Consider the following 70,900-nt stretch of genomic DNA (forward strand, 5'->3'; position numbering starts at 1 on the left):
ATAGGCCATGACGAAGGCTTTTCCTGGCAGTCTTCCCAGGAAGCTACACTCCGCGCCCCAGCCTGGGTGCCCGGCCGGTGCCTGGCAGTCTCAGAGTGGGGAGCAGCCAAGGACTCAGCCCCCAGTGCCCTCCTTCAGAGCCTCTGCCAAGACCTGCTTGGCAGGTGGAGGGGGAGCCCTGCAGACACTTTCCTTCTCCCAGCCCTACCCATTCTCCCTTCCCCACCCAACCCCCCATGGGGGTCCCCAGATTCACAAAACTGCAGGAGACTTTTGTTCAGGGCTCCCCCCAGCAGTGAGACCAGCCCCAGGCGCTCATCCCCCTGACCATGTGTCCCATTCCATAGGGAACATGGAATGGACTGTGGCACTTTCTCTAGTTTAGCCTCTTCTTTCTGCGAAGTAAGCAATGAAAGGCCTGTCACTTTAGCTTTGAATTGTCTTAACTGGCTGCTCTGGCCCCTGGCGGCTCGGCTCTCCAGCTCAGCTGAGCTCCTTACAGTACAGTGCTTAAGAGTGAACTACCTCGGGGTGCCTGGGTGGCTCAGTCGGTTAAGCAGCTGCCTTCAGCTCAGGTCATGATCTCAGGGTCCTGGGATCGAGCCCAGCATGGCGCTGGCTTCCTGCTCCACAGAGAGCTTGCTTCTCCTCCCGCTCCCCCTGATTGTGCGCACACGCTCTCTCTCTCTGTCAAATAAATAAATAAAAACATTAAAAAAGAAAAAAAAAGTAAACTACCTTATGCCTGGTGACTTCAGAAGATCATTTTACCGCTTCATGGACTGGGTTCTTCAACTGTAAGATGGAAATGCTTATGATCCCTACCTTAGAGGGTTGACCTTGTGAAGACTAATTGACTGTAAGAAAAGCATAGGGTCCTAAGTGCTAGCTAAGTGTTTGCTCCTATTATGTTCAACACTGTCCTTTTCTGGGGTGCTAGCTGGCTCCGTCAATGTGACTCTTGATCTCAGGGCTACAGATTCGAGCCCCACGCTGGGTGTGAAAATTACTTAAAAATAAAATCTTTAGGGGCACCTGAGTGACTCTGTCAGTTAAGCATCCGACTCTTGATTTCAGCTCAGGTCAGGATCTCAGGGTCATGAGATGGAACCCCACATCAGGCTCCATGCTGGGCGGGGACCCTGCTTAATATTCTCTCTCCCCCTCTCCTTCTGCCCCTCAGCCCCTCCCTCTCTAAACAAAATAATTATTTTTTTAAAAAATTTAAAATATAACTTAGTGATAATAAAATCTTTTTTAAAAATTTTTAAAATTTGTCTATTTCTGTTTCACAATCCATTTGGTTCTAAAGGTGTCTACTGGCTTAACCTAGGTCACGTGCTTCACCCCAGCCACACTGACCCTGCTCCCAGGGTAGTGCATCTGACCTAGACCAAACCAGGAGGCGCTCTCCAGTGCCTGGACTAGTTCAAGGTGGCCAGGCGATATAAGCCAGGCCCATCACACTGAATATGAAGACTTGGGCTGAAAATTCTGGGACAGAGACCCTCTTTCCAGCAGTACCCGAACCAGGAGTTGCAACCCCCCAGGAGAGACTGGGAGACACATCACAACCACAGGGGGCCCAGCCTCAGAGAACACCTTGGAGCAAAGTAAAGAAACAGAAACCGGGTCCTTGGTGCTGTCACTTGATTTCAGGAGAGACCCTTGCCTCACCTAGAACATTGATTTCCCTGAGCCCTTTTTTGTGTAGGGCAATTTGGTCAGGTGTCCTGTAACCTGTGAGTCTCTCCGGACGCCAGGTGGATCAGTGAGCAGTCAGAGCATCTGAGGCCTTGCAGGAGCCTGGGTCCCTGGGGAAGCGGCTCTGAGGCCGAGTGCAAAGCGCAGGGTGTCAATTACTGAGTCCCTGGGAATCCAGCTGAGGAAGAGAGAAACAGGCAGGACTCGGCAGAGGAAGAAATGAGCTGCCATGCAGGCCAAGGGACAGCTTCAGCCAACCCTACAGGGAATGCTGGAGCCAGAAGAGGTCTTCAGAGTCATCCCAGGTGAGGCCAGGATGGCTTAGCTGTTGGCATTTGCACACGGAGCAGTCACTGGGTGAGGGGGCTCTCTGCAGCCGAGGCAAACCCTGAAGGGTCTGACTGCCGAAGGACACATTCCCACGGCACTCCCAGGGACTGCAGCAGCTGTCCTTGCTTGAAGGGGGGGCCAGGGAGCACAGCTCCAAGTCAGCACAGGGTGGGGGGCTGTGCCTAACTCCACCTGAGTACGAGCGTGTGTTCACGTCCATGCACGGCTGGGGTGCAGGCACTGGACAGACAGACAGCTGGACCAGAAGAGAGATGGCCATCATCGAGGAAAACCCGGTAAATTCCCAGGGGCAACAACTCGGGGAGTCTCCCCTCTGCCCTGGCACTGGCCTCAACATGTCTGAGCACAAATTAGGAGGGAAGCTGGGCTTCCATCGCACCAGGGACAGAGCAGCCCAGAGCCAGTTCGGAGAGGGGCTCACTCGGCTCTTCTCGAGAAGTCCTGGGCCCCAGACACAATCGGCGCAGTTAGCCACCTCTTGACTTTTTTTTTTTAAGATTTTATTTATTCATGAGAGACACAGAGAGATAGAGAGAGAGAGGCAGAGGGAGAAGCAGGCTTCCCGCTGAGCAGAAAGCCCGACGCGTAGACTCAATCCCAGGACCCTGGGAACATGACCCAAGCTGACAGCAGACGCTTAACTGACTGAGCCACTCAGGCACCCTAACCACACCTTATCTTAAGACCATAGTCCATTCCTACCACATCTACTCAAGGCCTAGCTGGAAATCTCCAAGCAAAAGAGCAAATGCAAATCCAGCTTTATTGGTAAAAAGGAATGGCAGACTTGACTGGGAGTACCCACCTGGCCCAAGCAGCAGCGCCAACCAGAAAGAAAAGAGGAAAAGTGGAGGGAGGTGGGGAGGGAGGAAGGATGGAAGGAAAGAAGGAAAGAAAAGAGAGAGAAAGGGAGGCGGGGAAGGAAGGAAGGGAGGAAGAGGAGACCAGGCTCTGAAAGTGGGCATGCGCTCAGGGAAGAAGATAAGTCAAGGCTCCAGGTATAGGGAAAAGAGCAGGGAGGGAAGGCTGGACCCTGGCCCCGGCATCTAGAAGGGTAGCAGCTCTTCCACGGGGATGTTGAGGATGACGTCCATGTCTGGGGTGCACCTGGTAGGGAAGAGCAAAGAGGGTACAGGAGGTCAGGCAGGGACGCCAGAGTTGAAGAGTGGGGGAGCGTGCCCTTGGGGGCACCCAGCTCTCCAGAACACTGGTACTCAGTTGGGGAGCCCCATCCCAAAACACCAGTGACCGTGCAGCCCAAGTGTGCACGTGGGGATGTGCGCACGCACCAAAAATAAAAAAGGAGTGGGTCTGGCATAATGAATGTTCCCCTCCAGAGGTCTGGGGTCAAGAGTGAGCAGGCTCTGAAATGCGCGGCCTCTCACGCCCAGCACTCTCTTTGCGGTCAGAATGGCCGGCTTGGACACCTGGCTGTGTGTCACCTTGAGCTTCCGACTTCCCCCAGAGCCCCACTCCTTCAGTTGGCATGTATGTGACAAGAACTCACTATGTGCCCAAGCCCAGAGCGGCCTCAGTTTCCTCCTTGCTCAAACGGAGGGAATAATTCCAACCTCGATCTTTGGCAGGCAGACTAAACCCTGTCACTGACAGGCGTCCTTCTTTCCATACAAGGAGTGAGAACAGCCTCCATCACAGGGACCAGCACACTTAGGGCGCCAGAGGATTACATCCTGCCCCCAACCTCGTCCCAATTCTCTCATCCACTCTTGTGGTTTCCATACTCTCCTGACCCACATTGAGCTATTCAGGCACGAAAGGTCAGGATGTCTGCAATTGACGGTATTTCACAAGAAAAAGCGAAGGAATGAAGATGAACCCAATATGACAAAAATAGAACTCCTAATCTACACGGGCAACTGAGAGTTCATCAGAATATTCTCTCTACTGTCTGCATATCTGAAATTTCCCAAAATAATGGCAAAAAAGAAAAAGCATCTCTATACTGACAATGCCGAAATTTCCATCTGTAGCCGGTATCAGTCTTCTGAGTTCAATCGTCGACCTAAGGGCTCTGCACGAGGTGCCCCAGGTCCTGTGAACAATCACATGAGGCCTGGCCTCATGGGATCCCCAGGCTCCGCCACAAAGGGCCTGACCCAAGAAAGGTGGGCGGAGAACTGGCTTTGGAGGGAAGGAAGTTCTTCCTCTGGGGCCCGGGAGTCTGCCAGGCGGAGAGGACATCCTTCTCTCCTCACAGAGTGTCTTCCAGGCCCGTCTTCCCTGGAGCCAAACACCCTACTCAACTCCACCTTCCTGAACACCCTGGGAGCTTAGGGGTACACCCACTTGGAGGAAACATGGAATCTGAGAACGTAAAGCGTCCACAAAGCTTATGTAACCCAGCTTCCTGTGTACAAATGGGACACGAAGGCCCAGAGACAGGAAAGGTCACATCTGCCACGTGGTTAGCAGCAGAGCCAAGGAGACCTGGGTTGCCCTGCACCCTCTATCTGGGGGTCTGCCTTCTCCACCAGGCTTCCTTCCCTGGGGACAGAGAGCCTCTTTGAGGGCCCAGCATGGTGGGTTTAAGCAGCAGCTGCAGAAAAAGATCCCGTACTTGGGTCTCCGAAGCAGAACGTCTGCAAATATGATCTCTCGGGGCTCCTGGACCTGCACCTGGAGCTGCTCCACCTCGGCCTTCAGTATGGGTATTTCCTCCTCAAACTGGTTGATAAACTGAGGGGAGAAGCACAGCAGGGGAGAGTGAGGAGCCCGACGTCCCCCAACAGAAGGACGAACAGGGCCACCCGAATGAGGAAGGCCATCTAGGGAAATGGCACAGCTTGGCCACAGGGGCCTCCTGGACTCCGGAGGGCTGCTTGCAAGTAAGGGCCAATGTCTGATGGTCCTGAATGTGGCGCGGAGGTCATCAAGCATGGAGATAGGTGGCAAAGCGGGGAGGGGCAGTACCCAGTGATGAGAACGAATGGGGGCTGGCAGATACGGTGAAGACCACTCATGCTGACAGCAGATGGAGGATGATAATGAAAATGAATGTGGGGTGAGGGGCAGTGATGGTAAAGTTCATTAACACGGCTAATGAGTGATGGTCAGTGGCGAGAATTAAGTGGTGAAGATAGAAGGTGGTTATGACAGTAAAATGATGGGTGAGCACAGGACGCGCCTGGTGATGTTGCTAGTGAGTCATCGCCGGTGATGCTGGTTAGTGAGGCAAGGCCTGGGCCTGCACTAACCTCCTTGTCAGAGGAATGACAAGGGACAGCAATGGTGCCAGCTGGGCGAGAGGCTGACACCGGAGCCAGAGGCCTCCTGAGCACCAGATCAGGACAAGCCTGACTCGCACAGGTCCTGGGGCCCACCCACCCTTCTGCTCCCTCGCAGAGGGGTCGTCCCCTTCCATGCCCACTCACTTCTCGGAACTTGTCCATGTACTTCAGCATGTCCTGGTTGTCCCGGGTCTTCTGCAGAAGAGCCTCCTGATGGGGCTGCTGGCTTTTCTGCAAAGGGAGAGGAGGTCTGGCCCCCAGGTGCCTCTTCCAGGGAGGCAGGGCCTGGTAGATTCCAGTTGCGGTGGGGGGGGGGGTGGTGGTGAGTGCAGGGAGCCTGGAGGCAGAGGACGGGAAAGGAAGCAGGGCTGGGGCAGGACCTGGACACCCACCGGCACGGCTGGCCACTCACCACCACCAGAGCTTGCAGAAGCTTTTTCTTCTTCTTCTGAATCTGATTAGACAAAGACTGCAGGACCATTCTGCGCATCTCACCAAGGTCATCCAGCTCATCCTAGGGACCAGCGGGAAGGTGTGGGCCACGGCCCTGCCTCCAGTGTGGTCCGGCAGGGTGGGGCCAGGGGCTCCCCTACCTGCTGGTTGTCCTCTATCTGCTGCAGTTGACGCACAAGGCTGGCGATCTGGACTGACTTGACAGGATACTCATGGTCCATGTACGTGCTCAGGAAGCTCACTTCCTTGTAGGTCTTCTCAATCTTGGCATTCAGCTGCTCCACCTGCTGCGCCAGGGCTGCAGAGGGTGGGAGGGACAGGAGGCAAGAGCCTCTCTCAAGGGCCCCTCCCAGGAGATCCAGGAGGCAAAGCTCTCCTTGGCCAGTGGACTGGGGTCTGGTGGAAGCGAGCTCCCACAAGGCTAACTCCCTAGAGTCTTCTACCCCCGCAGGGGAAGAGGCAACACTGGGTAGGAAAGAGAACTAAACCGGGGCAAGGTCCCTAGATAAGTCCCAGTTCTGCCACTGACTTACTCTGTGGCACTCGCCAAGACTGTCCCTCCTTGGACCTCCGTCTCCTTCTGCACAAGCTTCCCCCGCAATGAGCCCAGGGAGATGGGGTGACACTGACTCCCGTGAAATGACCATTAAGACCACATCTGTACTGATGCCCTCCATGGGCGGTGGCCCCAGGGTCTGAGGCTGGCTGACACACCACCCCCGCCAGAGGGCTTCCGGTCTGCTCCGGAAAGAAAGCACAAGCTCAAGTTCAAGGTCAGCGCTATGGAAGCCAGAAGACCTGGGACCTGGATGCGCCACTGACTCCCAGAGAGACGGCAGGAAGCAGAGGCAGGCTGGGGGTGGATCCTGGCTCACAGCTGTTATGATCTACGGCACGCTACCGTACCTCTTTTAGCTTCAGCTTTCTCATCTGTAAAATGGGCGAACAGTTCCTGCCTCATGGGTAGTTGCCATGACTGAGAGTGTGCCTGTACATATGAACCCTCGGGGAGCCTGAAGTGCTCAGGGCTCAGTGCTCCAGAAGTAAGCTGTTAGCTCTGCATCTTAGCAATTCCATGTGCCTAAGAGGGGGGATGCTGGGCCTACTGTCTTCCAAAAGGTAGGTGCGAGATGAAGGCTCTGCTGACCTCCCCAAAGCCAGGGAGAGGATCAGAGAATTGATGCCGGGGATACTTACACTTCATCTTGGACTCCTCCTTCTCCTCCCACTCCTTAAGTTCACACTTGAGCTTCTGCAGCTTCTTCTTGTTTGAGTACTCCAAGATGTCCACGACAGTCTGTGGGAGTGGCGGGGTCAGCTCACCCCACCACCTCTTCTGGCACTACCAAAGCCTGGTCCCCCCTCAGGGGACTCGGCATTTCCTCCAGGGAGTCCCCAGATCCAAACCCAGTCCCAGATCCAGCAACCTGAGCAGAGGCCAGCCCAGCCGCTCCAAACTGGGCCCTCTCCTACCATCCACCCCAGCCGGGGGCTCTACCGCACACCCAGGCACCGGCCCAAACCCACGCAGCGGTCCCTATTCCGTCCTCCTTCAAAATGTCACCAAGCGCAATGGCCAACAGCCCTCACAACCATGTCCTTCTCTCCACCCCACTGCCACTGTCTTATTCAAGTTCTCTTCATCTCCTGCCTCAAATAGTACCACAGCTACCCCTAACTGGTCCTCCTCTGATCTTTGCTCCATGCCGCAGTCAGGATGATCTTTCTTTAAAAATAAAAAAAAATTTTTTAAATGCTGACCTCATCCCTCTCCTTTTAAAACCCTCCAGGGGCTCCCCTCTGCCCTGTAAATACGGTCTGAACTCCTAACCTTGGCTGACAAGGCCCTGTCTGCGCTGACCTAGGCCAACATGTGGCCCCTTGAGTTGGCCACGCCCCCTCTCTCCACAGGCCTTCTGCACCCAGTTCCTCTGCCTGGAACACTTTCCTGCTCTCTACCAGGTAACACCTACTTCTGCAGGTGTTACCTGCAGCCTTCCTGACCTCCCATGTCTGGGTGAGAGGCCCCTCTCAGCTCCCAGAACCCCTGCCCCCACAACAGTACACAAATGGCTTTCTAACTGCCTGGACCCCACTAGAATGAGAGCTTGATGTAGACAACGTGTCCCACTGATCCCTGTTTCCCAAGAGCCCACAGGGAGCACTCAGGATGAACAAAAAATATACTAATGGATCAATGCCAGAAGATCAACAATGATTTTGTCTAAATTTGGAGAATATTCTAAGTTCCCTTGGGCTGAATGACTCTGTAGTCCTTGGCCTGTGTGATAGACTGAACTGTGTACCCACCCCCAAACTCATATGTTGAAGCCATAACCCCCAATAGGGCTGTGTGTGCAGACAGGGCCTTTAAGGAGGTAAAAGGTTAAATGAGGTCTAAAGGGTGCAGAATCCTATAAGAGCAGTGTACTTATAAAAAGAGGAAGAGACTCCAGAGCCTCTCCGTGTGAGCACAGAGAAAAGACCACGTGAGGACCCAAAGAGAAGGCAGCTATCTGCACCCCCAAGGACAGAGGCCTCCTCACTGGACATTGATCTCGGACTTGCCAGCGCCTTGATCTTGGACTTCCAGCATCCAGAACTATGAGAAATTTCTCTGTGTAAACCACCTGGTCTCTGGTGCTTTGGTAAGGCCACCTAGGAGACTAAGTCCCCAACACCGAGTTTTCTCTTCATCTCCCAGGCTCCGGTGAGCTCAGTCCCTCTTCTCCCTGGGCAGACCGCAGCCAGAGGGCATTACTGCTCCATGAGACCATTTCCTCCGCCTCTCCTCCAGCCCAAGCTCCTGGGTCCCCTGTGAACTTTCTGCTCTCCTCCAGCAGCTTTCCCAAGCCTCTCCCAGAGCAGGCAGAGGATGCCATCCGGGTTCTCGCAAAAGTTGCTCCCCCTGCCCAGACCATAAGCACCACCAGTGGCTGACGGTGACAATCACAGCTCGCAGGAAGGAAGTCAGATCCTGGTGCCAGATGTGCTGTGTTCAAGTCCCAGTGCCAACCCTTGCTAGGTGAGTGAGCTTGAAGGTGACCTTGAGTAAGTCACCTGGCCCCTCTGTTTCCATTTTTTCCTATGTAAAATAAGGATAATAATGCCCACGCCACGGGGTTGTGGTAAGGATTACATGGATATGTACAACTCTGTGTGAGTAGGGATGGGAGTGGTCGGCATAGTTACACCTGCTGTGTGCCAAGTACAACACCCCCTTTAGGGTAGGTGCTTTGTGCTCTATTTTACAGAGCTCAGAGGTTAACTCGAAGTCTCCCAGCTAATAAATGCTGGCGTTGGAGTGAAAACCCCCATCTCGGTCTGGTTCCAAAGCCCAGCTAGGTGGGGCAAAGAGTGGGAAAGATTCATCTTCCAGAGGAAGGAAGCAGCTTGTGCAACAGGCCGGGAGAGGCCAGGAGAGGGCGCCCGAGGGCTCAAGGGGGCGGCGCCGCGGGCAGGACCGAGGTGCAGGGGGCGGAGGCCAAGGCTGGGGAAGGGGGCGGTGGGCCCTCACCTGGAGGATGTCCTGCTCCTGCAGCATCGTGCGCACTTTCAGGGCCGAGCTGTCTTCCATGTCCTGGATGTCCTTGATAAGCTCCAGGTTGAGCTTGGTGAGAAAGACCTCATGGCTGGAGAGCTCCTGCAGCGTGGTTCGCCTGTTCCTGAGCAACGCCTGCAGGCGGAGGGGAGGGCAAGGATGGAAGGCGGTGCTGCGCGCGGCGGCCGGAGCCTCCCGGAGCCTAAGGACCACTTCCCTCCCGCCGCACGCCCGCCCCCTTGTGGTCTCGACTGGTAAATGCGGCCCCATTGTCTGCGGGACAGAGTCCGCCCCCCCCCCCAACTCTTTCATCCATTCTGAAACGCCCATTTTCCCTGATTTTGACATCTCAGAGGTGGAAGACGGGCGGCATGTCACGATCTGACAAAATTTGTTCGTGGGAAATAAGATAAAACTGCACCTTATTATCAATGGCTTCTTAGAATCAATAAAATATAGTAGTAACAGTAGTAATAAAAATAGAAAACACCTCAGGTAGGTAAGAAAAGGGCGGAGGTGATGGGCCAGGTCTGGAAAAGCGGGGAAGCCAAGTGGATGATAGTCGCTACCGATGTTCATCAGACGGCTGAGCTAAATGAGTACTCACTCTCTCATTGCCCACATTTCCCCACAGAAACAAGGAGGCGCTAAAAGCCTAAGGGGTTTGCTAAGATCACCTCCAGCAGGCACACAAAAGCTACAATAATAACAACTATGTGTTGGGCACTGGGCTTCACTGGGCACTCAGAAGGTGATATTGGTTCATTCAAAGGCCCTGTTTACTGACTCTTATTTTATTGATAAATGGAGGCTCAGATAGGTTAAGTGACTTGCCTAAAGTCACACAGCCAGAAGGTCATGGCACCGAAACTGGGAAGCCGGACTCTTGACTCCCGATGTCTGGCTCTCCACCACACCAAGAGAAGGAAGTGAGCAGCCTCAAAGCGCAAGGCATGGTTGAGCCTTGCAGTGTATGCAGATTTGGATGTTAGGCCTGGACCCACTCGGTTCAAATACCAGTTCTGCCACTTACTCCCTCAGGGAACATGGGCATACGAGTTAACCACCTCCCAGCACCCTGCTATCCTCATTCTATTTTATTTTAAAGAGTGTATTTATAGAGAGAGAGCACACCCAAGTAGGGAGAGCAACAGGCAGAGAGAGAAGCAGGCTCCCCGCTGAGCAAGGGGCTTGAGCAGGACTCATCCCAGGACCCTGAAATCATGAGCTGAGCTGAAGGCAGGTGCTTAACCCACTGAGCCACCCAGGCGTCCCTGCTGTACTCATTCTAAAGGTTAGGAAACTAGCACTCACTTCGGAGCGCTGCTGGGAAAAACAAATGAGATAATGTTCACAGTCAAGACACGGAGTGGTTGCGTCTGGCACCCTCAGGGTGCACGCAGGAAGTGGAGCTGATAACCGTGCCCACGGGCTCTGGGCCTCCAGGTCTGCTGCACCTTTGCACTCTCTGTCTTATTCCTGTTCTTCCTTGTTTCACTGTCCTTCACGAGAAGCTACCCTTTCCTGGCCCCCAACTCCCGCATTCCTCATATAATAATGAGTAACCCTGCAAACATACAGACTGTTTATTATGGATGGGCCTGACACTCTGCTCAGCAGGTCACACGCACGACCTCACTTGGCACCAATCTCAGCCCCGTTTCACAGAAGCCCACCCAGCAGACATCACGGGGGCTGGCATCAGAAATGTGTATCCTTGGGGCACCTGGGTGGCTCAGTCATTAAGCGTCTGCCTTCAGCTCCGGTCATGACCCTGGGGTCCTGGGATGGAGCCCCCCATCAGGCTCCCTGCTCCATAGGAAGCCTGCTTCTCCCTCTCCCACTCCCCCCTGCTTGTGTTCCCTCTCTCACTGTGTCTTTCAAATAAATAAATAAAATCTTAAAAAAAAAAAAAAGAAAGAAGGAAAGAAAAGAAAAGGAATGTGTATCCTTAGCACAGACCCCATTCCCAGGGGATTTGGAGAAGCTATAGAATTAATGACCTCTGCTCTAGAAATGGATCGTCCCTGAGCACAAGATTTAGTGCAGAAACACTACTTTGTTCCCTTCCTGCCCCTTAACCCCAGATGGGATTATATGTCTTTCTTATTATCTTATTTTCTTATTTTTCTTATTTTGTATCTGTCTCTCCCACTCGAAAGGCACAGCCAGGAGGGCGGGGGGGTGGGGGGGGGGTGGGACTGGCTTTTCTATCACAGCTGTAGGACACAGCACATAGGATGGTGCCTGGAGTTCCATAAGTATAGGCTGAATAAACTGATGACTATAAACTATTCTGTGGGTTTTTAAAATTCATTTATTATACATCTCTCCATTATAGAGTAAGCTCCATAAGCACACAGATTCTGAGTGCCATGTTCACAGCTGTGTCCCCAAAACCTGGCATGGTGCCTGGCGCATAGGAGGCACTCTCTCAAGAGTTGTAGACTGAACAAATTAATTGTCTGGAGATTGAGGGGCAGAGTCAGGATCCTGTTCCGTTTCTGAGAGCAAATCAACTGAGTAATTTCTGCTCCCTTCTTGTTTCCCCACTGTCTCCACAGTCCATTCCCCACACAGCAGCAGCAGCAGCCCAAGGACTCCTGTGAAGACCTAGGTCATATCATGTCTCTGCTCTACTCAGAATCCTCCAGGGTCTTCCTGTCTTGCTCAGCATAGAAACACAAAGCCTAATCATGGACTACAGAGTTGCAAATAAGTCATCACCCATACCCTCACACCCATCAGGTTTCCTTCATCGCCTGCTCTACCCACATCAACCTCAGGACCTTTGCACTTCCTCAGATGTCACCATTTAAGCAGCCTCTCTGACCACTCTGTATCAGATGGTCACGACCACCCTTCCTGACCTTACCTTTATACTTCTTCATTGCTCTACATTGCTTTACATTCTTCATTTCGTGGCACATGTTATATACTTGTCTTGTTTATTGTCTGTCTCTCAAAATCAAATGTGAGCTCCCTAAGGTCAGAGGCCACATCACTGGTGAATCTCTGCACTTAGAGCAGGCCTGGCACATAGTAGACATTCAATAAATCAATTAAATGAATGAATAATCACAAGAGACAATATTAGGAACTGGTTGGGAGCCCAGGCTTCAGAGCCAAATTGCCCAAGTTCTAAAGTCAGGATAAAAATAACACCAGAAATAGTTCCTCCTTTAAGAACGCTGGGCTGCCTCTGAACCATTCTGCAAAATTAAAGGTTAAAGGGAAGAAAAGGTTTCAAAGCAAATATACTCTTCCCTATTTCTTTATATAGTAGTCATTGTTCACTGAGCTCTTAAAAACCTTCTTGAAGAAAGTACGAATTTTTTGCCAGTATTTTGTAGCATTTAGAGTATTTAGTACTCTACTTTCTGCTAAGGACACAAAAGACTCCTCCTCTTTTAGTCATTTCAAATATTTTAAAACATTGTTCAGAAGCCATAAAAAAGCAATAGATGGTGAGAACACTAATTATCTAAAGCTGTATCAGATGATGGGAAAAATGTAATAGCGAGCTTCTGAGCTGTGCCTTGAGCTGCGCTGTATTCCATGAAAGGTTAATTTACTGGAAATTTTTTTTTAAAGATTTTATTTATTTATTTGACAGACAGAGATCACAAGCAGGCAGAGAGGCAGGCAGAGAGAGGAAGGTAAGCAGGCTCCCTGCTGAGCAGAGAGCCCGATGCGGGGCTTGATCCCAGGACCCTAGGATCATGACCTGAGCCGAAGGCAGAGGCTTTAAACCACCCAGGCGCCCCAATTTACTGGAAATTTTTAAACGAGCAAGCCACCAGACTGTGTTCCTAATGCAGCGAAACAGAAGAGCGATTCTGATCATCTTCCTAGTCTTCAACACAAAGGCAAACACCTTGCTTAACCGGCTTTGATCCCTGGTACTGCCATTTTTCTAGCCATGCGACCTGGTACGAGTCCGTGATCTCCCTGCACCTCAGTTTCCCATCTGTAAAATGGGGGTGATTATAAGCATGCCCATGGCACTGCTGAAAAGGAAATGAGTCAAGTGCAGCACCGAAAAATGGTCTGTGCGTGTTTGCAATCACCATCCCCCTGACCTTCTGTCCCTACCACGGGCTCCAATGCCTATGGGGAGGCTGCTCATACCCTCAATAGCCGGATTTTCTTCTGTGTCTTCCCGGAGTCCAACCTCCCTCTGTGCTTTTCTTGTGGATTCCTCAGCTGGCTTGTCATAGACGTGGTGGGCTTGGAATGCAACCCTAGGGCATGGGAAAGAGCAGAGAGGGAGTGAGAGTACAGGCAGGCCTGGGGGCAGGTCCCAGGGAAGGCACCATCTAGGAGATGGCCCTGGGCACCAGACCCGCCCACTCTTGACCTTCTAATATGTGACAGTGAGTCAGAGCATGGGACTCACATCTGTCAATCAGCTCCCAGGCCCCACTCTGCACAGGGGACTTCCACATGACTATGGGTATGGACAGAGGGGAGGAGAGGGGAAGCAACAGAAGCCGGCCAGGTGCCCACAGTCTCTCCCACCAACCTGGCAGGTAGCAAGGTCAGATGCAGCAGGGGTTAAGGGCAAGAACTAATGAGCCAGACAGCCTGGGTTCCAATGCAAGCTCCACTTCCTACTGGCCATGTGAGCTTGGGTTGGTAACCTGACCTCTCTGTCCCTCAGTGTTTCCCACCTATAAAACAGGAGTCATCATCACACCTGTCTCATAGGGCTGTCCTGAAGATTAAATAAGATGTCACTATACCTTCAAGTGTTCGGAATAGTGCCCAACACATACTCAGTGAGGAATATGCATTTCTAGCTGTCGCTGTCATTACTGATGACCTGAGGCTTGGCATCAGGACCACAGCCCCTCACAAAGGTACAAGAGCTGTGCAAAATTCCCACCTGACTGAAACACCTATAAAACCCATGGTCCCGCCAGATAAAGACCGTATAGAAATAGTTCCGATCAGCATAAGGCATTGGGGGGCAAGTTCTCAGAACCCCTGATTCCTCTCAGGCATCAGCCTGAGACAAACCACCCAAATCATCTTGAATGTTGAGGCCACATTCTCGATGCCCACCAAAATCCCCCCTCCAAGGGCAACACAGTAGTTCTCAGAAAATATGATTTCTCTAATGAATCAATACAGCAAACCCTGGAAAATTTTACTATTAACTACTGAAGTGATGAAGCAAATTAAAATAATCTTGTGTTACTGTTGTGAATTATCTGTATATGTCGGGTATTTAATTGCATTGCTTAAAAGATGGAATGATTCATAGAATAATCTTGTGGTTCTAATTTAAATGAGATTTTGATTTAGATTTGTTTTAAGGTTTAAGACAATTTTATTAAATGTGTATAGATTACCAAAAGTTTTGAGAACATAGATTACCCATGTCTTGATGTTTATTTATTAGATTACAAGAATTATCAAACGCTCAATGGTCTTTGTTAATCAGACAAGTGAACTATTTGAAAATGAAAAATGAATATATTAAATTTTAAAATGTGGCTTAAAAGGATTGGGGGAACCTAATTAACGAAGTACCAAAATCCCCCTTAGAAGTGTTCATAATAATTATAAGATTAGTAAGTTGAACTTGAATACTTAGGGAGATTTGTAGCTTTAATAATGACTATTTATTTTCATTAGTGGTAGTAACCCTGATTTATCTTTTTTTAATTAAACTTATTATTTTGGGATAAGTTCAAGTACATGCAGTTTTAAGAAATAATACAGAGTTGAATCATTGAATTCTATTCCTGAAATCATTATTGCACTGTATGTTAACTAACTAGAATTTAAATTAAAAAAAGAAAATTTTAAAGAAAGACTACAGAGAAATCCTATGTGTCTTTAACCCAGTCTCTGAATGGTAGCATTTTGCAAAACTAACTACAATATCAGAACCATGATATTGACATCGAGACAGACAAGATATAGAACATTTCCATTATCCCAAGCGTCCCTCATGCTGCCGTTTATAGCTATACTTTCTTCCCTCCCCTGACCATGCTCCGCCCACCTTTGTCCCAAACCCCTGGCAATCACTAATCTGCTCTCCATTTCTGGAATTTTGTCATTCCTGGAATGCTGTATACATGGAATCATAGAGTATATAACTTCCGAGATCGGTGTTTTTCACTCAGCAAAATTCTGTGGATTCATCCAAGCTACTGACTGTATCAATAGTTCTTTCTTTTAATTAATGGATGGTATTCCATGGTAAGGATTGCTTCCAGTTTGAGAGTATAATGAATAAGGCTGCTACGAAGCATTCATGCAATGGTTTTTGTGTGACCAGAAGTTTTCATTTCACTGGAATAGATGCCCAAGAGTGCAAGTGTTGCAGCATGAGGAGAATTGCATGTTAGTTTCATTAGAAACTGTCATATGGTGGCGCCTGGGTGGCTCAGTCAGTTAAGTGTCTGACTCCTGATTTTAGCTCAGGTCATGATCTCAGAGTCATGAGATCAAGCCCCGTGTCAGGGTCCCGTGTTAGAATCAGTTTTGGATGCTCTCTCTCCCTCTCCCTCCGCCCATTCCCCTCAACCCTCATGCTCTCTCTCTCTGAAAAAAAGAAAAGCTGTCATACTTTTTTCCAGAGCAGCTCCACTATTTTACACTCCCACCAGCAACGCATGCATGATCCAGTTTCTCCTCTTTGCCAGCATTTGGAGTTACCACCATTTTTCATTTTAGCCATTCTGATAGGTGTGTAGTGAAAACACATTATGGCTTAATTTGTATATCTCTAATGGATTATGATGTTGAGTATCTTTTCGTGTGCTTATTTACCACCTGGAGATCCTCTTCAGTGAAACGTCCCTTCATATCTTTTGCCCTTTTTTTTTTTAAGACTTATTTCTTTATTTCAGAGAGAGAGCAGGCATGAGTGAGTGGGAGGGAGGGGCAGAGGGAGAGGGAGAGAGAGAATCCCCAGCCAGCCTGCCACTGAGCATGAAGCCTGACATTGGATTCCATCCCATTACCCTGAGATCAAGACCTGAGCCCAGATCAAGAGCAGGACCCTTAACCAACTGAGACACCCAGGTGGCTCCTCTTTTGCCCATTTCCTAACTGAATTGCTTTTCAATTCAGTTCTTAGAAATCGTTGGGTTTTGAGAGTTCTCCATATGTTCCGCATAGCAGTCGTTTGTCAGAGGTGATTTGCAAAATATTTTCTCCAAGTCTGTAGTTTGTCTTTTAATCCTCTTAAGAGTCTTTCACAGAATAAGTGTTTAATTTTGATGACATCCAACTTATCCATTTATTTCATTTTTATTTTATGGATCAAGCTGTTGGTAGAAAGTCTAAGGGCTCTTTATGGGGCCATGGGGCCCAAATATATTTTTCTCCTTTGTTTTCCTCTAAAACTTTTCCAGTTTGGCACTTAAAGTTTAATCTTTATTTCATCTTACATTTATATTTGAACTTGAGTCAAGCTTCTTTTTCTTGCCTGTAGATGTCCAAGAAATGGTGCTCCAGCACCATTTGTGGAAAAGTCTCTCCTTGCCTCTGCTGGCCTGTTTTCACACTCTTGTCCAAATCAGCTGGACATACTTGTGTGGCTCTATTTCTGGTTTCTCTAGCCTGCCCCATTGATCTATGTGTCTATCTCTCTGCCAATATTATGCTATCTTGAATACTTTGGCTTTAATAATATGCCTTAGTATCAGGTAAAGTGATTCTTCCCACATTATTCTTCTTTTTCAAAATAGTTTATCTATTCCAGGACCTTGCTTTTCTATACAAATTTTAGAATAAACCTGTCCATTTACAAAACACCATGCTGGGATTTTGACAGGAATTGCATCAAACATATAAATCAAATTGGGGAGAACTGTCATCTTTACTATACTGAATGTTCTAATCGTAAACATAGTTTGTCTCTCCTTTTATTTAGGTCTTCTTTGATTTCTTTCATTAACATTATGTAATTCTCAGCATAGAGTAGTAGCTTTAAGTTTAAATCTAAATATTTCATTTCCTGGGGCACCCGGCTGGCTCAGTTGGTGGAGTATACAACTCTAGATCTCTGGGTTGTGAGTTTGAGCCCCACATTGGGTGTGGAGGTACTTGAAAAAAGAAATCTTTTTTTTTTTTTTTTTTTAGATTTTATTTATTTATTTGGCAGAGATACAGTAAGAGAAGAAACACAGGCAGGGGGAGTGAGAGAGGGAGAAGCAGGCTTCCCGCCAAGCAGGGGCTCAATCCCAAGACCCTGGGATCATGCACTGAGCCGAAGGCAGATGCATAATGACTGAGCCATCCAGGCACCCCAACAAATAAAATCTTTTAAAAATATTTCATTTCTTTAGATTATAGATATATTTTTTATTTTGGTTTCCCCATATTCATTGTTAGTACATAGAAATGTGATTGGGGCACCTGGGTGGCTCAGTTGGTTAAGCATCTGACTGTTGGTTCTGGCTCAGGTCATGATCTCAGAGTCATGAGATCGAGCCCTGCGTGGGGCTCCATGATGGGTGCATGAAGCCTGCTTGTGATTCTCTCTCTCCCTCTCCCTCTGCTCCTCCCCCACCTTTGTTCATGCTCTCTAAATAAATGAGTTTTTAAAATGTGATTGATTTTTGTATACTTGTATTCTGCAACCTTGATGAACTCATTTATTAATTCCAGTTTCTCTTAAATTTAGTAGATTTTTTAAGATTCTCTATTAGACAGGAGTGTCATCTGCAAATAAAAACAGTCAAATCATGCTACCTGATTCATCTTGATGTTGGTGTCTGTCTTTTCTCACTCATATTGTGATTTTCCTTATTCTTGGTATGACAAGTGATTTCTACTGTATCCTTGATGTTCTAAATAATACTCGGGATCCTACTTCAGACAGTCCCCTCTTGAAATGTAGCATGAAGGCCAGTCTTCAGAGTCCTCTACGTTCTCTGTGTTCAGTCAGGGCTTTTTTTAGTTGTAAAAGGGAGGACCAAGAAGGAATGGGGCTACCCCATCTTGGTGGAATCAGTTGATTTACCTTTGTTAATACACAAAAGCTGCCTTCAAGGCCATGACTTTGCATAAGGCATGTTACCAACCTAAGCTTCAGTTCCTTCATCTGTAAAATGGTGATGAGATCATCTCCCAGGTCATAAGGAATGAATGAAATGATGACCTCCTTCTATCCATCTGTCTCAAGTGTTTTTAAAGTTTTGTGTAGTTACAGTTTGAGGTTGGGATCGTGAACTCTACACAGCTAGAAACCCAATATGTCTCCTTTACTATGAGTCAACAACATTCAGCCCATTGCTGGGCACATGGGTGCTCAGCAAATGGATGCTGCTGAATGAATGAAGGAATGAATGATGCCTCCACAACACAACATGGGTCCTGAGCAAGCAGTAGCTCTTTTCATCATTATAATTTACACAGACGCTTTCACTTGTATAAAGGCAGGAATCCTTGCAGACTGGGGCTGTGACAAGTAACCTAGATAGGATAGCAAGAAGGGAAACTGGAATACCAACTCAGGTCCTTGTTTCTCCAGCGCCCACACTCTCCCCACTAATACATGGTTAAAACTGTGCATCCTGGGGGTACCTGGGTGGCTCAGTGGGTTAAACCTCTGCCTTCAGCTCAGATCATGATCTCAGGGTCCTGGGATCAAGTCCCGCATCGGGCTCTCTGCTCAGTGGGGAGCCTGCTTCCCCCTCTCTCTGCCTGCCTCTCTGCCTACTTGTGAACTCTCTGTTAAATAAATAAATAAAATATTTTAAAAACAAAAAAACAAAAAACAAAAAAAACTGTGTATCCTGGAGGGGCACCTGGGTGGCTCAGTCCAGTGAGCGTCTGACTCTTGATTTTGGCTCAGGTCATGGTCTCGGTATCATGGGATCAGACCCTGCATCGAGCTCCATGCTGAGCATGGAGCTTGCTTAAGATTCTCTCTCCCTCTCCCTTTGCTCCCAACCCCACATGCTCTCTCGCTCTCTCTTTCTCAAAAAAATTAAAATTAAAATTAAAATTAAAAGATCGTGCTTCTGAGGGGCGTCTGGGTGGCTCAATTTGTTAAGTGTCTGACTCCTGATTTCGGCCCAGGTCATGATCTCGGGGTTGTGAGATGGAGCCCCCTATCAACCTCCGTGCTGGGCATGGAACCCGCTTAAGATTCTCTCTCTCCCAGGGCACCTAGGTGGCTCAGTCAATTAAGCGTCTGCCTTCTGCTCAGGTCATGATCCAGGGTCCTGGGATCCGGTGCTGGATCAGCTTCCTGCTCAGTGGGGAGTCTGCTTTTCCCTCTCCCTCTGCCCCTCCCCCACGGCTCATGCTCAGTCTCACTCTCTCTGCCTCTCCCCCAACTCTTTCAAAAAAAAAAGGGCATCTGGTTGGCTCAGTGGGTTAAGCCTCTGCCTTCAGCTGAGGTCATGATCTCAGAGTCCTGGGATCGAGCCCTGCATCCAGCTCTCTGCTCAGCAGGGAACCTCCTTCCCCCCCACCCCTCTCTCACTGCCTGACTCTCTGCCTACTTGTGATCTCTGTCTGTCAAATAAATAAATAAAATCTTTAAAAAAAAAAAAAAAGTTCATGCCTCTTGGAGCCAAATTGCTAAATGTCACAGCCTGGCTCTGCCCCTTCCTACCCATGTGACCTTTGAAGTCACACCTGCCCAGGTCTCATCTCTAAGAGGAGGTGGTAATAACAGCACCCACCTCACAGGGTTGTTGAGAAGAGTAAATAAAGCAATATGGGTCAAGTGCTGAGAACAGTATCTAAGGGCATGGTATATGTTAAGTGCTCTTGTTCTTACCATAGTCGTATCTGTTACATACCTCACTGCCTCCCCATGAAGGAAAGGAAAGAGTTTCCTTGTAGATGCTGTGTGAATAAGGTCTAGGGCCAAAGACAAAAATTCTGTCACTACCACCGGGCCTTGTGCTCAGCACTTTACATCAAAGACTCTTGACAGGGGTGTTTTAGATACATTAGCATAGAGAATTTGTGGTTCTTTCAAATATTGGGGGTCCCAACAGGCATCTGGGGGTGAGGGTCAGGGACATTAGATATCCCCCAGAACAGGACAGCCCCATGGAACACAGAATTCTCCTATGTCCTGCATGACTTTCCAAAGCCCTCACAGATACAGATATAGGTAAAAAAAAAAAAAAAACTTATTATGGGGCGCCTGAGTGGCTCAGTGGGTTAAGCCTCTGCCTTCAGCTCAGGTCATGATCTCGGGGTCTTGGGATCAAGCCCCACATCGAGCTCTCTGCTCAGTAGGCAGCCTGCTTCCCCCTCCTCTCTCTGCCTGCCTATGTGCCTACTTGTGATCTCTGTCTGTCTGTCATAAATAAATGAAATCTTTAAAAAAAAAAAAAAAGCTTATTTATAATGATCTGATCCCAGAACCTGACTCTCTTTCACATATAAACACAAAGGATGTTTTGCAGGATTTTACAGTAATGCTAAATTTTCCAAGAAAGCAACTACAATCAAGGGAAGGTTGTACTTTGTTTTGTTCAGAACTTTAACAAGAGATGGGCCCCACTTTGGAAATCATGACCTCATTGAAACACCCTCTGGGGTGCCTGGGTGGCTCAGTGGGTTAAAGCCTCTGCCTTCGGCTCAGGTCATGATCTCAGGGTCCTGAGATTGACCCCCGCATCGGGATCTCTGCTCAGCAGGGAGCCTGCTTCTCCCTCTCTCTCTGCCTGCCTCTCTGCCTGCTTGTGATCTCTGTCTGTCAAATAAATAAATAAAATCTTAAAAAAAAAAATCCCTCTAGTTATTTGAGTCCCTGATATAACACCACGTGACAGTCTGCATTTGCAATGGTTACGTTCACCATGACTCCACATCTGTGAGTAAGCTTCTGACTACTTTGACATAACTTCCAGTAGAGCTCATCCAGGGCACTTACATACTGAAATATACGTTACTTAACTATAAATAACTTTCCTTTTCCTTTACTTTACCTTAGGGCATTATATTAAGTTTTTTAAATTATATACATAGGTAGGTTATATTATCTATGAAGTTTATTTCAGATACTAAAGGAATATTACAAAGTATTTGTTATTGAAAGGAATGTTGGGTCTGATGAGGTTGAGAGCAACAATGCTTTCCATTTAATTCTTGCAACAATCTTGTCAGGTCCTCATATTACAAGTGGGAAAACTAAAGCTCAGAGAGAAGAATGGCTTTTCCAAGATAGTAAATGGCAGAGTCAAGATGAAAACCTGTGTCTGCCTCAGTCAAGGGCCTGAGAACTCCCCTGGATAGCATGACAACGATGTGGCAGAGATTATCCTAAGTGGACCAAACCCTGTTTTCTTTTCCTCTCTTTTCCTCTTGGACACACAGCAGGACAACATTTCCCATCTTCCCTTGTGGTTAAGGGTGGTCATATGGCTAGTTATGCCCACTGGAATAGGAGTGGGAGTGATATGTGTTACCTCAAGTCTAGGCCCTGAAAAAAAAATTGCCCACAAAATTGCCCATATTTTTGCTCTCTCTCTCTCTTCCCTCTCTACCAGCTGAATGCATAAGTATTTAGCAGAGGAATTCAAGGCCTTCCAAACTGTCACAGCCACAAGGTTGAAGGAGCCTGGATCCCTGAATGATCATGTAGAAAAGATTACTTCCACCCCTGCAGATCTGCAAATTTACTTTGACATAAATGAGAAATAAGCTTCTGTACTAACACCTGAAACCTAGGGATTGTTTGTCACAGCAATTAGCCTACTCTACTATAATTCATGTCACCCAAGGGCAAAGGCATACACTCTATCCTGTCCCCAGTTCCCATGTCCACCCTCAAGTGCCTCTGCCCACCTGGCAGGATGCTAGTCAAAGTCTTCGTTTTGCTCTTCTGGTGGCCTCTGGTTTGTAGGATGGGAGGCAGAGTAGGTGACTTGGTTTTCTGCTTGGACCGCTGCCATGGAATGTAATCCTACCAGATATAACACAATCAGTCACACAGCCCAATGGGTCCAAATTCCAGCGTTGCCCCTTACAGATATCTGTGACACTGAGCAAGTAACTTCGGAGATCGAAGCCTCAATTTTCACATCTGTAAACTAGATCTAATTATAAAACCTACCTCCACAGATTGATGTGAGAATTCCAAGAGGCGGTATTTGTAAAGCATGTGGCAAGTGCTCCATAAATGTGAGCTATCACTTGTTTTATCAGCCAGCCATAACTTACTAAGCACATCCTGGCTGTGAGGTGCTAAGAACTAAACACAAGGCATGGAAAAGACCCAAGAAGAAACCAGAGGAGCGATCAGAGATGAGTAAGAGAGCAGTATAACACACCCTCACGCTCTGATACGGTAGTAAGAAAATAGCGGGTCCTGCAGCCAATGTGTGACACAGGTAAGCCTGGAATTCAGGTCTCCAGATTCTATCAGCGGGGACAGTCACGGCCATGGGGGCAGGCGGACTGCAGACCCAGGGTCAGCAAGCCCTCATCTCCTCCCTGGCCCTCCCGGACTCACCAGATTCTGGAAATTGTAGATTGTAGAGCGAATCCCAGAGTGGCTGGGTCTGGAAAGAGTTGGGGGCGGAAAAGAACTTCCATCATTCCCAACCCCTGGGACTGTGAGCAGCAAACGTGAAACAGGAGTGAAGTCTCCACAGAGACCATGGTTCACTAGGAACCCGAGCGAGCGGGAGCTGGGGTAGCGCGCGGGAGAGGCGGGGCTAGGGTGATGTGGGCGGGGGAAGGGGCGGGGCCAAAAGACAACTAGGCCGAGACAGAGCAGAGGGGGGCACGCATGCGCACTCCACCACCCTTTGGTTCTTACACCTACTTGGGAAAGACGCGCGCCATTGGGTAAAGTGGAAGAAGAGTAGTGAGTCCGTGGAGCCCTGGTCTCTTGCGACACTTATTATTCGGCGTCTCTGACTTTCTTGTCACAAGGTGGACCGCGTGGTAACCTAGGCCACTGAAACTTCCCAGAAAGAACAGTCCCTCTCCTCCGTCTCCAAGGAAACGGACGCAGACTACCGAGCGCCCAGAGGGACTAATCTCTCACGGAGAAACGGAGCTCGGCACTGCTTGCTCAGCTAGGCTTTAAGTACTATCCTTCAGCTGGCCCCACCCATCATCCCAAAGAATTATGTCATATTTCTCTTTTCATCAAACCCCATCACTTTCTTCCCCATCCTTACTCTTGCCTAATGACTTTGCTTCCGATTTCATTAAGAAAATTGTGGGGATCAGTAAACTCACATTTTCATGTCTCATTTACTTTGTCTCCCTCCTGTGACTGCATAAACTGCCTATTAAGACCGATTTCGACAACTGTACACGGAATCCTACCCTCCTCATTTTTTTTTAAGATACCGCCCTAGCAATTCCCATTTTCTCCAATCACCCTCCCTGTATTATTCCCATCGGTATAAACCATATTTTAATTTCTGCTATTAAAAAAAAGTGACTAGGGGCGCTTGCGTGGCTCAGTTGGTTAAGCGTCTGCCTTCTGCTCAGGTCACAATCCCAGGGTCCTGGGACTGATCCCACATCAGACTTCCTGCCCAGCCGGGAGCCTGCTTCTCCCTCTCCCTCTCGGTCTGCCGTTCCCCCTGCTTGTGCTCTCTCTCTCTCTGTCAAATAAATAAATAAAATCTTTTTTTAATTAATTAAAAAAAACAAAATTTTTAAAAATAAAAATTTAGAAAAATTTTACAAGTGGCCACTTCCCATCTAGCTGTCTTGCCATTTCTGCTTCACTTTACAGCACAACTCCTAGAGAGGTTTGACTACTGTTGCCCATTCCTTTCCACCTCTTCAGTCAGGCTTTCATTATCTACCTCTCCATTAAAACTGTCCTTGCCAACACCACCAGTGTCCTCCACTTTGCTAAACAGCACAGTCACTTCTCTGTCTTCATCTCACTTGGCCTATCTGCAGCATTTGACAGAGCAGATCACTCCTACCTTGAAACACTTTGTAATCAAGGTGCCCAGGAAACCACTCTCTTGAATGGCTTCCTGACCCCTTCTCTTCTCCTTTGCTTGTTCTTCCTCTTCTACGTCTCTTTTCCTCTATCCACTCACACTCCATTCAAGTTCCCTTCCAGACTTGTGACTTCGGATGCCATCTCTACCTGGGTGCCTCCCATACTCATATCTCCAACGTCTCCACTGAATTCCAGCCACAAACATCCAAACACCTACTCAGCATCTCTTCTTGGGTGCCTAATAGGCAACTCTAACATGCAACTCTCTCTGCCAACCCAAAACGACAACTCTCTTCCTGGAGTCACCCTTGATTCATCTTTTGATTCACCTCTCATCCCACATCCGAGTCTCAGCAATACCTTCAAAGTACATCTGGAATCATACTTCTTACTACCACCACCCAACATACACACACCCACCTTTCCTCTCACACCCAGACTACAACCATGCAGGACAAAGAGACCTGCCTGCCAAATTCCGGCCCACAGATTTTTTTTGTCTTGTGTTCCAAAATCTGCTTCTTCGTTCAAGATCCATCTCAAATCATGCCTCCTCCACAATCTCCTAACTAGCTTTTTTTTTTTTTTTTTTTAAGTGAAAATCCAGGGTGCCTGGGTGGCTCAGTCGATTGAGTGTCTGACTCTTGGTTTTAGCTCTGTCATGAAATAGAGTCCTGTGTTGGCTCCGCCCTTAGCTCCGAAGTCTGCTTGTTCCTCTCGGTCCCCCTCTGCCCCCTGCCTACTTTCTCTCTCTCTAAAGATAAATAAAATCTTAAAAAAAAAAAAAAAAAAAAGTGCAGGGTGCCTGAGTGGCACAGTCTGTTAAGTGCTTGCCTTCAGCTCAGGTCATGATCCCAAGGTCCTGGGATTGAACCCCACATCAGGCTCTCTGCTCAGCAGAGTCTGCTTCTCCCTCTTGCTCTGCTGCGCCGCCCCCCCCCCCCCCCGGCCAGCTTCTGCTCTCTCTCTCACTCACTTTCTCAAATAAATATAATCTTTTTAAAAATTTGTTTAAATAAAATTCTTTAAAAGTGCAATTCCAAAAGTCTGTCAATAAGAACCTAGACTGAGGTGCCAAACTGACCAATTCTGATATCCTTCTATGCCAATAATTTGCCAAAAATGAGTCAAGCTCCACTCTGTAGATGGCCTCAGTGCCCATCTGGACTGATTTGTTTACAGGGATTCTGCCTGGTCCCTGTAGCTCCTGATCCCTGATCTACACAACAGGCCAGTCTGACTGCTGGAACAGTGCTAAGGAGGATGGCTGACCATTTTTAAAGAAATCCACTGAGAGTGGGGCGCCTGGGTGGCTCAGTGGGTTAAGCCTTAGGCTCAGGTCATGATCCCAGGGTCCTGGGATGGAGCCCCACATCGGGCTCTCTGCTCAGCAGGGAGCCTGCTTCCTCCTCTCTCTCTGTCCGCCTCTCTGCCTACTTGTGATTTGTCTGTCGAATAAATAAATTAAATATTTTTTTAAAAAAGATAGAAAGAAAAAGAAATCCACTGAGAAATAAATATAAATGTCCAGGGGCACCTGGGTGGCTCAGTGAGTTAAAGGCTCTGCCTTCGGCTCAGGTCATCATCTCAGGATCCTGGGATCTAGCCCTGCATCAGGCTCTCTGCTCAGCAGGGAGCCTGCTTCCTTCTCTTTCTGCCTACCTCTCTGCCAACTTGTGATCTCTGTCAAATAAATAAATAAAATCTTAAAAAATATATATATGTACATATATATATATATATATATATACACATAAATGTCCAATCTTTTATCCAACTCATAGGGGAAATTGCTGGCAGTGATAATCAATAAGAACTAAGCCAAAAATAACCAAAAGAGAATATAGGATCTTAGATGGACCTGAGAAAAATGGAACTGATGGAAGGAATGGCCATACGTATACCAACAAAACCTTAAGATACAAGATGTTCTTACTGAAATTTCAGAGGGAGCCAGAACCCAATCCACAAATCTTTTCAAAATTCAAATAGATCTCTTTGTAGTCAGAAATAAAACAAAAATGCCCACTATATGATGGTTATATGAGAGGTCCTGGCTAGTGCAGTAAGGCAAGAAAAAGTGTAAGATCTGAACAGAAAGAGCAAAACCTTTGTTACTCAGACAATACAACTATCAACACAGAAAAGCAAAATGATTCTAAAAACCACTGGAAATTTTAAAAGATGTCAGCATTGTTGCTACTAAACAAAATTCAATTGTATGCCCTGTACTTTTTTTTAAGATTTTATTTATTTGAGAGAGAGAGAGCACAAGCAGGGGGAGTGACAGACCCAAGGAGAGGGAGAAGCAGGGAGCCTGATGCAGGGTGATCCCAGGACTCTGGGATCATGACCTGAGCAGAGGACAGACGCTTAACCAACTGAGCCATCCAGGTGCCCCAATTGTATTCCCTTTAAATACCAATAACAAATACGTAATTTCTAAACATATTATTTACAATAGCAATCAAATCATATTATACCTTGGAATAATTTTTTTAACTATGCAAGACCTTATGAAGAAAACTATAAAATGTTACTGCAATTTATAAAAATAATAAGACTTAAATAAACTAGACAACAAGTGAGGTCATAAATGCAGCAATTTAGTATTATAAAATGGCAATTCTGTACAAATTCTATGCAATTCCAATTGAATCCCAAAAAATGGTTTCCTGGAACTTAGTAGACTGATTCTAAATTTTGTGCAGAGGATCCAAATATAGCTGAGACAGCCTTGTAGGAGAAGAAAGAATGCTTCCCATAAATAAAATAGAGTTCGGTTTTCTCTTTAGAATTTGGAGTATCTGGCTACAACGGGCTCTCACTTATGGAGAGTAATAATCTGCTAGGGTTGACTTGTCATTGTCCCTGCAGGTAGAAGACTTGCTCTCCAGTTCACTCAGCACATTGTCCTTATTTAAGGTACCTGCCTGATCTTGTAGATATTTGTATGATATTGCCTCCCATCCTCCCACCTGGGGTGGGAGGGCAGGGTAAGAGGAATGGAAGAGATTATTTTAAATTATATAGGTTCTGTTTGGTTTTGTAAATGTTCTCCCAGTGAGCTGGCAAACAGAAAGAAGAAAAGAGCGAAATATGTGACTCTAAGAGTTTGACGCCTCTGGTAGTGATCTGAGTATGATCACGGGAATGTGTGGCAGTGAAGAGATGGAGGAAAGCACGCCAGAAGTTATAATGTGAGGGAACTGGAATGTCCAAATGGCACAAGAGTTGGAGATGCCAGCTTTCCCTGAAACCAATATGTGGAACTGGGTGAAGCGAAAGATCGTAAGCCAAGAACTCACAGGGACTCCGTAATGCTAAGTAGAACTAGAAGATATGGCAGAGAAATAGGAAATAATCCAACACCAATAGAAGGAAAAATAACCTTGCCTGGAAACCCACTGTGGACCCAGCTCTTTGACACAGACTATCTCCTTGAACCCCAACATTAGCCCTCTGAGAGTAGACATTAATATTCCTTCATTATGGATGAGCAAACTGAAGCTATAAAAAACTGAGGTCATTGGTCTCACGTGACAAGGCTGAGATTCAAAGCAATCAGATTCACACTAGGGTCTCCCTGTCTCCACAATCCAACTCTTCTTTCACTAAAGTCACAAGGGTCACTGAAGCACCCTGAAATGCACACAGACTTGCATTAAGAAAACGAAGCTGACAAAGGGTATTATTGTTAAACCCATCCCCTCAGACACCCAGATTTTATCAATGCTTCCCAAGTCCCAGTTGAGACAAATGAAAGAGGAAAAGAAATTCTGTCCAGCGCTAGCTTTAGCCGAGAATCTTGGTGTTAACCAGATTTTTCTGGAGAGTGTAATGGAAACAGCCTTGCTCCACAATGTCAGAAGCAAGCGCTTTTAGAAATACACGCCAGCTTCACGCGGTCGCCTATTAAGTCTGCCACTTCACCAAGTGTTCTAACCCGGTCTCCAAGCCCCCTTTCCCCTGTAAAAAGGGTGTAATCACAGTGTGGTTTTGGAGGATTCCATGTGATAAAGCTTGCAATGTCCTAATGTGCTTCGAACAGTACCGGGCACTGAAGAGCTTAATATATTATAATTGTCATCACGAGTATGATGGAGGTCTTTTTAAAAAATAATGCAGTATTACTTGGAAATGTATCAAAAAATAAGGACTGTAGACAGAGGTGTAGTGTGATAAGGCACAGTAAAAATTCTAATGATAGAAAGTCAAAATAGTCCAAAGTTAAAGGTAAACTATCCACTGTAAAATTCTTTCAACTTTCTCTGTTTGAAAATGTCCATAACCCAACCCTGGAAAAACAAGGCATTGTCGTGTGCTCTGGGAGGCAGAGTCAGTTTCGTTTTGTTTCTGGATAAACACAAAAGGTATAGAAAAGCAAACGAAACGGGGAACATCCTCCTCCGCTCGGGCCCGCCTCAGGGCCGAGGGCCGTTCGCGATGCTGCCTGAATGAAATCGAGGACCGCTTGCGAAAGAGCGAATCCTCGAGAGCGCGGCCCGGGGCTGCCAAGCCCTCGCAAGGGACAGGGACGCGTTCCAAGCAGCGCATCCCGCTTTGGCGCCCGGGAGGTGGGGCCGGAGCACGCCGCCGGAGCCGCAGCTCGGCCGTTACCCGGGGGCTCCCGGCCGGCGCTGGCCGCGGCGCGCCGCGGGTAAATACCTTCAGCGGGGCGGGGGAGAGAAGCGTCGAATTTCAAAAAAAAAAAAAAAAAACAAACCACCAAAACCCCACAGCCCCCGGCGGGCGGGCGCGCGGATGGGCGCCCTTTGGCTGCGGGAGCGAGTGGAGGATGCTGGGAAGGAGGTAAAATGGCCACCGGCGGCGGCGCGGAGGAGGAGAGGAAGCGGGGGCGGCCTCAGCTCCTGCCCCCCGCGCGGCCCGCGGCTCGCGGCGAGGAGGCCGAGGGCGGCCGCGAGAAGATGGGCTGGGCCCAGGTGGTAAAGAACCTGGCCGAGAAGAAGGGCGAGTTCCGCGAGTCGCGGCCGCCGCGGCGGGAGGAGGAGGGAGGCAGCGGTGTGGGCGGCGGGCTCGGCGCCCCCGCGGGCCTGGCGGCGCCGGGCCTCGGCGACTTCCCCCCGGCCGGCCGTGGGGATCCGAAGGGTCGGCGGAGAGACCCGGCCGGCGAGGCGGCGGACCCCCGCAAGAAGAAGGGTGCAGCCGAGCCGGGCCGGAGGAAGAAGGCCGAGGCGGCGGCGGCCATGGCGAGCCCGGCTAGGCCTGGCGCGGCCGAGGACGCGGCGGAGCGGCCCGCTCAGGACGAGCAGGCGGTGGCGTCGGGCCCTGCGGCGGGCCCGGGTAAGGGGCGCTTCCTGGTGCGCATCTGTTTCCAGGGAGACGAGGGCGCTTGCCCGACCCGGGACTTCGTTGTGGGCGCGCTCATCCTGCGCTCCATCGGCATGGACCCGAGCGACATCTTCGCGGTCATCCAGATCCCTGGCAGCCGCGAGTTCGACGTGAGCTTCCGCTCGGCGGAGAAGCTGGCCCTGTTCCTACGCGTCTACGAGGAGAAGCGCGAGCAGGAGGACTGCTGGGAGAACTTTGTGGTGCTGGGGCGGAGCAAGTCCAGCTTGAAGACGCTCTTCATCCTCTTCCGGAACGAGACGGTGGACGTGGAAGACATCGTGACCTGGCTCAAGCGCCACTGCGATGTGCTGGCCGTGCCCGTGAAAGTGACCGACAGGTTTGGGATCTGGACCGGGGAGTACAAGTGTGAGATCGAGCTGCGCCAGGGGGAGGGCGGGGTTAGGCACCTGCCGGGGGCCTTCTTCCTGGGGGCCGAGAGGGGCTACAGCTGGTACAAGGGGCAGCCCAAGACGTGCTTTAAATGTGGTTCCCGGACCCACATGAGCGGCAGCTGCACGCAGGACAGGTGCTTCAGGTGTGGGGAGGAGGGACACCTGAGCCCTTACTGTCGGAAGGGCATCGTGTGTAACCTCTGTGGCAAGCGAGGACACGCCTTTGCCCAGTGTCCCAAAGCAGTTCACAATTCCGTGGCAGCTCAGCTAACCGGGGTGGCTGGACACTGAACACCCGCCTGCCTGCCAGGGTGAATACAGAGCCAGCTTACCCCTCTTAAGTGCCAAAACTTTTTTTTAGACCATTTTTTACGTTTTCGAAGGAGATCTTTTTAAACCTACAAGAGACATCTCTCTCTGCCTTCTTAAACCGAGTTTACTCCATTTCAGCCTTTTCTGAATTGGTGACTCTGTCATCAGTAACTACCGAGAACTGTAGTGTGCAGATGTGTCGCCTCTCCCTTTTTAAAATTTTGTTTTCATTTTTGTATGAGTTGTTTTTGTTTTTTTGTGTGTGTGGGTTTTTTGTGTGGGTTTTTTTGTACTTTTTACTCCCCACGCCTTGTCTTTTCCCGGGACTTTCACCCATTGGGCTGCCTTGCTCATCTTTATGCCCCAGCACTAGGTACGGGGCCCACCACGTGGTAGGCACTCCATCAGTGTTTGTTGAATTGAGAACATTGTTGACTGTGGCTTCCGTCAGGGTGTCTACTTTTTGCAGCTCTTCCCCTCCCGGTTTAATTTGCTGCTTCTAATCTATGTGGTCTGAGAATTTGTGAAACCAGTGTTGTTAGAAGTGTATGTAATCTGAGTCAATAAGCTCTGAATGGTGGCCAAGGGCCTCTCTTATGGCATTAAAATGCATGGACTTTGGGACAGCTGTTCAGTGGCTCAGAAGCCATTTTTCACAGAATCATGGAATTTGGAATCTTCTTGTTGGAAAGGACCTAAAAATTGGTTTAGACCAATCCCCTGGATTTCCAACAGATGGAACAGGCCCAGAGAGGTTAAATGACTGGGTCAAAATCACATAGCTGTCTGGTGCCAGAGCTAGCCTAGAGTAGAGTTCCCTGACCCCAAGCCCGGTGCTCATTCCACTACCTCTCACACTTCACAACATTTTCCTCAACACTTGAGGGCCCAGAAAGTCTGATCTCTCCAGAATGATGAGCCCAGAGGAATGCCTAGAAATTGTCTGGGGGAGGAAGCAGAAAGGGATTTAGCAGGGGCTTCTGAATACTTGGGAGATAGGGAAGGGACAAAGGAACATAAGCTAGAGGGTACTCATTGCTCCCTGGGGTATCCTATCTGGATTAAAGTGCCAAGTCCTTTGGGGCCTTACCCTACATCATTCATTGCCACCACTTAGAAATGGGGGTGTTCCTGAATAAGGAAACCTACTGGAGGTTTACATTTGTTCCTTAGCCTCAATAGCTAGAAACCCCAGAGAAGTCTCAAACTGGAGCTCATCCACAATTTCCTGACTCACAGGAGAAAGGTGATTTTAACCTGGAATCATAAGCTGTTAACTCTAAAATGTGCTTGCAAAACAGGTCAAGCAAGAGGGCATTGGGTCAACTAAGTGTTATCAAGTTAAAGTAGAAAAGACAGTACACTGCTTTTGTTTTAGTTTTTGTTTTCCCTTTGCTTTATGTTTTGCTATTTCCTTGTGGCTTAGAATGTAAAATCGATTGTTAAGTTTTGTTCTGAATAAATATTTATCTTTTGTATTGCTAACACCGTTGCCCTCTCTCCTTTCAAAGTGTAAGATGCTCCAGTACACAGAGTCTCCTTCAATCAATCCATATTTCTACACATCATTTGTTTACCCTGCAAATACATTTCTAACCCCTGCAGGCAACGCTTAGCACCTACTATGTTGTGCCAAGCCCTTTGGAGTTGTTACCTAAACCCTATGTATGCATCACACTCACTTAGCACATTGTAAAAACTCAGGTTTTAAGCCCTAACTTTGCTCCAAGGAATCAAAATCACTGGTGTGAGTGAAAATATTTTTAGTGAGCATCCTCAAACAATTCTGATGGGCAGCCAGGTTTGAGACCATAGTTCTGACCTGTACTAAAATGAGAGAGATGGATTCTGGCCTCAGGAGATTACAATGGGGAAGGCAGAAGGCTTCATCATCTTAGAGTTCCTGTAAATGCCCACGAACTGGATGCAAAGTATTGATGGACTTTTAAAAATGCCATCTCTTCCGGTACTAGAGGAGGAAGAAAGAGTCCAGGAAACTTCCCACAGAGCTGACACTCCTCCAAGCCACCCATGGAGACCCCAGACAACTGACTGAAGGATTTTCAGCTCTGAGACTAAAATGATCCAGTCCTAAGAACTAGAGTTCTCAGTGTTGATTCTCTAACTCAGTGATTTGAGGATATTTCCAGAGCTGATAAGGTGTAGTTGAGGCCTGGTTGGCTTTTAGGAGCCCAGGCCAGCTCAGCCCCTCCTTGTCTCCCAAAGCTAACAGACCCTTCCCTCCTTGATCCCTCCCCCTCATCTACCCCCTTCCCTGCCTTGGGTTTCCCTCCCTCACAGGCAGAAGGCGGGGAGAAAGCCTGCATTCACCGTGCATTCATCATACCCGCCCTCCCTCCAAGCAGGCACTGTGCCAAGGAGCCTCCTTGGAAGGAATCTTCCCTCTCTCTGCACTCCCCCTCTCCCTCCTCCCATCTCTTCTGAAGGGAGCAGAGGAAGAAACTATTTCCCTGCCCATCCCCCCACAGGATCTGCTCCAGGGCCTCCTGCCTGGCGGTCTGGGGACAGAGCCATGGGCTGGAATGGAACAAACCTCCCCCAGCTTCCTCTCCTGATCTGGCAACCCCCAAATTACAATCCCTCACTGTTCAAGGGCTCCTAAGGAGTGTGCAGAGATCCCCAGAATGAGGCTGGCTGACTAGCTGGCATTCCTTCATTGGGCTTTCAACAAATACTGAGAGCCATTAGAGCCAAGCCCCCAGGCCCTATAGCTCAGGGGTTAGAACACTGGTCTTGTAGAGCCAAGCCCTCCCACAAGGCACTTTGCGTGTACCCTGAATGAGACAGTTACTTGCAGAGGGAGATGCAGACAAGTAATGAGCAGTTTTTAAGATAATATTAAATATTTTTTAATATTCTGAAAAATATATACAAAGATAGAATTGAAGTACAGGTCTCCTTGAAGAGATGATGATGTCATGACGGAAATCTGCAAGATGAAGAAGCCAGGTGAAGAGTGCAGAGCCATCCATACATTACAAACAGCCTGTGCAAAGACCCAGAGGCCGAAGCATAAAGGGTATTCAGGCTGATTGTAGAGTCCCAAAGATGTGCTTGGGAAAAGGCCAAAAGGAGGCGACCCAGGGCCTGTTGGTGTGACTTAAGGGGCTTTATTTTGTCCTGACCCCCACCAGTCTGGCCACCTCCATTCCATCCACTTAGCATGTATACTAAGTGCCAACTCTTTCTGGCAATGAAATACAGCAACATAGTCAACTTCCCTGGGACTCAAATTCTAGAGGCACACAAAGACATAATTACAAACTATGATCAAGCCCTGAAAGAAACATACAGAGACTGATCTGGTCTTGGAGGTTGGGGATAACTTGCCAGAGAAAACCTTTGAACTGAGATAAAAAATACACATAAGCAGTTAATTGAGAGATGGGGTAGGGGGTGAAGAGGTGGCAAGGGTATACTAGCCTTGGCAAAAGGGACAACAAGCATAACAACCCTGTGGTGAGAGGAGGCATGGCCGGTTCTAGAAACCAAATGAAGCCCAGTGTTATCAGTCCAGATTTAGAAACAGAAACCACTCTAGGTACTGAAGAAAGTGATGGGGCCTAGGTTGGGTCTTAGGAATGAATCCTAGAACCCTACTGAACTGACCTACTAAAGGAGCTACTACCTCTCATAGAAATGAGCCAGGAAGCCATCACTGGAAAGGCTGAGTTTGAGGACACACTACTGAAGCTACCATCCAAGGACAGGCTGCCGGGATCAGGAGGCCACTGCCATTTCTACTGCCAGGACAATGAAATAAGTTTTTGAAGCCAGAGACAGGACACCAACCAGTGTCTCCACAACCTTACTTAGGAGCAGAAACAGCCAAAACTATTTGACTTCTGCCTGACTTCCACCTTCAAACCTCATGCAAATCTATTTACTTGCTGGAGCTCGAGCTGCAGGGGAATCAGGAAGTGTTTTAGCTTTCCAGCATGTGTAGCACAGGAAGGCACATGAACAGTGGGAATCAGGGCACTTGGCTGGCTCAGTTGGTAGAGTCTGCGACTTTTTCTTTCTTTCTTTCTTTCTTCCTTTTTTTTTTTTTTTTAAGTTTTATTTATTTAAGTAATCTCTATACCTCACATGGGCCTCAAACTCATGACCCGGAGACCAAGCGTTGTATGCTTCTCCGACTAAGCCAGCCAAGAACCCCATGAGCCTGTGACTTTCTTTTTTTTTTTTTTTTTTCTGTCAGAGAAACAGAGCACACGCACAAGCAGGGTGGTTGGCAGGCAGAGAGAGAAGCAGGCTTCTCTGACTGAGCAAGGTGCCCCCCACTCCCAAAGACCTTGGGATCATGACCTGAGCTGAAGGCAGGTGCTCAACTCACTTACCCACGCAGGCATCCCAAGCCTGTGACTCTTGATCTCCCGGTAGTGAATTCAAGCCCCACGTTGGGGGTAGAATTAAAAAAACAAACAAAAAACAGTGGGAATGGAGGCCATCTGCCAACTACCCCTATCCAGAACAGCTAGTGTGGCCACCGCAGAGAGGCACAATGTATACAAAATACAATGTATACATTGTATTTTGTACAATGGTACAAAATAAGGCTGAAGATCCTCGGGATTTGGTCAGCCATGTTTAGAATTTGAATCTAAGAATGATGATGAGGAGACACTAAAAGATTTTTAAGCAAGGAAGAGACATGATTGGCGTTGAATTTTTAAAATTTTTAAAAGATAATTCAGAGGGCCCATGGGTGGCTCAGCCAGTTAGGGATCTAACTCTTGATCTCAGCTCAGGTCTTGACCTCAAGGTCGTGAGTTCATCCCCCATGTTGGGCTCCATGCTGGTGTGGAGCCTGCTCGATAAAAAATAAAAATTAAAATATCATTCAGGATGATATTTCAGCAGGACCCCAAGTATAAAGAATGGCAGGGGTCCCACGGGTGCCAATCAGTTAAGCAGCTGACTTCAGCTCAGGTCATGATCTCGGGGTCCTGGGATTGAGCCCCACATTGGAATCTGTGCTCAGCAAGGAGTCTGCTTCTCCTTCTTCTTCTGTCTCTCCCCCTACTCATGCTTTCTCTCTTGCTCTCTCAAATAAATAAATAAAATCTTTTTTTTTTTTTAGATTTTATTTATTTATTTGGCAGAGAGAGAGAGAGAGAGAGCAACCAGGGAGAGCAACTGAGCAAGGAGCTGAGCCAGGAGCCTGACATGGGACTTGATTCCAGGACCCTGGGATCATGACCTGAGCTGAAGACAGGCACTTAACCCACTGAGCCACCCAGGCATCCCTAAATGAATAAAACCTTTAAAAAAAAAAAAAAGTATAAAGTTTGAGAAGAAGGTCTTGAGGCCGATTTGGGACACACAGAATGTCTGAAGAAAGGTATGGAATAGGTGGTTTAACACAGGTCTTAAATTCTAAGGAGAGTTCTGGGCCAGAGAAAGAAACAGAAGTTCTATAGGAATGAACTTCAAACTTTTTAACTACATCCTACAGTAAGAGAGACATTTTATACTATGGCCATCAGACATATGCATATATGTACTTATATATAAAGAAACCAGTGTATATGTATATAAAGAAATAACATTAACCCTTTGGGTGATGTGCCCTACATTTTCCATTCTATTGCTTCATTCTTTTACAAATCCTTACACAACCCATTAAATTGATTTTACAGCCTCCTAATGGGTCATGAGAAAAAGCTTGGGGGAGAAAGAGTATAGCAACTTGGATCACACCGTAAGCGGCTCTGACACGTGAGTCTTCCCCGATGGAAAAGGATATTGTGACACACTAATAAAGGACAGCCAGAAGGGAGAAGGGAAACAAGAGTGGAGAGACATACAAACCAAGGAAAGAAAGTTGCCATCAGAGGGATTAACAACTGGATCGAGTCCTGCAAGAGATCGAGTAAAATTGGCTTTGAGAAATATCAAGCAAAGTCAGGCTTGAAGAGCATCCCTGGACTGAGTAATGGGGAGGTCACTGATGAAAGCCTTTTAGAGGCAGAATGATGGCAGCAGGAGACCAACCAAGGAACAATCTTCCTAAAATTCCAATCCAGTGCTCCCTATAGCTCTAGGGAGTCAACCTAACATCCCACTCCTTTCGCAAGAAGCTCCTGAACTCCTTTGGGACCTCATTCTCAGCCAGAATGCCCATCACATCTGCTCTTGTCACCTCCAGGTAGGAGTTCAGGATGATGGAGGGTGGAGTGGTACAAGAGGAAGCTGTGGGTGAACAGAGCTCAGATTATACCAAATTTAAGGCGGGGTCTCATGAGAGCGTACCAGACATGTCCAAAGCCGATGAGTCCATACAGTGCCACTTACTGGATCGTCAGCCTGAGACTATTTGGGGGAGGTCATGTTTCATGAAAATAAACACAGATATAATACAGAGGAGAATGCAAACTTTACAGAGCTTTAAAGTAAAACATGGGAGGAGCCTGGGTGCCTCAGTCTATTGAGCGTCTGACTCCTAATTTCAGCTGGGGTCATGATCTCAGGGTTGTGGGATCCACCCTGAGTCAGGCTCTGAGCTGGGGGTGGAGGCTCCTCAGGATTCTCCCTCTCCTTCTGTGCACCCGAGCTAAATAAATAAATAAATAAATAAATAAATAAATAAAAACACGGACTAATATTTTTGGAAAAGTGTGGCATGATCTATCAAAATTTAAAATTCACATAATTGGAGTACCTGGGTAGCTCAGAGGGTTAAGGCTCTGCCTTCGGCTCAGGTCATGATCTCAGGGTCCTAGGATCGAGCCCTGCATCAGGCTCTCTGCTCAGAGGGCTTTCCCCTCTCTCTCTGCCTGCCTCTCTGCCTGCTTGTGATCTCTCTGTCAAATAAATAAATAAAATCTTTTAAAAAGTAAATAAATTTTTAAAAATCCACATAGTCATTAACACAACATTCACTTATAGGAAATGAATTTATAGCTAGATCGTTCTCTCTCTCAAATAAATAAATAAATAAATAAACCTTTAAAAGAAAATAAAGTCAACAAAGTAAGATATGGTATGTTACTGTTTAAAATTTCTAACTAACTTTTTCATTTTTTCAGTGAGTTATAATTGACAAATTGTAAAATATTTAAAGTGTGCAATGTAATGATTTGACATACATATTGTGTTTGAAGATTATGGAATTAATATGTACACATGCTTGTTTATATATAGAATAATTCTGGAAGGCTATTAATGAAATTGGTAACTGCTGTAGTTTCTTTTTTTTCTAAGATTTATTTATTTAAGGGTGCTTGGGTGGCTCAGTTAGTTAAGCCGCTGCCTTTGGCTCAGGTCATGATCCCAGGGTCCTGGGATCGAGCTCCACATTGGGCTTCCTGCTTAGAGAGGAGCCCACTTCTCCCTCTCCCTCTGCAACCCCCCCATGCCTTGTTCTCTTGCTCTCTTTCAAATAAATAAATAAAATCTAAAAAAAAAAAAGCTTCCTTGATTTATTTGAGAGAGAGAGAATGCCTGTGGGGGGTGGAGGACAGAGGGAGAGAGAATCCCCAAGCAGATTCCCCACTGAGCGTGGAGCCTGACTGGGGGTTTGATCCCAGGACCCAGAGATCATGACCTGAGCCAAAATCAACAGTCAGCAGCTTAACCGACTGAGCCACCCAGGTGCCCCAACTATTGTAGCTTCTTAGAAGAACTGGATATTTGGCGTATGGAATGAAAGGAAAATTTATTTTCTACAGTATGTCCCTAGAGGTTTCGTTTTGTTTTGTTTAAATTATTTCATGTGTTGGGGTGCCTGGGTGGCTCAGTTGGTTAAGCGTCTGCCTCCTGCTCAGCTCATGATTCCAGGGTCCTGGGATGGAGTCCCGCATGGGGCTCTCTGCTCATCGGGGAGCCTGCTTCTCCCTCTCCCACTCCCCCTGCCTGTGCTCTCGCTCTCTCTCTCTCTGTGTCAAATAAATAAATAAAATTTAAAAGAAAATTATTTCATGTGTTATCTCTGGCAGAAAAAAAAAAAAACTAACAACAAAAATAAGTGCAAAATACAACACAAGACTTCAAAGAAATTCCTGTAGACTCTGCAGAGACTGGAGTCCATTTCCTCTGTCTTTAAAAATAAAAAAAAATTTGATGGGAAAGTTTAAGACCCTAGAACAGCACACTTACTGCTCTCCCTGCTTCCTAGCTTGGTCTCCTTCAATCCACGACAACAGTCCCCAGAATGAAATTTGATCACATAACTCCCCCGTTTAAAGACCTTCAAAGACTTTGTGTCCTCCCTGGGGCCCACCAGGCCCTGCTGGAGCCCTGCCTCTTCTGGGCCTCACCCCCTCACCCTGGCTGGGCTCCTGCTAGTCATTCCAGGAATTCACCCATGGTTAACTCTTACCTTTCCTGGTGCTCAGCTCTAATGCCACTTCCTGCCTGCAGCCTCCCCTAATCTTCTAGAGGAGACCCTCTCACACTCTGCCGTGTCATTTCAGCAGCTCCTTGCAAGTACAATGGTATATTTATTTATGCCATGGCTTTATTAATATCTGTCTCTGTCTCTCAATTTTGAGCTCCCCGAGGAGAGGGACCAGGGCTTTTTTGCTCTTGGTTATAGCCTAGCATTTAGCACTGTGCGTGGTACATCGTAGAAGCCCAATAAGTGTTCATTTGCATGAATGATCTAGAAATTACTTGGCTAAGGCTACAGATGAAGACATTTTGTCTATTTGTCCTTTTTTTTTTTTAAGATTTATTTATTGGGGTGCCTGGGTGGGTCAGTCAGTGGAATGTCTGGCTCTTGGTTTCCTTGGTTTCCTCATGATCTCAGGGTCCTGGGATAGAGCCCCATGTCAGGCTCAACGCTCAGGGTAGGGTAGGCTTGTCCCTCTCTCTCTGCTCCTCCCCCCCATGCTCTCCCTCTCTATCTCTCAAAAAAAAAGATTTATTTATTTACTTATTTATTTGAGAGAGAGAGAGAGAGAGAGCATGTATGTGGGAGGGAAGGAGCAGAAGGAGAGGGAGAGAAGGAGAATCTCAAGCCAACTCCCAGCTGAGTGCAGAGCTGGCCTCGGGGTCTGGAGGTGGGGCTCAATCTTGCCACCCTGAGTTCACTAACAGAACAGGCACCTAACCAACTGAGCCACCCGGGCACCCCTCTACTTGTCCTTCTTTAATGATACTCAAAATATCTCTTACCACACCTGCACTGATTCTATACTGAAAATGGCTTCTTCTTTCATCTTTAAAAAGTAAGCTCACTCCTTTTGTGTTCTCACTTTTGATTAAGGGTTTCCTTCAGCCTGAGTGGTCAGCCCCATCCTCCCCTAGTTCTCTGAAGGCATATCCCTGAGACAGCCCTTGTGTCCCCTGGCACAGGGAGGCACAGGAGAGAGCACCTGGTTCCTGGAGTCCAAATGCCCGACCTTAATACTCTCTCATCACAGCAAGAGTAGCTGTTGGCCTGAGACCTGATTTCTCCTCCTCAGGAGGTGGAGTGAAGATTCTCTAGGTACAAGAGGAACTGCCCCCAACACCGAGTTTGTGTCCTCCCTTTCTAGAACATTTCCTGAGACCCCAGAATTCCCTTCCAAAATATTCCTAAGCTCATTTGCAGAGCCTTCATGGGTCTCATCCCTGGGTCCCTCTCAGCTGAGGGCAAAGTACACTGCCTAATGCACACCTTATAGACCAGAGGCTTAGTTTTCAAAGTAGCAGTTTCCAAGAGACAGCTTGGATGTGGCGGCTGGGCTGTCCACTCACACAAGCTGGGTCCCTCACTGATGGGATGGGAGGTAGCTGGACAAGGGCAGGACGCAGAATCCAGTTGCTCTCCTTGGACCAACACATTCTGGCACAGAACTCCAAGGGTCCTGGAATTCTAATTTGAACCTGCCTTCCAGGTTTTTTTGAGGGTATATTGGTCAAGAAGGAGAAGAAAACATATTGCATTCGGCACATTAGGTTGATGTATAACTTCTAACTCTTTAGAGATATGCGGACCTCCAACTGTACCCTCGTCCCAGGCCCCACAAATGCCTCTGTTTGATTGTCACTTCTTAGCTTAGACAAACCACATAACCTCTCTGGGCCTGTTTTCTTACCAGAAAAAAAATGAGTTTAATGGTAACTGCCTCATCAGGGATGGTGAGAAAATGAAATGAAACAATTCATGCAAAGGGCTTGGCAGAGTGCCAGGCCCTCAGTGAACAGTAGCTACCCCTCCTTATTTTTCTCCTGTTTGCCCTCCGGCTATCATCTGCCATGATTTTCCCTATGACATCTAAACTGGTCTCTTTTGTAGGATTTCCACACAGCTCCTCCCTACTCCCTCCTTACCCAGTAACCATATAAGCGCCCCATTCTCTCTGCCTAGGCAGATCCCACCCCTCTTCAATTATGAAAACAGCTACTGGTGATTGCACGCTTAGGATGTCTCAAGGCATTGTATTAAGAACTTGACATGCATTATCTCGACTCAGTTCTGACGCCAACTCAATGAAGTATTATTATTCCCCAAACACAAAGACACTGGGATCTGGAGAGTTGGAGCCCTGGCAGCTGGCGAGTGGCAAAGCCAGCGGGAATGTGAACCCAGGGAGTCTTACTGCACAGTCAGGTCTTCCAAATACCCAGTCACGATCCTGCGTGCCTCCCCCTCCCTCGTGCCAGCGCACCAGGCGACCCCTCTCTCCTTCTGAGGCCGTCATACTCCATCAGTTCTCGGGGTCTGTCTGTGGAACTTCAGCCCAATAGGGCGGGCACTTTGTCTCACGCCACGTTGCCCACATCAAGGATCCTCCCCCCACCCCCACCCCCATCTCTCCTTTCTCTTCCTTCCTCCCTTCCTCCCTTCCATTGAATATTGAGTTCCTACTCTGTGCCAGGCTTTGTGCTCGTTCACATGCAAAACATTACCAATGAAAAAGTCAGGGGCGGGTAGAATTTTATGTCATTTTTCTCTTTCTTCTTAATGGCTTTCTGTTTGGCTGATTGTTCCCCCCGGTGAGCACGCACCCAAGTTCCTCGAACTCAGTTCCACTGTTGCTTTGCTAGGTAGCTTTGGTCAGAGGAAGGCCCTGTCCCCTTAACTCCCAGCCCCCACGTCTCCTTCTCCGGCCCTCAAATCCAGGCCGCCCTGCCCCCTCCGGAAGGGGGAGTTGGGGGCGAACGCCGAAATCTGAGTGGCTCTTTCAAGCCTCCGTTGCCGTAGAAACCGGCTGCACAAGCCTTGGCGGTCCATTACACCATCCTCCAGCGACGCAGCCAATGGGCTTCGAGCTCCATCCCAGGCGCCCCCGCCCCTCAGCGGCCCGGCAGCCCACCAATGGGCAGGTCCCTTGGCTTAGAGCCCTGCCCTCGGCCCAGGCACACCACCAATGAGCTTCGACCCCGCTCTCCCTCTAGCTTCACCGTAGGAACAAGACTCGATTTAAAAAAAAAAAAAAAAAAAGGAATTCTCTAAATTAGAAGGAACTAGTAGTAACGCCTCTGTCAGTTGCAGCCTGAATGATCTTTGACTGGTATTTTATTTAAGGAGAACGAAATTGTTCCAATTACACAACAATATATGTCATTCTGTACTAAACAATTTGAGGCAGTGAAAATGCAGGCAATGGGGATGATATCTGCTCTATGTGGATTTCTTTCATTATAGGTATTCTCATTTAATTTAAAATGATCAAGGAACCAGTCATCTTCCCTTGTTTGTATTTCAAATACATACAAAGTAAAGATGCTGTGCTTTTGATGCTGAGTTCATGAGACATTGACCCAAGTAACTGGAAGCCGACTTTTAATCAGTTTAAACTCCTGCCTGAATTCGAAACGTAGTGAAACTGTAGGATAAATGAATATTTATTTTAATCCACTGAAGAAATCCCATTTTCAAGGTAGGTTGTGTAATGGCTTTGACACTCTAAAGTCTAAATAAACTAAATGTGTATTTAAAACCTTACGTCAGGGGCGCCTGCGTGGCTCAACCGTTAAATGTCTGCTCAGCTCATGACCCCAGTGTCCTGGGAACCAGCCCCACCTCTGGCTCTCTGCACCTTGAGAAGCCCACTTCTCCCTCTCCCACTCAACCTGTTTGTGTTCCCTCTCTCGCCGTGTCTCTGTCAAATAAGTAAATAAAATTTTTTAAAAAAAATTTTAATGTTATTTTAAAAAATAACCTTATTTTGTTTTTGCAAAGTTTTATTTTCTTTTTTTTTTTAAGTAGGCTCCATGCCTAGCGTGGAGTCCAACACAGGGCTTGAACTCAGGACCCTGAGATCAAGAGTGTGAAGTTTAACCAACAGAGTCACATAGGTGCCCCAAAAATGAACTTTATTTTTAAGAACAGTTTTACATTTATAGAAAAATTGTGAAGATAATACAAAGTTCTTTATCCCCCACCCACCCTGTTTCCTCTATTAACATTTTATATTCACATGATACATTTGTTACAATTAATAAATTGATACTGATACATTATTAGTAGCTAAAGTTCATAGTTTATCCATATTTCCTTAGTTTTTACCTGATGTCTTTTTCTATGCCAGGATCCCATCCAGGATGGGATCTCATTTATCCCATAATGCCTTGGTTCCTCTGGGCTCTGGCAGTTTCTCAGACATGACTTACCACTATTGGTGTTAACCTTGATTAGCTGGCTGAAAAGGAGTTTGTCAGGTTTCTCCACTGAAAAGTTACTTTTCTTTTATCCTTTTTCACACTGTCCTCTTTGGAAGGAAGTGACTATGCTCAGCCCAACCTAAGGATGGAGAGTTATGTTCCACCCCTCCTTGAGAGGAGAGTATCTACGTAAGTTATTTGGAATTTTTCTGCAGTGAAGATTTGTCTTTTCTACTTACTTATTCAGTTATTTATTTATATCAGTATGGACTCACAGGTATTTATTTCATACTTTATGTTATAATCCAATTTTATTGCTCAAAGTGTTCCAGCTTTGGCCTTTAGGAGCTCAGGTAACTCCTGTGTCCCTTATACATGCCCCCATCTTTGTGTGTCCTTTCTTCTTACTGTTGTTGTTCTTGGGCATTTCCTTCTTTCTGGCACTATATGACACCGCAGGCTTTTCTTGCATATTTCCTGCCCTGGTCTAGAACTAGCTGTTTCTCAAAAGCCCTGATTCCTCCCATTGGAGAATGGTATTAGAAATCAAGATCTGGATGCTAAGTGTGCTCATTGCTATTAAGGTGTCCTTTCTTTTAAGCCTTCTCAACTAACAGAACAAAGAAATAGGGGTGCCTGAGTGGCTCAGTGGGTTGGGCCTCTGCCTTCGACTCGGGTCGTGGTCTCAGGGTCCAGGGATTGAGCCCCGCATTGGGCTCTCTGCTTGGCAGGGAGCCTGCTTCCCCCTCTCTTTCTGCCTACTTGTGATCTCTGTCTGTCAAATAAATAAATAAAATCTTAAAAAAAAGAACAAAGAAATATATGTGTATATATTAACCTGTGTGTAAACACTATCTATAAACATTTCTGTATGTAACTGTCTGTATCTATATTAAACCAAACATGAGTTCATATTTATATTTCCAACTCTAATCCATTACCACATGAATCATTATAGCCTTCTCTCCTCCCTTATCTGTAAATTCCCACTCCAACAGTGAGAAACCTGGCTCCCACGATCCACCATCTATTTACCTAATTGTTCAAGTCCCGTGTACATGTACAGCAGCATCAGCATTGCTGACCCATACCCTTGTGGAAAACTTTATCAACTAGAGTGCAGTACTTTTGTACACTTTCTTTTGCTTTTAGTTTTACAGGATCCACTCATTTCTGAAGTTACTTAAGTCAGCGCCCTTTTCCCACCCTCTTTGGTGGGATTGTCTTAGACATTTGTAATATAATTTGAATGTTTCATTACATTCTGCATTCCATCTTGAGATTCTCCAGATGCTTTAAGTGTTGTTGTTGTTTTTAAACTCTCGTGCATTAGCATTTACCCTTTGTGTTGTACACTTCTATGGGTTTTGACAAATGCGTAATGGATTCAACATTATAGTATCATACAGAAGAGTTCCATCACCCCAAAAAGTCTTCTGTGCTTCACCTCTTCAACCTTCTCTCCCTCAAACCCTGACAACCACAGGTCTTTTTACTATCTCCATAGTTTTGCTTTTGGTGCCTTCTTTAAAAAAATTTTTAAAAAAAGATTGATTTGGGGTGCCTGGAGGGCTCAGTTGTTTAAGGAGCTGCTTTCAGCTCAGGTCATGATCCAGGGTCCTGGGATCCAGCCCCACATCAGGCTCCCTCCTCAATGGCAATTCTGCTTCTCCTTCTCCCTCTGTGATCTCTCTCATCCTCACTCTCTCTCAACAAATAAATAAATTAAAAAAAATTTAGAATGAAAAAAATTCATTCTAGAGAGAGAAGGAGTATGGTGGTGGGCAGAGGGAAAGAAAAACTTAAGCAGACTCCATGCTGAGTGCAAAACCCAACTGGGGCTGATCTTACTGCCCTAAATCATAAGCTGAGCCAAAACCAAGGGTTGGCCGCCTAGCCAACTGTGTCACCCAGGCGCCCCTGTGCCTTTTTTTTTTTTTAAGAGAAGACACACAAGAGTATATTTGTTGTTGCTTTTGTTATAGCTACCACTCACTGAACCATTACCATGTCCCATGTCCTGAACTATTATACTCTCCCATTTTGCAGATAAGAAAATGGAAACTAATGAGTTGAAACAACTCCCTAAAGACTAATTATATTGAATACATTTTTACTTCAAATCCTGGACACATTGATTGTTTAAAACCCCAGTATCTGGAATGCTTGACAGAATTCTGAGTCATCAAAGGGCGTCCCCTACATTTAGCCAATAAGATGAGGATGACCTACTTCCTGATTTACCCTGGTCGTCTCAGTTTATTTCTGTTCTTCCAGCATAATTATTAATAGTATCCCTTTCATCATAAACAATATGGTCACTGCCAAAGGAAAAAGTCTAATGAATTTTAGAGTCAGGTTGTAGGGGTAAAGATTAGACTCCAGGAGATGACAAGATGTACCAGTGCTGTGTGATTTCAGAGTCACCAGGCAGCACCTGCTCCCAGATCAAATCCCCTCCCCCATCCAGTCATTTTCCCCTTCTTTCTCCCAATGTGATTAATCCCCATTCCATCAGTTGTGCTGGTGCTGTTAAAATGACTCTGCCATTGTCCTCTTCTCCCCATAAATATGTCCCTAGTTCTGGTCTCTCCTTCCTGTCTTGTGCTTCTCTGAGTTTCAAACTACATCTCATGGATTGGCCATCCAGTGTTCAGGCAGGATTTTTAAGACTTTGACATTTCACAAAGAAGTGGAAACAAACAAACAAACAAAACCCCGTCTCATTCAAAAATAAAACAAAACAAAACAAAAAAACACATTTTAAAAATTTGGGGATAGGCAAAAGTTTGCTCACTTTTTATTTTGCTAAAATGAGAAAAACTTCCGTCTTCTATATATTAGCCTTGTCTATTAGAAATATAATAAGCCACCCACTTGGGTGGCTCAGTGGGTTAAAGCCTCTGCCTTCGGCTCAGGTCATGATCCCAGGGTCCTGGGATCTGGGCCTTCATCGGGCTCTCTGCTCAGTGGGAAGCCTGCTTCATTCTCTCTCTCTGCCTGCCTCTCTGCTTACTTGTGATCTCTCTCTCTCTCTCTCTGTCAAATAAATAAATAAAATCTTTTAAAAAAAACAACAAAAGAACCAAAAACAAAATAAGCAATGATAGCACGGTGATTATGAAGCTGAAGATCCAGAACTTGAGTTTTCTGTCATTCAATAGGACAACTGAAACTTTCGGTGAAACAAACTTTATAGTGAAACAAAGAGTGAACCATAGTGTGGCAACTGCAAATTTTATTATTTAGTAAAATTGTATTGTTACACTATATTATACCACATTACATTACAATTTCATTTGATAAAATTATTGGTTGTTTTGTTTTGTTTTGTTTTGTTTTGTTTTAAGTAGGCTCCATGCCCACCATGGGACTTGAATTCACAATCCTAAGATCGAGTTTCATGCTCTACTGACTGAGCCAGCCAGGCACCCCTGATAAAATTACATTTTACCGAATTTGAATAATATATTTAATCTTAAAATTGATTTTTATTTTCAAAGTGTTTTCTTGTGTTTAAACCGTAATGTGACATAATTATCATTGCAAAAGATCACTATGTAGGTATTTTTTTCTTTTTTTTAAAGATTTTTATTTATTTATTTGTCAGAGAGAGAGAGAGAGAGAAAGCGCACAAGTAGGGGGAGTGGCAGGCAGAGTGAGAAGCAGGCTCCCCGCCGAGCAAGGAGCCCCATGCAGGACTCAATCCCAGGACCCTGGGATCATGACCCAAGCCGAAGGCAGCTGCCCAACCAACCGAGCCACCCAGGCTTCCCTCTTTTTTTTTTTTTTTTCCAAAGAAATATATCAGCGTAATTGAAAACTATTGATTCAGTACTCTTTTCCTTTTTTTGTACTGTAATGTTTGTTTTTGCTGACATGATTACACATAAAAAGTTCAAAGAAAGAATATTTTCACCATCTACATTTCTTTTCCAGCCATTATCATTAGTGTTATTGAATTTTATAACTATTTTTATAGTTATAAAATATATATATATATTATTATATATATATATTGAATTTTATAACTATTGTTGAAAATATTATCATTTAGGGATGCCTGGGTGGCTCAGTTGGTTAAGTGGCTGCCTTCAGCTGAGGTCATGATCCCAGGGTCCTGGGATCTAGTCTTATATCAGGGTCCTTACTCAGTGGGGAGCCTGCTTTTCCCTCTGCCTGCCGCTCCCCTGCTTGTGTTCTCTCTGACAAATAAATAAAATCTTTAGAAAGGGGTTGGGGGATGTCTCAGGCCTGCCTTCTCAGGTCTGCCTTCAGCCCAGGTCATGATCCCAGGGTCCTGGGATTGAGGCCTGCATAGGGCTCCTGGCTCAGCGGGAAGCCTGCTTCTCTCTCTCCCACTCCCCCTGCTTGTGTTCCCTCTCACTGTGTCTCTCTGTCAAAGAAATAAATAAAATCTTTTCACAAAATAAAAATAAAAAGAAAAGAAAAAAGTAAATAATGTAATTTAGAAGATATAGGTGTTAAAAAGATGGGGCACCTGGCTGGCTAAGTGGGTTAAAGCCTCTGCGTTTGGCTCAGGTTATGATCCCAGGGTCCTGGGATCCAGCCCCACATCGGGCTCTCTGCTAGGCAGGGAGCCTGCTTCCCTCCCTCTCTCTCTGCCTGCTTGTGATCTCTGCCTGTCAAATAAATAAATAAAATCTTAAAAAAAAAAAAAAAAGGATTCTCTCTGTTCCTCTTCCTTTGCCGCTCCATTCCCACCCACCCCCCCAAAAAAAGAAAAAAGAAAAAAAAGTTCTCTGTCTTGAGTGTCATATGACCCAGGTAGACCACTGAAGAGATACACTGAAGAGAAGGGAAGGGACATAAGGCTAGGAGAGCCATAAGGTGGGAGACAGAGGTGGGAGTGCTAGAAGGGGTGAGGGAATGGACTTCACAATACCCCGTGTGGGGAGGAACTTCAAGTTTGTGAGCTTGTCCCACAAACTGAAGACGCTAATGTGGTTGGAAACTGGTTCAAGACAAAGAAAGCAGGAAAGGAGATCAGATCGTGAGTGGGGGCAAATCAAGCTTGGCCTGGTGGGTCCCATGAAAACCTAGTGTTCATCTTGAGAGTAATGGGGGAACCAGTGAAGGGCTTTAAGGGCTTTTACACACAATCAGATTCGTGACTAGAAAATACCATCACTCTGGCTTCAGGCAAAAGAATGAAATGGAAGGAGACCTGGTGGGTGCAGGGACCACAAAGAAGGCTGGCAGGTGCCCAGAAGAGAGGTGATGGTGGCCTGGCCCATTGGGTAGCGGTGGTCATCATCTCTTCAAGAACCTTACTGTCTTCCTATTGCAATCTACACTGAAGGGCTCAGTGGTAAGCCCAGCTTTAAAAACCTCTGGCCTACAAAATTCAGACTCTGGGGCACCCATCTGAAAGGACTCAAGGTAACCTGTGTGCATGGATAACCTCCACATCTCAGTGGCAGACTGGAGTTTTAGGTTTTACTTTCCAAAATTTTACCAACTTCTCAGGGCTCCCATAGGAATTTGAGTGTATACTCCCGATAGAACACTGCCTTTGATTCACTCAATAAATATTTAATGAGCCTCTATTATGTGCCTGGCACTCTCCTAGGGATAGAGCCCTAAAACAAAACAGACAAAAATCTCTGCCCTCTTGGGTCTTACGTTCCAGTGGAGAGAAGATGGGCCAAAACCAAGTGAACAAATAAAATAATTCCAGAATGTGAAAAGTGCCATGAAGCAAACAAAAAGATGGGCAAAAATGAAGACATCTGACAACATCGAACTTCGGACAAGATGTGGCTGAAAAGGATCTCTTCTGGGGCGCCTAGGCGGCTCAGTTGATTAAGCAACCAACTCTTGATTTCCACCCAGGTCATGATCTCAGGGTCCTGGGATTGAGTCCCTCCATGGGCTGAGCATGGAGCCTGCCTGGGATTCTCTCTCTCCCTCTTCATCCCCTCTCAATCTCCCCACGTACATAAGCATGTGCATATGCTCCCTCTCGCTCTCTCTTTAAAAAAAAAAAAAAAAAAAGAGATTAAAAAAAAGAAAAGGATCTCTTCTGTGCTGCTGGTGAAAAAGTTAATTGGTGCAACTGGGAAGTTTGACATTACCTTGTAAAAGTTAGCATTCACATGTCCTCAGATGTGGCCATCACAGTTTCCATGATTGATTTCCAAGCACACATTTAGGATTGGTAACAGTAACACTCTTCATAAGAGCAAAACCTGGCAATAATCCAATTGTCCATGAATGGGACAACAGATAGGAAAACTGTAGCATATCCCCACAGTGGAAAATGAATCAACCCCACATGCGTGCAATACTTTAGGTGAATCTTAGCACTGTAATACTGAGTGAGAAAGTAAGTACCAGAATATTACATGCAGCATGATACCTTTTTGACAAAGCTAAAGGCAAGACAATATATTTTTAAGAAACTGTATTTTCAAAAGTAAGAGAAAGGAGAAATCACAACCCTCACACACAACCCTCACACACTACGATGGTGCAGCAAGTCCACTGAGACAGAAAGTAGACTAATGTGGGGCACCTGGGTGTCTCAGTGGGTTAAGCCTCTGCCTTCAGCTCAGGTCAGGATCTCAGGGTCCTAGGATAGGGCAACTCGTAGAGCTCTCTGCTCAGCCTGCTTCCTCCTCTCTCTGCCTGCCTCTCTGCCTACTTGTGATCTCTGTCTGTCAAATAAATAAATAAAATATTAAAAAAAAAAAGAAAGTAGACTAATGTTTGCTTAGAGCTGGGGGTTAGAGTACAGGTAGAGGAGATGGAGGAGAGATGGATAACAAGCACAGAGTTTCTTTGGGGGCTGATGAAAATAGTCTAAAATTGATGGTTGCGCAACTCTGTGTATATACCATTGCATCACATACTTTAAATGCCTGAATAGTATGGTCTGTGAATTATATCTCCATAAATCTGCTAAGTGTTTTTTTTTTTTAATTTTAAAGACTTTATGCATACATTTGAGAGACAGACAGAGACAGCACAAGTGGGGCAGGGGCAGAGGGAGAGGGAGAAGCAGACTCCCCACTGAGCTGGGAGCCCACTCTGGGGCATGACGAGGCGCCGCATCCCAGAACCTGGAGATCATGACCTGAGCCTAAAGCAGAAATTTAACCATCTGAGCCACCCAGGCGCCCCATGCCCCCCCCCCCACTTTTTTTAATGTAAAGGAAGTTTCTGGATAGACATTACCTCAAGCAAGGGAAGGGAGGAGAAGGGTTGGGAAAGGAGTTCATAGAAGGTTGGTTACTGTCAATGTCCCAGTTCTTGTGTTGGTTGCTGATTTAACTGTTTTCTTTTTTATTTTTTAAAGTTTTTTTTTAAGATTTTATTTATTTATTTGACAGACAGAGATCACAAGTAGGCAGAGAGAGAGAGGAGGAAGCAGGCTCCCCACTGAGCAGAGAGCCTAATGTAGGGCTCCATCTCAGGACCCTGGGATCATGACCTGAGCCAAAGGTAGAGGCTTTAACCCACTGAGCCACCCAGGTGCCCCTGTTTTCTTTTTTGAAGACTTTATTTATGTATTTGAGAGAGAGGGAACACAAGTGGGCGAGGGGCAGAGGGAGATGGAGAGGGACAAGCAGACCCCCCATCTAGCAAGTAGCGGAATGAGAGGCAACTCGGTCCCAGGACCCTGAGATCATGACCTGAGCTGAAGACAGATGCTTAGCTCACTGAGCCACCCAGGGACCCCTTAGTTTTTATTATATTATGTATAAATGAATACAAACATAAGGTGAGTTAAATATGGACAATGATGAAAATGTGCCACAGACAAGCGATTCTGTGCACCTGAACTGCAGGAGAATGGGGGGGCTACAACAGAGAGTGGTCAGGGCAGACCTCTCCGGAGAATCCACCTAAGCTGAGGCTAGAACGAGATGCGTGAGCCATGAGGGGATGGGGTGAAAATTTTTCCAGGCAAAAGAGATAGCATGTACGAAGGCCCTAAGGTGGGCTCAAGCCTTCCGTATCTGAGGAACATCCAGGAGGCCAGTCCCCTGAAACCCTTAGAATAATAGCAGCCACCGAAAGGCCAGAATAGACCTTTGAGAGTTCTTAAGCACTGAAAAGATGGCCATGCCTTCGTGTCATTTAGAATAAAACGCCATCTTACATGGAGAAAGTGTAAAAGTGTTAGAAAATTCAAAAAAACCTTTAATTTTCCCATGACTACTTTGGATATCTTTCTTGAAATAAATACATCCACACCCCGCCATTTTTACTATGTTAGTGTCTCTACGTTGTTAGTGCCCAGAGTCCCAGATAACTAATATTTATTGAACATTTACTAGGTATCAGGGACTTGTTCGCAGCCATTATCCCGTTTAACTTGTACAACAACCATATGAGGGAGAAACCGCTTTTTCCCACTTCAAGAAGGAAAGGGAGGCACTTGGATGCGAATACAGTAATTCTGACTCTGGAGGATTGAACGGGCCAAGTTCCCATTCTGAAGGTTCAAACCCGGGGGATCTCCAAATCTCAGGGTCCAGCACATCTGCGGAAGAACCATTTGGTCGGGAGCAGGGCCTTCGCCCTCCGAGCGCCCTGTGCCTTTAAGAGTCGCCCCCTCCCTCCCGCCACGCTCCAATTTCCCTCCCGGGCACCCAAGAGCATCACCCCGCCCCCCGCGTCTGCAGAGCCGCACCTCAGCCCGTGCTCCCCGCCCCACACCCTCCTGCTGGGCTCTGTCCCCACCCGCCCGGTGGTGGGTGAGGTCTGCCTCCAGGCTTTCACCCTCCACCCTCCGCCCCGCACAGTGCCCACTACACCCCAACGGAATTCCACTTTAGAGACCCTGATCCCGACCCCGCCCAGCTCCTGATTTCCAGGGGCGAGACCTCAGCGCCCCCTCCCATCGCCCAGGCCGATGGCGCCGTGAAGGTGACCTCCCCCGGGGGCAGCACAAGGCCCGCGGTGCCCGAGCGGGCTCACACGTGGTGAGCGGGGAGCGCGCAGCCCCTCCCCGCCACGCGCCTTGAGCAAGCGTCGCGGACACGCCCCTTGGCCTGGCTCCGCCCCCGTGCCCGCGCACGCTTCTCCAGACTCCGGAGGGACGTCGCGCCCTAGTCCCGCAACCAGCTGGTCGCGGTGTGGGGTGGGACTTGGAATGGGACACTCCCGCATCCTCGAACCTCTCCTGAGGACTGTGAAAAGCAGAAAGTCAGCCCTCCTCGGGACCCTTGGCTGGTAGGCGAGATGCCCCAGCGAGATGCTCTGAGCTGGGAAGAGAGAGCTGGGACCACGAGCCTGGGATTCGAGCCCTATTCGGCTGCCTTCCTTGTTCCGAATCCGGAAAGTGGGCGTCGTATTCCCTTCTTTCTCAGGACTCTTGTGGCGCCTCAAACGAGACTTAAAAAAATATTCACTGGATTTGTGACAAAAATCACTTGTCGAGCCCCTGTGTGGCTGGACCGTGTGTGTACTAGGCAGGGTCTACATTTATGAAAAGAGGAGTCTGTCCCCTTGAAGAGCTTTCCCGATCCTGAGTCCCCTACATTCTGTTCTGGGATGGTCCAGAAAGACGCCTCCAAAAGAGGAGGGCGCGGAGGTCCCACCTGGCAGCAGGTGTCACTGAATAAGCTAAAAATTTCAAAGGCAACGTGGGGCGGGACAAGCTTTCGGAGGCAGATGGGAAGGGCGCTCCGCGTTCCCCCACCCTCCTTCCAGTCCCCAGCCTAAGAAAAGAAACCGACCTCATCCAACACCCTCCAACCCAGCCGCGAGACCGCCCCGCCCCGCCGCCCGAGCCCCGCCCCACCCCGGCAGCCAGCGATTGGGAGATGCAAATACCAGCTTCTCTGCCCAGCAACGGGTGACGCGCCGCCCGAGCGCGAGGCGTGGCCCGGCCGCAGCCCAAGCGGGCACCTCGGTGTTTACACGGGGCGGCCCCGCGCGCGCCGCAGCGGCCCGCAGACGGCGAGGGGGAGGGGTGGCGCGCGCGCCGGCGGGGCCGCGCGGGGAGAAAGACACTGGAAGGCGGCGGGGCGGGGAGCGGCGCGCGCGGGCCGCGGCGGAGCAGGAGGCTGCGAGGAGAGCCCGCGGGGGCCGGAGGGTGCGATTCCTCCGCCCCCGCAAAACAATGTGCAGCGTGCGGCAGGGCGCAACTTGCCGGAGGCGGCGGGGGCGCGCCGAGCCCGCCTGAGACCGCGCCGCTGACCTTCTCCCCCCGCCGTCCGTTGGGCCCGAGCGCCCAGCTCCTCGCTCCCCAGCTCGCGGGGGCCGGGCCGAGCTGCGGGGCGGGGCCGCCCCTCCGTCGCTGCTGCCTCCTCCCCCACCCCCAGCCGCGGAGGATGCGGACGGCCCCCGGCGGCGTCTAGCGGCCCCGGGCCCAGGCGCGATGGTGCAGCAACGGGGCGCGAGGGCCAAGCGGGACGGCGGGCCGCCGCCCCCGGGGCCCGGGCCGGCCGAGGAGGGGGCGCGCGAGCCTGGCTGGTGCAAGACGCCGAGCGGCCACATTAAGAGACCGATGAACGCGTTCATGGTGTGGTCGCAGCACGAGCGGCGGAAGATCATGGACCAGTGGCCCGACATGCACAACGCCGAGATCTCCAAGCGCCTGGGCCGCCGCTGGCAGCTGCTGCAGGACTCGGAGAAGATCCCGTTTGTGCGGGAGGCGGAGCGGCTGCGCCTCAAGCACATGGCGGATTACCCGGACTACAAGTACCGGCCGCGCAAAAAGAGCAAGGGGGCGCCCGCCAAGGCGCGGCCCCGCCCCCCCGGCGGTGGTGGTGGCGGTGGCGGCAGCCGGCTCAAGCCCGGGCCGCAGCTGCCTGGCCGCGGGGGCCGCCGAGCAGCGGGCGGGCCTTTGGGGGGTAGCGCGGCGGCGCCCGAGGACGACGACGAGGACGACGACGAGGAGCTGCTGGAAGTGCGCCTGGTCGAGACCCCCGGGAGGGAGCTGTGGAGGATGGTCCCGGCGGGGCGGGCTGCCCGGGGACCAGCGGAGCGCGCCCAGGGGCCGTCGGGCGAGGGGGCGGCTGTCACCACCGCCTCCCCCACTCCGTCGGAGGACGAGGAGCCGGAGGAAGAGGAGGAGGAGGCGGCGGCGGCGGAGGAAGGCGAAGAGGAGACGGTGGCGTCGGGGGAGGAGCCGCTGGGCTTTCTGTCCAGACTGCCCCCCGGCCCCGCCGGCCTGGACTGCAGCGCCCTGGACCGCGACCCGGACCTGCCGCCCCCCTCGGGCACGTCGCATTTCGAGTTCCCGGACTACTGCACCCCCGAGGTTACCGAGATGATCGCGGGGGATTGGCGCCCGTCTAGCATCGCCGACCTGGTTTTCACCTACTGAGCCCACCGTCAGCGGGGCGCGCACGCCCCCAAACCAGCTGTTTACATACAGGAATCAGGTATTGGGGCCCCTCGGAGGCCGAGGCTGGCACCCCATCTCCCGCGCAGCCTCCCCCCTCCTAGTCGTGCCCATCCCCCTCAAGTCCAGACATGCCCCTCCCCCGCAGACACACCCCAAGGCAGCCCAACCCCCACTCTTTCCCTGACATCCAAGCCCCGCCCCACCTTGCCCCCTCCCGCACAGCCACCAGCAGCCAGCCCCCCTCCCCTACACCTCCCGTCCACTCCTACAGACCTGCACCCCTCCCCCACCTCGCACACGCCCCTCCTCGTGGCCGGAGGACACGCCCCTGCCCTTGCTCCTGAATCCCTCCGCCTTTGCCTAGCCCGCCTCCACTCTTGTTTAGGGGGGCGCTGCGGCTGGGCGGCTCCGCACGCTCCTCCCATGCCCCCCTCCTCTCCCTAGCCGAGCGCCGGGGCCCGCCCCCTTCTCGCGCATGCTTAATGCTTCTTGGGAGGAGGGAGTCAGTCCCAGTCGAACCGCACGCTTCTGTGGCCCGCTTCGGGAAGAATTGGGGCGGGTATTGAGCGATCCTGAGAAATCTTTTGATCCGGGAGCCGCGGCTTCCTTTCAACCCGACGGGGCGTCACTGCCTTAATGGGAGGAGCGCTAAGGAAGGGGGAGAAAGAGACTAGCTGGCCCGGAAGGATTTGGTTTGGAGCTTGGAACTCTCCCTGGTGGCATAGCCCCTTTTCCTTGCGGGGTTGCCCAGACTGAGATGCACCTCCTCCTCCTCCCTCCCCCCCCACCCCTGCCCATACACGCCGCTAGGCTGCCTCTACAGTCTACCTTGGTCCCAGAAACCTCCCTTTACTTTACCCCACCTGGGAACTGGGAATAGGGTCTTCATCTGGAACTGGACCACGAGAGGACTGCCCAAGAAAACTCCGAACCAAGGCATTTCAGTCTGTCTGGGGACAGGGTTCTTGCTGCTCCCCACCCCACCCCCTCCAAGTACCCCATCAAGTCCAAGGCACACTTGTAGTCTGGGCTCCTCCCTACGCCCACCACTCCTTTCTATCACTCAAGTCCTGTGCCCACAGTGACAGTATTCAGTGGGAGAAACCGAGGCACGTTGGTACAGGGTGGGGGGTGTTGAGACTGAGGCATGATAGCAGCCGGCGTGGCAAGAAGACCCCCACTTTTAAACAGCTGGCTTGAGAGAGACTAACGACTGGGCCAGTGAGACTGAAAGGAGGGTCAGAGTAGTGGAGGTCCGCCGTTTGCGCGTGTTTTTCCATGTGAAAACTCGGGATAGCGCTGCTGCCTGAGGAGATTGTGCTCTGTTCCGAGGTGCCCTCGATGACCCTACCCCTCTTAGTCCTCAAGTCCCGCCCCTCCGGCCTCCCCACGCCCCCTTCAGCCCTCACTACCTGTATCTCACCGGCGTGTGTTCACCCTCTCGGGTGTGCACACACTCTCATTCACACACACACAAATCTCAGGAACAAACGGTCCCAGAGTCCTCTCGGACCCCTGCCCAGGGTCTCCGCAGGTCTCTGCCCCACGCGTTCCCGTCGCTGACAAAGCCACCAGCTGCCTCCTTTAAGCTTGGTGCTCCGGCTCTGGGCCTTTCTCGCGCTCTCTCTCTCTGTCTCTTTCTCTCTCTCTCTCTCTCTCTTTTTTTTTTTTAAAGAAAAACAACAACAACAAAAAGACAATGAAAAAACCCAGAAAACGTCATGTGAGTGAAGAGATGTCACTGTCTGTGGTCTTGGAGAACTAGTCTAGTAGCCGAGGGGAGGGGTCCCTCTGATCTGGGGCACTGGCACCCACAGCAGGACTCCGCCAGTCTGATGCCAGGACTGAATAAAGTGTATTTGCCCCGACCTTGCCCTGTGGTTCTACATGTCTGTGCCTCTCCTCAACCCTCCCCCAGACAGTTTGCCAGAGGGAAGTCCATGTGACTTAGCACCGTGCAGGAAGAGCGGGGGTCCTCTGTCTCCCCCTATCTCAGGACTCCCTGGTCTTCATTAAGGATGACAAACTCATCCCTGCAGGGCCAGGCATGTGACATAAGTGACAGAGTCTGGGTAGACATGGGCTTCCTGACCAACCTCAGCGGGGGGCAGCCACTCACCTCAGGCCAGTAGTGACCTTGTGGGAATGCAGCCCACGGTGGCCAGATTGTTCAAGAGAAGGTAGAAATCTGGATGTTTCTATGAACATCTCAATTGCAAAATGAAAGCTGACTCATATATTTTTAAAAACAGGTGTGCAGGCATTACCTGGTCCAAGGGGGGCCAGTTTGACCCTGCCCTTAACGAGAAGTAAGAAGGGTCGGGCCACATTGTCTGGGCTCAAAAGCTCAAAAAGGAGTGACCTTGAGCAAATTTACTTCACCCTGACTCTTTTTTCATAGGAGTAACGTGTGAGAATGTTTAACAGTAGCTGCTTCAGGCTAAAATGAAGTTTGAGGTCAGAAGTATTTAATAAGATGCTCCCTAAAGTGTATTACTCCATTGTCCAGAGGAGGAAACAGGCTCAGGGTGGCGAAGCAACCTGTAGGAGGGCCTACCAGCAGCCAAGGTCAGAGTCAGGCCCCACATTTTGGTTCTCTCCTTGTGGGTGCTGCCTCTCCTTCCCTGTTCACAGATGGTGTTAGGCTGTCCTCTGGGGGGGCCCCCAGCAGTGGTGGGGTTGGTCCCAGTATCTGGCACATAATTGGCCCGCAGTGTAATTTTATTAAATAACTAAAGAAGAGCAACGGAGCCACAGTGATTCTTGTCCTTGAGATTCTTACCAGCATGTTTTGGAAACAGAGGAAGGCCTTTTAAAAAACTCTTTGTCGTCCCCCCCCCCCCAGTTCCTCCACCGCCAGTTCCGGTGAATTCCTAAGGTTGAACAGAGCCTGTTTCCCCAAGTAAGAACCAAGGTCAAGTGTACAGACCTCATCCAGAGAGGGTATTTGGGGACTGGGATATCCATAGACAATTGAAAAGAAGACTATAGCAGGTTTGGGAGGGCCGGGTGCCTACAGAAAGGGGGTCTGGTTGAGGGAGGTGAAGCTTCTGATTTAAAGCAAGAAGGCAAAAAAAAAAAATCCTCTAGGATAGAATTGAGAAGGTGAGAAAGAACTAGGTGCCACCAGAACCCCCTAGAAGGAGGGACTTGCCCAGCCATGAGAAGTATGGTCAGTGGATAGCCTCCCACTGCTGAGAGCCCTTTGACCCAGGGCAGCCTGCATCCGGTGTCCCAGGGAGATCAGGTATCTAGACAAATGCCTGGCCATTTTGGTTCAGCGCTGGGGACTGGACAGACACCGACAGGCAGCGCCAGTGCACAACCTCCCCCTGCGGTCACTCACCCAGGGCAGCCGAGGCTCTGCCAGGCCTGCAGTGCAGTTTGACCCCCTGTACCCAATCCTGCTTCCTCTTCTTTTCACAGGTGTTTATACCTAATAAATATCTTGCACCCCAGACCCCGTCTCAGCGTCTGTTTTGGGGGAACTCGGACTGCAAGGGAGGGGGTGAGGGGCCCGACAGAGGGAATTGGGTCACTGGCCCTGTACCGGCAGCTGGGCACTTTTGATGCCCCTGACCTCGGGAAGGGTGTCTTCCCTTCTCCACACAGGCCGGCAGCCCCCGTCTTGGGGCTGCTCCCTCTCCAGTGGGCATCAGTGAGAAACTGCAGCCTCTGTCTACATCACTGCAGATCCCTCCTCTGGTCAAAGCCAGAGAGAGGGAGGGGGTCAGTCTTTTGCCCTTCGGAGTGCCGTGGAAGGGTAAAGTGCCAGGCCAGAGGTAGTCCTAGATCACGGTGGCATCTTGGGCGGTTTCCCCATATATAAAGTTTGGGAGGGGAAAGTAGGAACAGAAGAGTTGAAAGACCATTTATTGTTACTTGGTTCTTTCCATTTCTGAAGGAAATGGATTCTGACCTGGAAAAGGCGGGGAGAGACTTGCTTATGTGGGCTCTGGGGACACCTAGAGGCTGAAAGGAATAGGAAGCATTTGAGGGTAGGGGTGGGGTGTGTCCCATTCCAATCTCACTGGGTTTCTGAGGTCATTGACTCATCCCTGTTGGATCCCAGACCTGGGCTATTTGAACCATCTTGTTTCCAAGCCTTTAAGAACACCTGTACACTGAGGTGTTGGTTATCTGTAGCCGGTAACAAATTGCCACAAATGTATCGGCCCGAGATAACACACATTTATTGTTTCAGTCTCTGTGCCCTGAATGCAGGCATGCCTTAGCTGGGTTCTCTGCTCAGGATCTCCCAGGGCTGCATCAAGGTGTTGGCTGGACTGCATTCCATTCTGGAACTCCGAGTCTTCTCCCAAATTCACCTGGTGGCGGGCAGAATTCAGTTCCTTGGGGTCAAGGAACTGTGTTCTTCCCGGCTGTCAGCTGGTGCCACTCTTGAATCCTGAGGGCCACTATTAGTGTCCTATCTTCCCAGGCTGTCTCATAGAGTGGCACCTTAAGCTCTTATTTACTTATTTATTTACTTATTTAGCAGTCTCTGTGCCCAGTATGGGGCTGGAACTCCTGAACCCAAGGTCAAGAGTCACATGCTCTAAGCCAGCCAGGTGCCGCAGGGAAGGCTCTCTCTTTTTTTTTTTTAATTTTATTTATTTGACACAGAGAGAGAGAGAGCACAAGTAGGTAGAGAGGCAGGCAGAGAGGGAGGGGGAAGCAGGCTCCCTGCTGAGCAGAGAGCCCAATGTGGGTCTCGATCCCAGGACCCTGAGATCATGACCTGAGCTGAAGGCAGAGGCTTTAACCCACTGAGCCACCCAGGTGTCCCGGAAGGCTCTCTTTAAAGGGCTCACCTGATTAGATCAGGCCCACCCAGGAGGTTTTCCCTTCTAATAAGCTAAGGCTCAACTAATTTGGGACCTTAATCACATCTGCAAAATCCCTTCACTTTTGCCATATAATGTAACCTAATCACAAGAATTACATCATCCGTCATACTCACTGGTCTCTCCCACCCAGAGGATAGCAGGTTATGTTGATCATGCACACCACAGTGGGAGGGGTTGGGGTGGGGGGGAATCTTGGGGCCATCTTAGAACTCTGCTTAACGTAACTGTGGATTCTCAAGTCCCTGACGTTGCCAGACTCTTCTATCTAGCTGCCTCCTCCTCATCTCCACTGGGATGTCCAACTGGCACCTTAAACTTGGCATGCCTAAATATGAATTCTTGTTTCCACGGTGCTTCCAAGGCTGTTCCCCACTCCACATCTTCCCATCACATGTGACTTAAGGGCCAACAACCTGTTGGTCATCCTTAGCTCCTCTTTTTCCCCATAGCTTCGTATCCCTTGTCCCTGTTGGCTCTACTTTCAAAATGTGTCCTGTGCCCTTATCACTTCTCACCCTTTCAATGGCCACCCTCACGGTCCCCCTCAATCTCTTGCCTGGTATCCTGAACCAGCCTCTCACTGGACTCCTTGCTTTCTCCTTTGCCTCAATCACAGTCTTATTACCCACAGCAGCCAGAGGGATCTGGTTAGACTACAAATCAGACTATGTTCCACTTCTCAAAACCTTCCACCGGTGCCCATCTCATTCAGACTAAAAGCCAAAGTCTTCAGCATGGCCTGCAAAATCCTATGTAATCTAGCTTGGGGCCCCCCGTGGGATTCATCGCCTATTGCTTTTTCCTTCCCTTGCCATACCATAGCCACACTGGCTTCCTTGCTGTTTCCTAAAACTACCAAGCACATGCCGACTTCAGCCCTTCTGAATAGCCAGCCCTTTTCCTGTTCACTTTGCTGGAAGTGCTCTTCTCCCAGATACCCACATGGCTTACTCCCCCACTTCTTTGGCACTTGGTTCCAATGTCACTACCTCAAAAAGGTCTTCCCTGATCATTCTTGTAAAGTATTACACATAAACCCTTAGGCTATCCCCTTACTTTGCTTTATTTTTCTTTTTTTAATTTATTTATTTGACAGAGAGAGAAATCACAAGTAGGCAGAAGTAGATAGAGAGGCAGGCAGATAGAGAGGGAGAAGCAGGCTCCCCGCTGAGCAGAGAGCCCGATGCGGGGCTCGATCCCAGGACCCTGAGATCACGACCCGAGCCGAAGGCAGAGGCTTTAACCCACTGAGCCACCCAGGCGCCCCAGCTTTATTTTTCTTAATAGCATTTATCGCTGTGGTATTTATCATATACAGTTTCAATTTTGTATCTCTCTCTCTAATTAGTATGTCAGCTTCACAAGGGAGGAATGGCTTCTGGATTGGACTCCTTGCCTTAGCTCATTCAATCACTCCTTCACTCACCCAGTCAACAAATATTTTTTTAAGGGTCTGCTTTGCCAGGCTCTGTGCTGGGTGCTGGCGTACAAAGGTGAAAAAGACAGACATGGCCTGTCTTCACTGAACTTAACTCCCAAGGAGGAGAAAGACACATCAACAGAGGGATGGAAATGCACTGATGGAGATGGACAGTGGGGCTGGGGGCACACAGACATGGAGCAGGACATGGTCAGGTCACTTCATGGAGGTGATGTTTAAGCTGTGACCAAGACCTCAGTAGGTTGTTGTGATTTTAGAACATGACTACAAGTTCTTTGACATTCTTTCCATGAATTTCCTTCCTCTTGAGTCTGGGCTGCCTTCACAATCCACTCGTAACCAATAGAATGTAGCAGAAAGATGCTATAGGTTTCTACACTGAGCCACCAAATAAGAAACACCTCTAAGATGGTCATGCAATGAAGAAGCCCAAAACAGGTGTGGAGCCTCCCCATAGGTGCTCCAGGTGATCCAGACCCCTTCTCGGGTGCCAGACATGTGAGCAGAGGAGTCTCCAGGTGATTCTAGCCCCCAGTCATCAAGCAGTGTCTTCCCAGCTGGAGTTCAGTGGTCATGGAGCAGAGACAAGCCATCCCCTCTTACCCGGTCTGAATTCCTGACCCATAGAGTCCATGGCTGTCCTGAAATTGTGGTTATTCACATTACTAAGCTTGGGGGCAGTTGGTTATGCAGCGGTTATCACTAGCACAATAAGACTAAGCAAATTCAGATGAAGGGAAAAGCTTTCCAGACACCAGCAATGGCAAGTGAGAGGATGCCACAAGAGAGGGGGACATGGGAGTTGGCTGTAGGCTGGCGGGGGTGGTGGGGAGAGAGGAGATAGACTGGCAAGAACAGGAAGGGCCTGGAGGGTATTGGGACTTTGTCCTGAGTCTCTGTACTGCAGCCCATGGGCTCCTTTTTTTTTTTTTTAAGGTTTTATCTATTTATTTGAAGAAAGAGAACACAGCAGGGGAGTGGGAGAGGGAAAAGCAGGCTTCCCACCAAGCAGAGAGCCCAGTGTGGGACTTGATCCCAGGACCCTGGGATCATGACCTGAGCCAAAGGCTTAATGACTGAGCCACCCAGGTGCCCCTCATAGGCTCATTTTAATGATCTGTTTATTTATTTGAGAAAGAGAGAGAGCGTGTGCACTTGTGTGGGCGCTCACATTGTGGGGTGGACAGAGGACAAGGGAAAGAGAAACTCAAGCACACTTGCATCTTGAGCCTGGAGCTGACCCAGGGCTGGATCTCGCGACCCTGAAATCAGGACCTGAGCAGAAACCAAGAGTCTGGAGCTTAATGGACTGTGCCACCCAGGTGCCCCCAAACCTGAGGGGTCTTTTGAAAACAAACATGACTGGGGCGCCTGGATGGCTCAGTTGGTTAAGCCTCTCACTCTTGGTTTCAGCTCAGGTCATGATCTCAGGGTTGTGAGATCATGCCTCATGGCCAGCTCTGCCCTCAGTGGGGAGTCTGCTTAGGATTCTCTCTCTCTCTCCCTCTCCCTCTGCCCCTCTCCCTGCTCTCTCTCTAAACATAATAAATAAATCTTTAAAAAAAATAAAAGGAAAGAAAGAAAACAATTGTGACTACCTGTGGAAACCTCTCAGTGGCTCCCCATTACCCTTAGGATGAAGGTTAAGATACTTGGCCTTGGCATTCAAGGCTGTTTACAGTTGACTTCTTTATTGTTTTTACAGTCTCTTCTTCAGCTACCAGCTCTGCCCTAAAGCTCTGCCTCAGTCACGCCACTCCCCAAGACAATGTCCTCCTATGCCATTTGTCTTTGCTCTTGTTGAGAAATTAGAGGGAATCTGGACTAATCATCCTGCCTTTTGAGGCCTTAGTCTCCCCATCTATGCAGTTAGGTGGTTGGACCAGAAGCGTTCAGGAGCATATCCCGTCTGGCATTCAGGGAGCCTCTGTAAAGGAGGGGGAAAGCTGCTTGCAGCCAAACCTGCCTCTCTGGCTTCTTTTAGGTTGCCTAGCAATGGATGCCAAACATCTCCCCCGTTCTAGGAGGTTTCTTAGCAACCCAGTTTCTCACCCTCAGTTGTTTTCAGGGTTTTCTGTTAACTAAATGAATGTTAAGTTCTGCTCTTTCTCTTCCAAGAAAATCTGCTGCCAAGGATCTCTTTGGAGTCCTGGATCTCATTGGCCAGAACAAATCACCTGGTTTTGTCTAACTTCAAGGGAACCGAGAAATGTATGTGATGCACATGGAAGTTTGGTGAGCTGTCTATGTCTCTACCAAAGTGTTTAAACAAAGCCTCTTATGAGCAGAGGTCTGAATAAAGCCAGAAGCTAGCCATGCAGATATCTGGAGAAGGAGCAATAAAGCACGGAAACAAGTTCAAAGGCTCTGACACCTTGAGATAGGGGTTTGCATGATGGGCTTAGTTTACTCAAGGATGCTGGTGTGGCTGGAGCGGTGAGTGAGGGAATGGAAGAAGAGGAGAACATGGAGGTAAGTAAGGTTGTGGGGAAAGGGCAATCATAGGTCCTAGTAAGGAGTGGTTTGGAGGTGCCTGGGTGGCTCAGTCAGTTAAGCATCTGCCTTCAACTCAGGTCATGATCCCAGTGTCCTGGGATGGAGTCTCACATTGGGCTCCCTGCTCCAGAGGGAACCTGCTTCTCCCTCTCCCTCTACCTGCAGTTCCCCCTGTTTGTGCTCGCGCACGCTCTCTCTCTCTCTCTCTCTCTCTCTGTGTATCTGTCAAACAAAGAAATAAAATCTTAAAAAAAAGAAAGAAAAGAACTGGTTTGGGATAGTCATTGCTGTGTAACACACCATCTTTCAACTTAACAGCTTAACATTGTTCTGTTATCTTTCACGATCCTGTGGGTTTACGGGATTCAGTGGGATAGTTCTTCTGCTCACGTGATGTCATCTGGGAGCTCAAGTGGGCGGACATGTCCGAGAGGACTCGCTCACACCATGCCGACTGATACAGTATTTGGTGCTGGCTGTGGGCTGGAGGTCTGGTCGGCACTGTCAGCTGGAGCACCAGCATGGGACCTCTCCATGTGGCTTGGGCTTCTTCGGCATGGGGACTGGGGCCCAAGAGGGAGCTTTCCAGAAGTGAGTGTTCCGAGAAGAGGGAAGAGGAAGCTGGTCTTCTTGAAAGCTAAGTCCAGAACAGACACAGCATTGCTTTTGCCATGTTCGGTTGGTTGAAGCAATAGCCGGGCCAGCTCAGGTTGAGGAGAAAGAAACTCCACCTTTTGAAGGGCAGAGTGACAAAGAGTTCGTGGCCATCTTTAATCCACCACAGTTTTCTCCTTTTGCCCTGAGTAAGATGAGATGTCATTAGAGGGTTTTGACCAGGGAATGAGACTCCTCTATGAGAATTTGACTCATGCTCTAAGGATCACTGTGGCTACAATGTAGAGAAGAGACCACTACGGGGCAGGGCAAAAACACTAGGTAAAAGGGGATGGATGATGGGGGTCTGAGATGACAGTAATGCTCAAAATAGGGCCCTGGCAGCAAGGTTTGTCCACTGACACCTGACTGTCCAATATGATGGCCATTAGCAGCATGTGGCTATTTTAACTTGAGTTTAAACTAATTAAGATTAGGGGGCACCTGGCTGGCACAGAGGGTAGAGCATGTGACTCTTGACGTCGGGGCCGTGAGTTCAAGCCCCATGTTGGATGTAGAGCCTACCTAAAAATAAAGAAGTAAATAAAGTAATCACCAGCCTCACTAGCCACATTTCAAATGCTTAATAGCCAAATATGGCCAGTGGTTCTGTTCAGACAGCACAGATCTAGACCATTCCCACCTTTGCAGAAACTTCTGTTGGATAGCACTGGCTTAGTAAACCTTCTCATCTCTTACGGGGTTCTACATCTAAAATGTTTAACTACAACATCCCACACTCTGACCTCAGGCTCCCTTTCTTCCCATATACCTATTTTTGGACTTCATTGAGCTCCTCCGTCTGGAATTCCGGCATCTTCTCCAGATCCATCTGCTTCCTTTCTCAGCTGCCTTTGGCATCCTTCCCCACTGAGCCAGGCTCCATCCTGAGATTCATTATGGGATCTGTTTTCTCCTCTGCAGTCCCATTCACCCCTCCTTTCTGCCCCACCTGTCCAGGAGAACCCCCTCACCCAAGAACCGGAGTACCCCAGCCTCCTTCATTCCCATTTCTCCTGACACTGTCAAAGAAAGTCACAGCCGTGCACGCCATTGCCTCTGCAGATCATGGCCTCAGCGCCATCAGAACAAATTCAGATTCTGCTGCATCGTGACTGAATGACCTCAGGTAGGTGACCTCAGGCAAGTGACCTCATAAGGTTATTGAGAAGATAAATTACGCTGGCACCTAGCAAATGCTCAGTAAGTAACATCTGTTACCACCACCACCATCATCATTATTGATTATTCCAAATCTTGACCATATTTTGAAAAGACTGTGGTAAAACTTACACAACATAAAATTGTCATTAGTGATGGTACATTTACAGAGTTGTGCACCCATCACCACTATCTAGTCCAGAATATTTCTATCACTCTAAAAGGAAACCCATGAAGCAGTCATTCCTCATTCCTCCCTTCCCCCACCCCCTAGGAAACACTAATCTGTTTTCTGCCTCTATGGATTTTCTGACCCTGGCTATTTCATCTATATGGAAACATACAATATATGGCCTTTTGTGTCTGTCTCACCGCCCTTTTTAAGCCTCCTGTTGAACTAAAACCTTTCTCTTTCTTTTTCTTTTTTAATAATTTACATTTTAAGTAATCGCTACACCCAGCATGGGGCTCAAACTCACAACCCCAAGATCAAGAGTCACATGCTCCACCGACTGAGCTGGCCAGGCACCCCTAAAACTGTTCTTTCTTAATAGATGATTTTTCTTGTTTTTCTCCAGAGCATTTAATTTATCAGATGTCTTGTCATTCAACTCCCTGCCCTCCTTACCTATAAACTAATGCACCAATAATAGCAGTAGCAGCAACAATCATTTGTTGAGGTCTGACTCTGTGCCAAGGTGCTTCACTAAGGGTCTTCGATGCACGTGTCATTTCACTCTTATAAGCCCTCTGAGAAGCAACCACTAATCTTATCTCTATTTCGTGGTCAGGGAAACAGAGGCTCAGAGAAGTTAAATCATGCAAACAGTGAGTGGCAGAACCAAGATTCAAACCTGGGTCTGTTTCAGGCAGAGTTCAACACATAACCACCACACTGTATCTCTCTCAGTGGCCACTCAGTGGCCACCTTCCCTCCTACTGGATCCTTCCTGGGCTGGTTCAAAGCCCATCCCTCCTGTACACTTGACCTCATCCCTTCCCATCGCCTCTGGAACCTCATCCATCCCCTCTCCCATTATTATCAGAGCTGAACCTGATTCAGACAGTTCCAGACTGGAATCATCTGGTTGCTTCTTCACTTGTCTGATGCCTAAACTAGGATGACTTAAAGGCCAAGCCTAGCTGGGACAGGCAACTTCATATGGACTTCTCCATGTGTCTACCTCCAGCTAGACAGATGTCTTGCATGGCTTCTTGGGTCACCAAGAGCCAGAGTTCCAGGCGAAGTACATGACCTTTTATGTCCTAACCTTGGAAGTTGGACCATCACTTGCCCCATGCAGTCATCAGCTCACACAAGATACAGAGGGTACGTAGATCCCATCTCTCCACAGGAGAAGTGCTAAGGAATTTGTTGCAGTGTTTAAAACTAGCTCAGGTTGTTTCCAATCTTTTGCTATTCCTCGAGTTTATTTTACCCCCTAACATCTCCTGGACGCATTCATTTCTCTGCAAGCCCACTAGGCCAAGTCACAGTTATCTCTGATATGGAGGCTCTTCTCGGATCTCTCTGCTTCCTCTCTGAAGCATTCTAGCCTGTTCTCCAGAGGGATCAGCAGCCAGAGGGATCTTTTCAGTGTGCAGTTCAGAACACATCCCTCCTTCCAAAGCTTCCATGGGTCCCCACGACCCTTGGGTTGAACTGCAAACCCCTTACTGTGGCTTATGAGGCCCTGAAGGGTCTCATGTATGCTTGCCTCTCCAGCATCATCTCCTGTCACTGCTCAAGGTCTTTAGTTTTGGGCTCTAGGACTTCTTCTCTCTGTCTCTGTTTCTGTCTGTCTGTGTCTGTTTCACACACACAGTTAAATGAGTAAGTAGTACATGTAAAGCACTTATACAAGCCCTTTGCACATAACAAACCATATATTTCTTATTATTACTAGTCTATGTTCAGTAAATATCGATTGAGCTGCCTAGTCAACGCCAAACACCACACAACTCTCTGGGATACAATAATGAATGAAAAAGATCTGGCCTCATCTTGGAATTCATTCATCTCTGTATCCCCAGGCCCCAGCACGTGGAAAGACAGAATGGTTGCTTAAGGCATGAAGGCATGTGTGTGCAATGGTGTTTGATGAAGCTCAGAGCAGTGCCGTGACTTTCCTAAGACCACACAGCAAGTGTAAGACAAAATCAAGGCTGTGGGCTCATGACAAGGAATGAAGTAGACACAGTTGTCTGGCAAGGGCCGGTTCTCCAGAGAGAGGGGCCACGAGGCACACACTGCCTGGGGCAGAACTGAGGGTGGGTTAGGAGAGAGAACAAGGGAAGCTATCTCACTTGTTCCTTCCAGAGGGGAAAGGAAGTTTCTCTCCCAACCCCTTCTCCCCAGCCTCAACTTCCTTTTCCAGATAAGAGGAGCTGGGCCTTACTTAGCAAGGGTCAGTGGCTCAAAGAGGGAAAGAGAATGGAGAGAGGATGAGGGATTCAGTGACAGGTGAGGGCCTCAGTAAGAGGTAGGGGGCTCCTGAGAGAGAGAGGGTGAGGGCTGAGAGAGAGAGAGAGAGACTGGAATCTATAGAGAAAGTCACGGGGGTCAGCAAGATGAGCACTTGTACACTTAGGGTTAGGGTTAGGGTTAGGGCGAGGGGCTCCATGAAGGGGATGGAGACCCAGAGAGGAGGCTGAGGATACAATGAGGAAATGACGGCTCCGTGAAGCAAGGGTCTTCAGGGAAAGGGGTGGGAGATTGAGGGAGTGATGGAGAGTCGGATCAGGAGTTTGAGGGACTGCAGGAGGGGGTGCGTTCTGGGGAGGCGATAGGGTTTCCGCGAGCGGCCTGGGGTCTCAGAGAGAGAAGGGAACTCTGGAAGGAGATAGGGGCTCTCATTCTGCAGGGGTCCGCAATCTGCAGAGTCAGCCCTTGGGGCTGGCGGGTGCCCCCCCCCACCCCCCAGCCCCGTATCACCCCCGCCCCCCGACTGCGGCGCAGGCGCCGACAGAACCAGCTTCTGCTCGGCTCTCGCTCTGGCTCCCGCTCGGCGGAGACAGCAGGCAGAGAGGTGAGCTCAGCCCGGCTCCACGCGCGCGGCCCGACCCCCACCCCGCCTTCTCCCGGGTTCCGGGGAACCCCACCTCAGCCCTCATCCCCAGCCCCGCCACGTCCAACCTCGGACGGGACGGCTGCTCCCAAGCCTTGGTGTGCCTCGAGCTTTGGGAGGTGAGGTCCCAGAAAAGTCGTAGGGGGCAGAGATCTCACCAGCCCCGTCTCCCAGAGATAACCTCAATGCAGAGAGGATGGGCAGAGGCTTCGGAGGACAAGACCCCCACCCACCTCTTTATTAAAAACCTATTCCCACCCTTCCGTGCCTCAGTTTCCCCCTTTCCCCTAAGGGAAATGATACGGTTTATTTCGGCCAGGGAACTGGTGGTCCTATCAGAAACAGCGGTGCGGTAGCGAGGGGGAGGAATTGGCCCGATTTCCCTGGCCTTGCCCCTCAAAAGGGCGCCCCTTCTCCCAACCCCGGCAGCGTCGGACACTGGAGTGGGCAGTGGGGGTCCAGATTGGGGTCTGGAAAGAAGAACTAAATGAGGCCCTTCAGGCAATAGATTCCAACCATCTTCAGGCCCTTGCGCCTATCACCTTCGCGTACTTCTCCCTCCGCTCGCCTCCGCCGCAATCTCCCCCCTCCGACCCTGTAGCCCCCTCCTCTTCCCGCTCCTTTCACACTGAGCTCCTTCCCCCTCCCCTCGCCTAGGGACACCTCCCCAGCGGTTCCCATGGCAACCCACGTCTCGGGTACTCGCGCAGTGTCCGGAGCATCCTCTCTCTCCCTCCCCCTGACCGCCAGACCGCCTTCTAGCAACCTTAACACGGGAGGAGGAGGGGCCAGGCCTAGCGGGAGGCTGCGTCAAGGTCACCTTCCTTCTCCAGTGCCAGCAAGATTGAGTGATTAGGTATATTTGGGGTTGAGAGACGGTGAGTTGCAGGGGAGGAGCTAACCCAGACCAACAATTCAAGCCTCTCTTCCTTGCCCCCTCCCCTAGGTCTTTAATTAATAGTTGCTGCTTTGACTCTGACTGCCCCCAGGCCCCCATTCATTCTCCCTACCTAGGCCTCCCGAGGGCCGGGGCCGGGGGCGGTTCCTGCAGTGACCACACCCCCTCGAGGCCCCGCCCCACCCTCCTCCCAGGGAGATTCCTGCTCTCTCGCGGGACCACTTGTCTTCTTCCTTATCTTTCCTTTTTGGTCTGTGTCTTTTTCCATTCTCTGTCCGAAACTTTTTTTTTTTCTTTGTCTTTTTGTTTTCTTCTCTTTTTCCCTGAGTTGTGGGTGACGGTTGTGAAGAACTGCGATTTGTAGACAGGCTATAAGAACAGAGCTTCTGGCGCTTGTGTGGATCCGTGGGAGCTCCAAGAATCACCCCAACACACGCTTTGGCTCTGTGTGTGTGTGTGTATCTATGTGTGTGTTTCTCCGTGGAGTGTCTTTGTGTGTGGTGTGTCTGTGTGTCTGTTTCTCGGTGCTATGTGTGTCTATCTGAATATGTCTCTAGGTAGTATATATGTGCCTATCTCGGTATGTCTCTGTGTATCCATGTTGGTGTGTGTCTCAGGTGTGTGTGTCTGTGCATCAGTTTGTGGTATGTCTCTGTTTGATTTGTATGTGTGTGTATATATGCCTGCCTCTCTGTGCGATGTGGGTATGTGTGTGCTAGTGAGTCCTTCTATGAAGGGAATTGAAAGCTACAACCGATTGTAAATTGGGGGGAGGTCCAGAAATTTGTCTTATCCTTCAGTGTAAGCACATTGCTTTATTATTATTTTTTAAGATTTTATGTATTTAATGAGAGAGAGAGCGCGCGCCCATGAGCAGGGCAAGGGGTAGAGGAAGAGGGAAAGAGAGAATCTCAAGAGACAATGCATGCTGGGCCCATGGGGGCTTAATCTCACGACCCCTGAGATCATGACCTGAGCTGAAATCAAGAGTCGGAAGCTCCACCAACGGAGGCCCCCAGGCACCCCGTTCATAGCTTTATTTTGTTTGAAGCTGCTCAGGGGTGCTGGTGCAGGACCCCAGTCCTTTCCCAGTACAAACAACTCCCCTCCCCTCATCCCCCACTTTGGTTTTAGTCCTCTCCGTGTGTAGATACACAGGTACTTTCCATTACCAAGCCCTCAGTGTCTCCATCTGTTAAAAGGGAGATTCTTAAGATAAGTGGTTGCCAGAGGCAGGGCAAAATGTGTGAAGGGGGTCAAAGGTACAAACTCCAGATACAAAATAAATAACTCATGAGGATATAATGTGTAGCCTGGTGACTGTAGTTAATAATACTGTATTGCATATCTGAACGTTGCCAAGAGAGTAGATCTTAACGGTTCTCTCACAAGGAAAGACATTTATTGGTAACTAGGTATGGTGACAGGTTAACTAGACTTATTACGGTGATCATTACAAATACCGAATTATGTTGTATACCTGAAACGAATACGATGTTATATGCCAAGTATACCTCAATAAAAAAGGGTATTATTCTAAAAGGAGGGTTTCTTAGATAGGTTTCCCTAGAAATCTAAACACCTCCCAAGGGACGCCTGGGTGGCTCAGTTGTTAAGCATCTGCCCTCCTTCCGCTCTGGTCATGATCCCACTGTTCTGGGATCAAGCCCTGCATCGGGCTCCCTGCTCAGAGGGGAGCCTGCTTCTCCCTCTCCCACTCCTCCTGCTTGTGAAAAATCCTCAAAAAATAAAAAAAAAATAAACACCCTGAGACTAAGAGGGACCCTGGCTTTCACCTCCTTTGGAGTCAAGATGATTTGGGACTTGGAGGCTCTTGCCTTGTGAGGGGCAGCCCCAGGTAGGATTTTTTTAGAGCCTTGCACCTTGGGAGCTCAGCTTGATTGGACAAGTGTCAGCCATGACAGTTACCCCCAAGAGCACCGGGAAGAGGGGAAGATTTTGAGAGGAGGTGGGGATGAGAACCTCTTACTCCAGATACAGGGCTCAAAAAGTTTAGAATAAAAATAATAAGGAAGAAATTACAGTAATGGTAATGACAACTGGTGCCATTCCTTGGCCTCAGATATAGTAACTGTGTGAAGCGGGGCTGATTATTAGCCCTGCTCTACAGGTAAGGAAACCAAGTTTCAGAGAGGTGAAAGCACTTGTCTAAGGTCA

General features: G+C 48.6%; 3 protein-coding genes across 3 annotated transcripts; 2 read left to right on the forward strand and 1 right to left on the reverse strand.

The window, feature by feature from the left end:
- Nucleotides 1–3,101: 3,101 nt before the first annotated feature.
- On the reverse strand, nucleotides 3,102–23,082 carry LOC308349058 (uncharacterized protein C20orf96; the record flags this gene model as incomplete). The annotated part of the gene is made up of 12 exons (XM_080813603.1): nucleotides 3,102–3,162; nucleotides 4,634–4,752; nucleotides 5,448–5,534; nucleotides 5,716–5,817; nucleotides 5,897–6,054; nucleotides 6,954–7,053; nucleotides 9,274–9,432; nucleotides 13,429–13,541; nucleotides 13,697–13,747; nucleotides 22,081–22,198; nucleotides 22,748–22,796; nucleotides 23,063–23,082. 12 exons carry the CDS (start codon nucleotides 23,080–23,082, stop codon nucleotides 3,102–3,104), a joined length of 1,137 nt encoding a protein of 378 aa, XP_080669729.1.
- A 5,949-nt stretch (nucleotides 23,083–29,031) lies between these two features.
- ZCCHC3 (zinc finger CCHC-type containing 3) lies at nucleotides 29,032–51,786 on the forward strand (the record flags this gene model as incomplete). Its single annotated transcript, XM_080813604.1, has 2 exons — nucleotides 29,032–30,101; nucleotides 51,603–51,786. The coding sequence occupies 2 exons, from the start codon at nucleotides 29,032–29,034 to the stop codon at nucleotides 51,784–51,786; spliced, it is 1,254 nt and encodes a 417-aa protein (XP_080669730.1).
- Nucleotides 51,787–53,182: 1,396 nt separating this feature from the next.
- On the forward strand, nucleotides 53,183–54,133 carry SOX12 (SRY-box transcription factor 12; the record flags this gene model as incomplete). The annotated part of the gene is made up of 1 exon (XM_080814375.1): nucleotides 53,183–54,133. One exon carries the CDS (start codon nucleotides 53,183–53,185, stop codon nucleotides 54,131–54,133), a length of 951 nt encoding a protein of 316 aa, XP_080670501.1.
- Nucleotides 54,134–70,900: the final 16,767 nt, after the last annotated feature.

The sequence above is a fragment of the Martes martes genome, assembly GCF_963455335.1.
Source record: "Martes martes genome assembly, chromosome: 9".
Lineage (NCBI taxonomy): Eukaryota > Metazoa > Chordata > Mammalia > Carnivora > Mustelidae > Martes > Martes martes.